The sequence below is a fragment of the Ochotona princeps genome, chromosome 32 (assembly GCF_030435755.1).
Source record: "Ochotona princeps isolate mOchPri1 chromosome 32, mOchPri1.hap1, whole genome shotgun sequence".
NCBI classification, from domain to species: Eukaryota; Metazoa; Chordata; class Mammalia; order Lagomorpha; family Ochotonidae; genus Ochotona; species Ochotona princeps.
The window spans coordinates 1,058,707-1,130,337 of NC_080863.1; the positions used below are offsets into that span (position 1 = coordinate 1,058,707).

At 45.6% G+C, this 71,631-nt stretch overlaps 1 protein-coding gene across 1 annotated transcript; it reads right to left on the minus strand.

Annotated features, from left to right (window-relative positions):
- Window positions 1-1,165: 1,165 nt before the first annotated feature.
- Window positions 1,166-28,890, minus strand: SMIM31 (small integral membrane protein 31). Its single transcript, XM_058657571.1, has 3 exons — window positions 28,582-28,890; window positions 17,599-17,732; window positions 1,166-1,279 (listed from the first exon to the last, which is right to left on the minus strand). The coding sequence occupies exons 1-3, from the start codon at window positions 28,689-28,691 to the stop codon at window positions 1,182-1,184; spliced, it is 342 nt and encodes a 113-aa protein (XP_058513554.1). The 5' UTR covers window positions 28,692-28,890; the 3' UTR covers window positions 1,166-1,181.
- Between the last annotated feature and the right edge of the window lie 42,741 nt (window positions 28,891-71,631).

Genomic DNA, 71,631 nt, shown 5'->3' on the forward strand with positions numbered 1-71,631 from the left:
ATTCCATCATCTTTCACCTTCAAGAGATGCCACACTGGTGAGGCTGGAGGTCACTGATCCTGCAAAGCTGTGAGCCAAAAGAAGCCTTCATTCAGCAACCCACGTCCAGTCTTGAGGAGCAGTAATGTGTAGCTGACCAGTAGGTAATAAGGGAAGTTTGGAGCAGAGATTTATACCTGGATCTGTGAGTCTTTAAGACGCATTTGCTGTCTTTTCACGTTTTTAGAACTCGTGTTTACAAGAGTGCTTGGTTAACTCGCCAAGAAGTGTATTGTTTGGGCTGTACCCACCTGTGTGCTGTGGGAGTCTTGCTTGGGGTGCCAAGGGCAGTGCAGGGACCAGCGTCATGGAGACGGGTCCTGCTGCTCCCTGAAACTGAGCTGCCAATGGCAGCACGGGAGACCCACACAGGATTCTAACCAGTCTCTGCTGAGCTGTCTTTGTGAGTGTTCTAGAGTCCTCCCTGTGACGATAATGCTGCATGATTGGTTATGATGGTTTACTGTCTGTCTGTAAAATAACAACAGAGAGTTGAGTGCTGGAAAACAAAAGGGCACAGAGGGACAGGCTTTCCCGGATGCTTAAACGTGATTTTATTTGTGAGGTGCTAGGACTATAGTGCAAGAAAGAACATACACATTTTGTGTTTTACAGTCAACTAAGTAAGGATAATATTTCCATTTAATATAAATCTTTTAAAAATTGCTGCTTTAGAGCTATAAAATATTGTTTATCTCCTATTTATTTCAGATGTAGAGCAATAACATGTTTAACACAGTTCATTATAGTGTTTAATCATCATGTTAGGAGAATTAAGACTTATAAATTACCATCACAAGTAAGAAATGTCTAACATTTTTTTTTCTCTTATTACCAAATTCTAGCAGCTGTACTTTGAGCTCTTCATGGTCTTTTTCTGGTTACTGTTTTGGCCACATTTCTTTATGTAAATCATTGTACCCAGCACGGCCCATTGCTCTTAATAGATATAATAAGTATTTCTTAATAGAGCTTACGTATAAAAATATCATGAAGCCCTTTCCCCAGCGCTGAGTTCCTTCGTGATGACTCTTCTCATGTTTGATTAGAAGGTGCGCCTGTCATCTTTATTGACCGATGCCTCTTCTTCGCTCAGCGGCTCTCTAGCTCTCTCTCTCCGGGGGCTGGCTGTGAGATCGTAGTTAAACAGTCTCAACTCCGTGCTCTCTCTCTGAGATGTTTTTCTTCTTTCCGGACTTTTTTCGTCTCTTCTCTTCTTCCTTCATTTGATGTTCTTCTTCTGTGATAAAAAAGAGTGTAGGAAAAAGGAAGGAGAGTTAACCATCTGGGAAATGTGGAGATTAGCTTTGGCTTCAACAGGTCATGGATATGCAGTAATGTAGCATTTTCTGTTGGTGAGGAAAGACATTATACCAAGGAAGGAGGGCAGGGCGAAGAGAAAGGGAGTTTGACCGCAAAGGAAGAGCGCTCCTGGCCATTCATTTTATCTCAGGTAATGTTTTTGTTCAGTTTCCAAAAGGAGAATGATTTCCTTTTTAAGGTGTGGCCTGCCTTGGAGCCATGTGAACATTTAGATTGGCATTAAAGTTAGCTGCGTGTGATAACTGTTCTAGCTAGAAACAGAGGATGAGGAGGAGGGTTATATGCCTCGGACAATGGTACTAGATTCCAGGAAGCCAGGAGTGTGCCTGAACTGTTCCTCCCCAGGCTGGGGTCATTACCATTTAGTCTGGTAGATTATCTCAGGACCAAGTGAAGATGCTGTTTCTTTTAAACCTATTTAGAATGGGCACTGTGGCATAGCTGCTTAGTCGTCTCCGTCTCCATGCCCGTCCCGTCTCCATGCCATCTGCCTCTCTGTGCTGGAGTGCCAGTTTGGGTCCCAGTTGCTCTGCTTCTCTTCCCGCTTCCACTTCATGCGTTCTGCTGAAGGTTCATGTGCTTGGCTCCCAGCCACCCGTGTGGGAGATCCAAATGGAGCGCCAAGCTGTGGGTTTGGTCCTGCTCCAGTGTGGCTCTGGTGTTCATTTGAGGCGTGAAGGAGCAGATGGAAGACTCCCTACCCTGAGATGCTTTGTAAAAAGAAGTCCGGGCTTAAGATATGGATCTGTGGATCATCAGTTTGCAGGTGGTGTCTGAAGCTAAAGATACTAGTTGAAAGAGATCAGTAGGAGGGAGAGTGTGAATTAAAGACTCTTTAAAAACAGTATCATTCAAGAGAGTGATTGTAGGTGTTTCTGATTCTGTTTGGGCTACCATAGTGTTTCCTGTGTAAACCTGTCTATCTGTACATACACCAGTCTGTCCTCCGGTGAGGCAAAGAAGAAAGAGAGCTCCCTTGCCTACCGATTCACTCCCCAGGTGCACCAGCAGCTGGCTTCGGATTGTGAGGCTCTGGCCGTTGAGGCCGCTTTGGGGAGTGAACCAGTGGACAAAAGATATTTCTCTTTGTATTTCCTTCTTTCTGTAAATCTGCCTTTCTAATAAAAAAAATCTTTAAGTATTTTGGTAGACAGAAGTGCACATGTTGAAAATGCATGTGCTGAATGACGACGCATTTTGTGTCGAGTTCTCAGTTCACTCTTTGGAGCAGTGCACGTACGTATTTGACCTGTGGCGTCGTGGCAGGAGTGGCTCCGAGTCCTTGGTTCAGTGAGCTCCTCTGTCCTGCTGCCTTTGGTTCTGTTCACAGACCTGCTTCTGCATTCCAGAACCAGCAACCCATTATCTGCAGAGCTTTGGAATCTGCGAACATTCAGAGGCTAGCCCTAAGACTGTTTGTGATACTTCCGTAATACTAAAACTATTCTTTCATTCTTTTTTTAGCTGACCCATAGTCATACATATTTATGAGGTAGTATGCAATTTTTTGTGTGTGCCTAAGGGAGCGAAGGAAAAATCCAGAAATAATCCTTTGAAGGCTTTTCTCAGACTGCATAGAACTTCTTCTTTTACATTTGAAAAAATTATTTCTGTATTTTAAATTCTTTATATAAGATGAGTGAATCAACTTTGTTTTCACAATAAATATAGAACTTCAGAATAAGAACACCAGCATTGCACACATATTAGCTTTTTGTCTTGAGTGATTCTTGCCTATCAAGATTCATTCATGGCCGTGAACACTCTAATCTTTCTGTAAAAGCAAAATTGAACCCATTTTACTTTCTGGACTGATAAATTTTGTACTGAAGTAGCATGTTGGATATCACAGAATACTATTTGGAAATGATTTAAACTTTCGTAGGCATAGGTATACAATGTGAGGTTCTTTAGCACAAACGTAATCTGAAAATTTGGGAAAAAGAAATTAGGATTGGACACTAGTTGACATGAACTATTTTCCCATCAGCATTGCTGCTAGGGCATTAATTTCTGTGACTGTGTTTTCCGTATTGTGAAATAGAGGTTCTAGAGAGCTCCATGGTGCCAGCACGCAGGGAACTCAAGTGGGTCTGCTACCTGAGGAACCCAGTGTAGTAAGCTAAAGCAGTGACAGTAATCGTTAGCTCAGAATTGAGCTACACAACAACATTAGCTGCTTTTCTGAAAGCTTTAGTATTGGGAATGTTCTTCCTCATCAGGGCCAGTGGGTTCAGTGAACACTGGATGTAAGCGTGCAGTGTTTTCCAATAAAAGCAAGGACCAGAAAAGACATCTGAAAACATTTCTGCAGTTCCGTATTTCTAATAACTCAAACCTGTGGCTAATAGGAGATTCTTTGAAAGAAACTGAAGCAGAGCTTTCTTTGGCACCTTGGCTGAGTGAGGCAGTACAGTGCTGAGAGCCACGACCACGCATGCTCCAAAGTGATGCATTTGTACATAATCTACCAGATAAGCCTTCCCCCCCCCAAAAAAAACCAGATTTGTGTTTATGTTGGAAAATGAGAATGTGTTCAAAGACCCTCTTAAATGACCGTCCTCATAAAGCATTCAAGGGGCTGAAGAGGCCCGGATGGAAAGCAGACCCAGCTCCTGGGACAGATAGACTGTGTGTGTTTATGTAAAGAGGTAGGGGTTTGGAGGTCAGAATTAAGAGATGTGGAATTTCCATTATCCAAGTGAAGTGAGTTCTGGTTCATGACATTTGAGATGCAACTGACGGAGAAGAGGAAGGACAGAGAGCCCTGACACTGCCCTGTCCCCACTAACGTGAGCTTCTCCAAAGAAAAGCCCTGCTTGGAGACAGGAGGACTACAGCAAGGAAGGAGAACAAGACAGAAGGGAAGAGAAGGAAGGAAGGAAGGAGGCAATGAGGCAGAAAGAAGGAAAAAATGAAAAATAAGATACTACGTTTATCCTTGAGAAACTACATTTGTTTCTGTAAACAGTCAATAGAAATACAAATCTTGGCTCACCATTTAGTATCTCCCTTGGTATCATACATGGAATAGGAAAAATTTTCCTAATTCACCATAAATGCTAATATTAAAACAGTTTAAAAACCCATTTCTTAAACTCCTAGATGTAAATAAGAAAAGCTAATTATTTTAAAAATGTAAGTATCTTTCATACAGAGCTGTTCACAGACATTTCTGGGAAATGTACTTTAGCTTCTTCATAATTCCACCAGAGATCTAAGATCAAAGTTTGAACTGTGGTTCCTGTTGGTTTCTATGCATTCACCGAAAGTCTTAAACAATGTTTATCTGAAGTATCTTTTAAAGAAAAGATTTATTAATTAATTTTATTGGATAGTCAGGTTCACAGAGAGGAGGAGACACAGAGAGATCTTCCATCTGCAGGTCGTTCCTCAGGTGCTCGCAGTGGCCGGAGCTGAGCTGATCTGAATCTAGAAGCCAAGAACCTCTTCCAGGTCTCCTACATGGGGTCAGGGTCCCAAGGCTTTGGGCCGTCTGGAGTGCCTTCTCAGGCCACAAGCAGGGAGCGCTCTTAAATATCTTTGTGCTTCATACCTGCCATTTACATTTTAAAAGGTGTCTCTGAGTGAAGTGTCTCTTATTCCAGTATAGTGCCTGCATGTACAAACAAGGCAATGGCAGAGCCCTTTGGATTCAGGTGAAATCTAACTATGCTATGCTGGTTTGACGTCTATGCCTGGAAAGCCTGGTTACTTGCATTTAGGCATCAAAAAGTAGGACCTTCGATAGCTGACATGCAAATGAATTGTCTCAGTAACTGGCATTTAACTTGACAATGCTAGAATAAAGCACTAGAATTCTACAAGAAAATATACACAAAAATGAAAATGCCTTTGCAAAAGTGAGCCGATATTGTTCAATTTTTTTTGTTCCTTTAACCCCAAGTCCTAGGATTTGGGGTAATAATTCAGAATATTACTGCCCATAAGGCAATATACTTATCAGCATTTCCGGGAAGATGTCTTTGATGTGCTAACTCATGGGAAGAGCTTCCAGGTATGTCTTGAATGGATGGCAGGCCCACTATCTCCTAGGGAAGTTTAAACATAAGCCATTACAGCAACCCGGAGCCACTGAGGCTGAAGACTGCTGGCTGGTGGGGGTTGGCCTACTGGGCGAAGAGTTTAGTAAACATCCTTTAGCTAGGATTAAATTCCTGGGAAACTGTTGTAAAAATAAATTCTATTACTTTCCCCAAATCTGTAAGGTTGATTTTTCTTTAAGGTTATAATTGCTTGATGTAAATTTGATACTGGTTTATTATGCATACTTTTGTGAAGGTGGTCTCTTGAGTGTCTTAGGAGGGAGCACAGTTTGTGTGGTCTGTGAGGGTGACCGCTTCCCCTCGCTAGCCCTTTGCAATGAGAGTTAGTGAGATCAGAGGAGCTGTGCTGTCTGCAGCCAGGACATGAGCAACCCTTTCCCCCCCTCATAGCCTGCTTCTACCATTGTAGGAAATTGTCTGTGATAATTCTCAAAACACTGGCTTCCTTTAGTTAAGGCTGAAAGGCCACGTAAATATGAACAGTGCATAACTGAAAGGTTGCATCCATACTGTAGAATCTATCTCAGGAACGAAGAAAATATGCTTAATTCTTATATCAATAATTCCTGGAGTATGATGGGTGGCTCACTGGAATGTACCATGTCACATTGTGCAGGGGGAGTGGTGTTACCTCCCCCCCCCCCGTTTTACAGAGTAGGTTATCTGGGTCCTTTGATGTTGGATAGTGGGCCTTGAACTTCAAAATTCATGAATAAGTTTTCAGAAATAAAGTGTAAACCAATAAAAATGTTTTTTGAAAGTGATTTTAAAAAAAGAAACTACTACTACTACTGTCCTGGGGCGGGGAAATCCTTTTGTCTTTTACTGTTACAAGACTATGTATACTGCTTAATAAATCAGAAATCAAAAATCAAGCAAATGTAGCCTCCAGGAGCAACTACTGAAAGCCACGGTTGTTGAATTCCGTGTGTGGCTGTGAGCTCTTCTTGACCAGACCTGTGCTCTCAGCGAAGCCACAGCACTTGCCTGAGCAGTCAGTCCAGGAACACCGCCCCGCCCCACCCTGACTCCGTGTTGGCTGCTGTTCAGATCCGCATCTGCACACGCAGGCTCCATGATCCCCACGACCTCTCGCTGATTTACGGGTCAGCACTCCAGTAAATAGACTGCGTGTAGATCTCATTCCTCCCAGCGTCTCTTGTCCTGCTTTAGGCAGGCCTCAACCAGCCACGTTCTTAAGACCATTTCCTGGTTTAGTGCTGGATTTCTGCTCCCGTGGAGCAGCTGTATGTGATCGCTTTGCCTTTTCTTGGATGCCATGTGGAAGGCATGACTGCTTTCACTTGGCACCGTGGTCTCAGCTGGGCATGGCTTTGACCTCCACAGGGGACCTAGGGCAGTGCAGGGAGAGGCTTTTGCTGTCACAGCTTGGGGGAATGAGGGCGTGCTCGGTGGGTCAGTGGAGAGGGCGGGTGCTGCTGAACATCTTACAACAGGCAGGGAAGCCCTCCACAACAAAGATGGATCTGCTGCTGAACACCGAGAGTGGGGACTGGGAAGCACTGCCTTAGTATAGTGCGTATCACTTTCACTCACTGCTGCGTTGTCAACAGTTTGTTGACTTCCATTGCTCACCAGTGTGGAAACGAATGCGCCTGCAGAGGGACTATTTTAAAGGTTTATTTAATTTTTATTGGAAAGTCATATATACAGAGTGGGGGAAAAACAGAGAGGAAGATCTTCTGGCCACTGATTTACTCTCCAAGTGGCCACAACGGCTGGAGCTGACCTGATCCAAAGCCAGGAGCCAGGAGCTGCCGGCATTAAATCCAGCACCCCTGTGGGATCCTGGCATGTGCAAGGCGAGGACCCTAGCTGCTAGGCTATCGTGCTGGGCCCCGAAGGGATGTTTTGATGCAGTGTAAGCACTGTGACTAAGGCTTTGCGTGAACACAAGCACTAGAGTCAGGGTTAGTTGGTCTTAACTGAGGGTGTGACTCTAATGAGAGAGCTAGTTGGGGGGTCTTTGCCCCCATTTGTGTCCAGGTTTTCCTAATTTGGACAGTTTGGTTCTGAAAAACAGAAGGATCATTGTGTCCAACAAGAAGAGGAAAAAGTCCCAAAAGTAAGTCTTAAAGCTGTGTGTAACAGAGAATCTACAAAATGACCAGCAGTTTTACTTAGTATTTTATTAACAGGGCTCTCCTCGCTTTTATGAAGGGAGTGCAGTAACCTCTAAGTTAGAACCTAGGCATTTTGGCATTTTACTCCCAATTGTTTAAGCTGGAAGTGTTTGTGCCTGTGGCCTTTGCACTCTCAGAACTTTTTGTTGTGAGTATTAGCACGCCAGGAGTTGACCTGCACGGTCCGTAAACAACCTGTGGTGACCAAAACGCCAGCCCGCCTCTCATGGCCAGGGGACTGGACAGCAGTGCAGCTCTTTCCGTATGCCTTAGCTCTCTTCTTCGTTGGTCAGCCTTCTTCTGGTGCTGGGTTCCCTTCATATTCCAACCCAGTTATCTACAAACACGACTTCAAGGGAAGGAAGCTCTCAGCTGGAAATGGTACAATAAATTCCCTGAATTCCTTTTTGTGCCAGTTGTAGTCTTTAAGGTAGTTCTACATTTTTTCCAGGATGGATTATTGACAAAAATTATAATGCCCTGGTGAACAGTTGGTGGGATGCCAGCCTGTGCGGTTCATCCAGAAAGCTGGATTTAGTTGTGACAGCTCATTGACTGTGCCCTCGACCACATCGCTAGGGATGGGTTGATCCCTACTTTACATCCGTCCCAAGTGCTGCAAGCTCCTGGTCTCCTCTCACTTCCTCCCTGGAGGACCTGGGAAGCTGGTTCTTGGCAGTGTAATTGTCCTAGAAAAGATGAGTTTACAGTCTTGCTGTACAGTGTGGTTGTGAAGATGAAATGAGGATTAAATATATTCAGTGCTTGGCCTATATTAAATACTCAAGATATCATTATTGCTTGCTGCGTGTGAACTTCAGCAAACCACCTAACTCCATGTCCCAGACACGGAATGACCCGGGATCTTCCTACCTCCCTGCCAATGGCACACATCTGTGAGAATTCAGTGACGGAAGACTATTTTGAAATCTCTCTCAGTGTTTTTTTTTAATCATGGTTGTAAATTCCTTAATAGTCAACCAGTTTAGAAAATTATAAGCTCCCTTTCCTAATTCCTCCCTCCAGAGTTACTGACTCTTGCCAGTTTGTGTTTTTGTCATTCTAGAAATGATCAATGGATAATCTATGTATACTCTCACTCATATACATATACAATGCTTGTTTAAGCACAAAATGCATGTATTGACATATAAATACAAATAGGACAGTAATGCAATTCAGCAGTACGCTTTTCTACGTAGGGTATCTTAGATGTTTTTCATGACAGTCATGCAGCATTCTTTAATTACTGAGTAGTATTCACTGTGAGCCTCAGCTATGGTTTAATCATTCCCATATTGATTGATATGTAGCGTGTTTCTAAACAGTGCTCCAATGAGAAGCCTTGATTAATTTGATTTCCTATATTCTGCGCTGAGATGTTCGCTGTGGGTGAAGCTGGTCTCCCTGTGGGCGACAGAGACCTCATGACTTGAGTAATTACTGCTGTCTGCCAGCATTTGCAATATCAGGAGGGCCGGGAACTGAACCCAGATGCTCTGAGGTGCCAGGCAGGCATCTGCACTGTTAGGCTGGATGCCCCTGGAGGGGCAGAGTGGCCCTTGCAGACCGCCCGGCACAGGTGGCTGTTTGGCGCATGCCCCTTGTTCTCTCCGTTTCCTGCTGTTTGAATCCCAAGCTGAAGCATGTTCTCTTACCTCTGTAAATGTTCAGTTTTTAAAAATGGATTCAGCTATGTATTCATCATTTGAAACAAAAGGTAAGAGTGGAGAGAGTGAGCGAGTGAACACACGAGCTTCTGCCTGCTGGTTCACTGCCCAGATGACCGTAACAACCAGGTCTGGGCTGAGCCGAACCCTCGACCAGGAACTCCGTCCTGTTATTCCACCTGGGTGTCAGAGGCCCTGTGAGTCCCCGGGCCTTCGTCTGCTGCCTTCTCCAGCACATTAGCAGGAAGCTGGGTTAGAAGTGGAACACCACCTATGGGATGCCTGCACTGTCAGCGGTAGTTTCTGTCTGCTACAGTGCTGAACCTCCATCTTATTTTCTTCCTTCAAAGCACAGCCAGATACCTGCTTTGCCCCATAAATATGCTTAAGCTAATTTGATTATAATCTTGATACCAACAGTCTTCATTTTTTTTAGCTATATAGTCACTAACTGATAATATCCTCATGCTGACTAACCAGAAGTAAATGTGGCGGGGAATACATTTAATATCTTTAGCTACGTTTGATTCCACCCGAAAACAGGTGCACCCTGATGCATCCTTTGGAGCTCTGCTGCCAATTTTCATCAATAAGGAAAAGTTTACTTTTGCTGCCGCCGAGGGCCTGTCACAGTTCATGGTGCTGTCTGTAAGATGTAGTGTGATGTGGAGAACAGATGTCATGTGGCTCCCACGAGATAAAGGCTTTCCTGGTTGGAGTTTGGAGGAATTCCTTAACATCAGATCAGTGCTGATACATTATGTGCTCACTGGAATGTGCGAGGATTTCTTGCCTCATGAATTTTTAAAAGTCTGTTGGGAGGGCAGTGGACCTGTCCAGTGGTGTCCACAGTGCCTGGCTGCTTAGTGAGGTGATGATGGGAGTGGAAAAATTTAAAGACCTTGTAAGAGATGACTGGGCCCGGCTGTGGCTGTGTGGTGACACCTCCTGTAGGTCCAAAGCTGTTTGCATTTGTTCAGTGTTCCGTTAAGCACACAGTCACTCAAATCCTAGGACTCATAAGTGTACACAGAAACTGTACTTATTATCAGTTAGTAATCCTTGTAGAACACAGAAAGTGCCCACTCCTCTCTGAGCACACCATCAAGTCTGCTACAAAGTTGAGCAACAAGGACTTAACAGATGCTGCGCATTGCCACGTGGCACCCAGTGTTGCCAAAACAAACAAACAAACAAAACCCCACAACCCAACCCAAACCAAAGAAATGTAAGGAGAGCAGAAATCATAAAAACCTACAAGCCACTATTGAGACGAGACTTACAAAACTCCACTTATTTGGAGGTAAATAAGTAACATGCAAAGAACAAACAAACAAACAAAAGTGTCCTGTTGGTGGTAGGAAATCTATAAACCAAGGGGTCGCAGGGTGCCCTGAGAGTGACTGAGTCACGGGTAGCAGCCAGCAGACTACAGATCCACACGGAACAGTGGTAAAGGAGCGGCAACAACAAGGGTTGTACTTTAAATAGCTTACCATATTTTATGAGCTTTACTCCTCATAACACCCCGTCTGGGTAATTTATCTTCACTAGTTGAGGAGAGGATCAGCACATTATGTAATTGTGAGCATTTATGTGCTCAGGAGAAGTAAGGGCGAGATTCCAGCGCATCTCTCTCCGACTCCAAACACGCGCCCTGTATCTCCAGCCTTCCTGACATCCCTGTGTGGGAGGCCTAGGCGGGCCTTTAGCTCACCTTGACTGTTGAGCTTCAGCAGCTGAAACGTCTAAAGGAGTTCTCTACCAGTTTTAAAGTCTAACTCCAGAATAATTTAGTATGGAGTGGGGTACCTGCTCCTGGGGTTTGTTTTCTCTCCCTGGAACTCTGTGCCGTGTGCGTCAAGTCAAGCAGGCTGTGGATCCTGGAGGGGAGTGTCTGGTGCGGGGATGCGGGGCGGCTCCTGTTTGTCAGGAGGCTGGACACACCTTTCATGAAGGATCGTTACCTACTCAGAATACCCTCATAATTCCTGACAGGTCCCTCAGGTTTAATCGCTTCCTCCTAGTCATTAGACCAGACAGCTTTCAAAGCCAGGTACCAGGTGTTGGTGGACAACAACCTAACTGAGGCAGGAAATAGCTGCTTTTGTAGCATCACCTACCAATACAGGTTGTTCTCTGAAGATACAAAGAGGCCATTACATTCGTGTGTTCTGAACTGATACTACAACATTAAATTAGAAAACTAAAGAACAGTAAAACAGAAAACAGCTCTTTATAATTCATGAAATAAAGTTAAGCAGTTTTCTCTATAAGAAAAATAACCACAATATGTGAAAGCACTTATACTTGGCACTGGTGTGAATTCTATAATTTCTTCTACCCAGTGATCATAGCTATTCTGGTTGTGCTTCCTTTGAGTGGTGATAAAATGCAGTTTCAATTCATGAATACATCCAACCTGGACACCACGCGAAGATGATCAGATATGTTACAGCAGGAGGAGGAGTCTCTTACTGATTTACTTCACTGAATTAACTTGCGCTGCATGCCACTGGGCTTTCCAGGATGTTTATGAATACACAGATCAGCCCTCAGTGGTGGTGCCACTTATTCACAAATCAATCTGATTTTATCTATAGGAGTCCAGGGTGTTGGGATTTTCAGTGTAATGTAAGAGCTGGCACAGGCAGGGACTCAAACAGACCCAGCTCTGCGCTTAGTGGATCTTACAGGTCGGCCACATGCAGCATTCTCTCTTTCTTTAATGCTACTATGGTTCATCATCTTATTTCTGGCCTCTCAAGGAAAGACTTCATATAAAAATAAGGAATCAGCCCTATTAGAGCAAGAATTTTCACATTTGACTTTTCTACCCGTTCTCTCTCTCCTCTAGCACTAAATGTTAAGGGCAAGACTGGCAGTTGGTTTAGTTTTCATTCCTGACCCATGGGCAGCATGATGCCCAGCTTGATGCTGTCTTGCAAAGTACAGTTGCTGAGTGGTCAACAAGTTTCAGTAAGAAGCCATGCACTCCTTGCTCATTATTTTGTAGTCACATTTCTCGCTCGTTGGTATTGCAAGATGAAGGTAAACACCGAACCAGTGATGTGTAAAGTTGTGCTGCAAAATTTCCACTGAGAGAGAACTCGTTCTGGGTTAGTGATTACAGAAGAGAGAGAGCAAACGTGACCTGGTAGTCAGTAGCGATCCTGTGAAGGAGCAGGAGGAGAGTGCATTCTGAGCAAGGATGGAAATTTCCTGCTGCCTTGGGAATTCTAACTTTGCTTTGCATGTACATAATGAATGTTTCTGCCTGGGAAATTGACCTATGGTTCATAAAAAGTCTCCCTTGCTATATTTGGTATTGTTGTCTGAATTTAGGGTTCTGTGACCTATCCATATTTAATGAATTGAGAAGCCAGTTTGGTAAATTGTCACCAAGCTTACAAATAAGAAAGACAACAGAAACACAGCACGTTAAAACGCCTGGGCTAGGTATTGTTTTACGAAAATCACCTTTCCGTCACACACACAAATCTGTGTTGGTCAGAGAGGGGATTCGGAAGTGGGTCCCAGTCAGTGTCACTGAGGTAGAGTCCCTCAAGGGAGCTGTAGTACCAGTGGGCGTTTGCCCCTTTGCCCAGTGTGTGAATACTTAAAATTCTAGTAAGTATATGTGCGTTTATATAGATACACGAGATCGTAGACACATCAGGTTATCACAACAAGCACACAAACAAAAAGCCAAAAGAGAGAGAAGAGGAACAAGAAAGGAGGCTGATTTCCTCAAGGCGTCGCCGTAAGGGAGCAGCTCTTCCTTCGGAGGGTCCCGGCACTTCTGCAGGGTCACAGAAAAGCATCAGCTGTGACTGGCACTGAAGGCTACCTGCCCTCGCTGTGCGGGAGATGCTCATCTCTGTGTCTGATCGCAGCTGAAGGATAGGCTTTGGAAGCTCTGTGCGTGCTTGTCAGTCAGCAGAAAGGGAAGGCGTGGGAGAGACGGGGCTCAGGAGGTCATGCCAGAGTCAGCGGCGGGGATTCTCTGTGTCCTAGGGAAAAGCCAAGTCTCTTCTAGGAACACAGGACGGGGAGGATTTGGGAGAAGAAATCTGCAGTTTTTCTAGATATGTAAGGGGTGAGCCGGCAGCTGGAAAATGGGCAATCTCTCTGTCGGCTCCGACGCGGGCTTGGTGGCAGTCAACTGCGCGTTGAACCGGGGCAAGGCGCCCTGCTTCTCTCACTTCCACAGTGCCGCGTAGCTTTCAGTGTCTAGCTTTTAACTGATCCAAATAAGGAGATGTTTTTCCTTTTCAGATTGAGTGGATTCTTAAAATTCTGAATTAGCTCTACAGTGATAACTGATTCCAGAGCTTTAAGGCCGGCATCCCTGCCCGGGCTGACTGGTGTGGAGTGCCACAGCCCATCATGCCCGACGGGGTGGCTGCCACATGAAAGCTTGACCCTGGCACAGCCTGGGGGTGTCTTCTAGAGTGGCCCAAGGCTGCTTTTGTTGGGCACCTCTGCACAAATAGCCAGAGTTGCCGTTCTCACTTTAGATTGCTCTTTTCAAGTTGTGTGTGACTGAAAGAGCAGCAGTCCTCGCGGCGGATGGTCCGTGTGAGGTCAGTGAGAAGCAGCCAGAGCCCTCCTTCCAACAAAGGCTGCTCTTTCGGACTCCATTGAAGTGACAGAAGCAGAATTGTGGCATTTGATCAGTTTGCTCAGAAGGAAATTTTCCTGAAATATTTCACGGAGTCATACCTTATATTCTCTCTTTTTAAAAGATTTATTTATTTAACTGGAAAGTCACATATACAGAGAGGAGAGACAGAAAGGAAGATCCTCCATTCGTTGATTCACTCCCCAAGTGGCTGCAATGGCTGGAGCTGCAATGAGCCGAAGCCAGCAGCCAGCCAGGAGCTTCTTCCCGGTCTCCCACATGGGTGCAGGGTCCCAAGGCTTTGGGCCGTCCTTGACTGCCTTCCCAGGCCACAAGCAGGGAGCTGGAAGGGAAGTGGAGCTGCCGGGATTAGAACCAGCACCCATATGGGATCCCAGCGCATGCAAGGCAAGGACTTTAGCTGCTAGGCTACTGCACCAGGCCCCCCTCTCTTTTTATAAAAATAGTGAAAGAATTGAAAATGCTGTAGTAAACAGTTAAGAACTCGAGAGTGCCCAGCATGGTGGCTCAATATCTAAATCCTCACCTTTCACATGCCAGGATCCCTTATAGGCACTGGTTTGTGTCTCAGCTACTTCACTTCCCATCCAGCTCCCTGCCTGTGGCCTGGGAAAGCAGTCGAGGACGGCCCAAAGGCTTGGGACCCTGCACCCGCGTGGGAGACCCGGAAGAGGTTCCTGGATCCTGGCTTCGGCTCAGTGCAGCTCTGGCCTTTGCTGCTGCTTGGGGAATAGACTGGTAGATGGAAGACCTTTCTCTCTGTAAATCTGCCTTTCCAATACAAATAAATCTTTTAAAAAAATAATAAAATAATATTGCCATATTAAAATATTCTGATATCAAATGAAAATCAACTCTTAGAAGTAAATGAAAACTTCCCATGCGTTAGGTGTAGCAGGTAAGATGCCGCTGGGAATGCCTGCATCCTTCTAAGACGCCCTGCAGGAGGCAGCTGGGGAGGGTCCACGTACGCGGGTCCCTGTCGCCTGAATGGGCGACAGCAGCTCCGTTCTGACTGTGTGGGCCAGTCCCAGCCTTTGCGGGCATCTGGGGAGTCAGCCAGTAGGTGGAGTCGCTCACTCTGCCTTACCCCCCTTCTTCTCTGTCAAACAAACATACAAGAGCAAAAATAATAACCTCATAACTTTTTCTTAAATGTAAACCCTCTCCAGTTACACGAGTGACAGGAGACTTGACTGCTGGGCCGTCATCTGCTGTCCCCGGTGCACAGCATGAAGTTGGAGCAGAAGTGGAGTAGCCCGGACTTGAACCAGGCACGCTGGTGCGGAGTGCTGCATCTCAGTGCGTCATGAAACACCCATGCCTACGTCGAGGGTTTTTTTTGTTTGTTTGTTTCATTTCTAGTAGTTTCTGCAATTTTCTGCTGGTTGTGGGAAAGAAAATTAAAACAATCCGACTAATTCAGAGGTGTTAGATGTCACCCCTAGGTCACATGATGTGTTGGAATTGTACCCCTTTTGCGTTCTCACGGGGAGTAAGCTTGCGACTGCTCTGTGGTCATCAGGAAGTTGAGTACAAGGGGCTTTCGTAATGGGGATCTGTTAGCAGCCACCTCTGGTGTTGGTGATGTACCCTGATGCGTTCAGTAGTGTTCAGACACGGAGCGTTATCTTGGGAAATGAACATACGAAGAATACAGTGAAGAAGATGTTACAAAAATGGGATATGAAAATGTCAAGGAAAGCTAAACCTCTGCGACAGGCGTCATCCTTGGACTCCTCATAGTTACGGGTTATGGTCGGGGAAGCAAGGTGCAGTACGAGGGGGGCAGCAAACTGGGGAGCTGAAAGGCCTGTGTGCTAGCGAACACATGTTCAGTCCTCATGAAGAGTTAAACAGTACTTCCTGGCTGGGAATGAACCCTGGAATCATGGGTGTGCTTGCAGACACAGGAAGAGGCGCCACACCTAGGAAAGAATGCAGATTCACTGGGTCATAGTGGCCTTAGTGGGCCCGAATCGGAGGTGTGTCCCCAGTGTTCATCTGGTTAAGGACCCACTGGCCCTTAGCTGCCTCTTTGTCTTCCTTGTAACTCAGCATTTCCTCAGTTAATGAACATCAGCCCCGTAATGACGGCATGGTTTGATGTATGTAAACATATGTGTCTGGCAGATGCTGCCATTTCTGCCTTTTCTTAGGTATACAAACTCTACATTTTAGTTGGGCACATGGTCTTTAAGGAATAGAATCAGGGCTAGGCATCTGGCTCTGCGATTGGGCCTCCACTTGGATATCCATATTCCATACAGAATGGCTGTGTTGGAATCCAGGCTTTGCTGTGCTCCCAGAGTTGGCCAGTGTGCTCCCTGGAGCAGCAGGTGAGCTCTCGTGTGTGGGCCTCTGCCTGCACTGTGGGACACCCGGCCCGAGTCCTGGGTCCTGCTTCAGCCTAGTGCGGCCTGGCTGTGGTGGGCAAATGGGGAGTGAGCCAGAGGAACTCATCTCTACCCTTCTGAGTGTCTATCTGTCCAAATAGAAGATCCACAAGGACAAAAACTACTGCCTGATCTTCCTGCGAGCTGCGGACTACGTTTGACCAAAGGGGAGTTGTATGAGCAAATTCTGAGAGTGCTGTCAAAGGATGGAGAATTCCAGTATTTCTTTACTCCTTCTCTTTCCAAAAGGCATGCGTAAATGTTAGGAAAAGGTGTGTCTGCCAGAGTGGCCCAGGGAGTGAGACTAGAGAGGAGGCCCCCCAGGATACCCTGGGGTGCGGGTCCGTCTTGCACTCTGCCTCCAGGCTTCCTTTTCTTAGGAGAGAAGAGCTAGATCCAGTTAAAGTAGCCACAGCTTTAGTCTTACTCCTGCTTTCAGCCAAACCCAATGTAAGTGAATGTGGTGTACATAATTTGTGGAGGAAGGGGAAGATTTTATGGACTCCGTGGTGTTCCCCATGGTGTTCTCCATGGTGTTCTCCGTGGTGTTCTCCGTGGTGTTCTCCATGGTGTTCTCCGTGGTGTTCTCCGTGGTGTTCTCCGTGGTGTTCTCCATGGTGTTCTCCGTGGTGTTCCCCATGGTGTTCTCCGTGGTGTTCCCCATGGTGTTCTCCATGGTGTTCTCCATGGTGTTCCCCATGGTGTTCTCCATGGTGTTCTCCGTGGTGTTCTCCAGTCACATGTCAGTATGAACAGCAGTTCCTGTTTCTTCAGCTTCTTGTTTGCGTTATGTAAATGTTGCATGTCAGTAAGACAGAGGAGTTTCTGTTTCTTAGATGGTGCTTTTCTTCTGTGCTCAAGAGTGGATGTGGAGCAGGACGTGAGAAAGCAGAATGCGATTTGCTTTTCCATAATTCAGCCTTATTCTCTGCCACCACGTGTGGTTTCCCCGGCAGGCATTTATCCACATGCCCAATGCGTAGAATTTTTTGGCCCCTTTCGGCAACACTCCCAAGTTATCATCAGTTTTGTGTGAAACTTGATGAATTACCAAGCACAACAGTTTAAATTATATATTTCTATTGTTAGCGGTTAAAGCTTCTGGCAGTGAGTAAAACATGTGGTATTTGGTTTATAAAATGCTTCTACATGTTTTCCAGGTGTTTGGACTTTAACAGGAATGCATTAAAAAACAAACTCCTGATCCCTCCTCGTTGAACGAACACACAGGTCCCTACCCCTCTGTACACCGACCCAGGCAGGCACGTGCAGGATTGCCTCGCGGTTCAAGGGCACAGAGCCCTTTGTCTTTACCTTCATTCTGCTCATCCGGGTCAGTGTAGATGGAAGCCAGGGTGAACAATGAAAAGATGACAAAAGCGAGTAGAATGAACGCCATTTCCAGGTTGGTAAATGGAAGCTCCATGGAACTCCAGAAGCTTCCTCGCCTGTGATAGACAAAGACAGACTCAGCACAGTCTAATCAAGAGAGAGCCACTTGCAAATTGCTTAGTTTAGAATAAACACATATGAGATGTGCTAAAACTTGCATAAATGCCCGCAACATGATGTATGTGGCATTGGAAATGGACTGAAGTTTGGTGTAATTGAAATAACACCCGCACTGCATTGACTAGCAGACGAAGTGGAAGTTTGAAAGGCAGAGTCAATTTATGGTTCTGCATCTTTGTTTTGGAGGCAACTCTGGGAGCAAGGTGGGATATGTTTAATTCCTTGCAGGGACAAGTTGCAAGACTGATTTCTGCTTGGACATGGCTACACAGAAATGTAGGTTTTTTGTTTTTTGTTTTTTTTTTTAGTTTATGTGTTTGAAATTACCTGGCATCTACAGCCTGATGTACAATTAAAGCAAATTGGGAACATTTAAATCATAGACTTGAAACTGTCACTTGTCTAAACCAAATAAGGACTACGTGTTAACAAATTAATGAAGACAGCTTCCGACTTGAGTTGCACAAACAGTGGCTGAACCAGAGCTTTGGTGTCAAGGAGATTTCACACCTTGCCTCTACAATACCGAGTACAATGTCAGGCCGTGTGAAGAGCTGGCACACTGTCACTTAGAGATGATGGTAAGAAAAAGTCTGCACGCACTCAGTCTAGCTGCACTCTCCCATTCCCGAGTGATGGAGTTCCAGAATGTGGAAGCCAGGCTGTGGGGCTGATGCTGTCCACAGCAGTCCCTCTTCAGGTCAGGTCCCTCTGTGAGAGGGTGAAGTGCTTCCCGGGGCCTCTACTCCTGGTACCCATCGCTGTTTATGCGCTGCGAAGCTTAGGTTCTGGAGTTGGCAAGTGACAATTAAAAGACGAGTAGAAATCACATATTGAAAAAACTGAAGCACGCACGCACGGCTGTGTGGCTGAAGGGCGGGGAGGACCTGCTGCCTGCTCAGGAGGAAGGAGGGCTTCCCAAGGCCGCGGGCGGGCACTGAAGGCCAGGCGAGGCAGGGCACAGGAGAGGGCTGCCTTCCTCCTACGCGTGTCCATGAGCTTGGCGCACAGTAACTCTAGAGATCACACACTGCTGCTGTCTGCATTTCCACTGGGAGGTGGGAGTGACTTGCCGTCAAGTGTCAGGCTAGAGTGTGGCAGAGCCGCAACGCCAACTTGGGTGGCCTACTTTCTTGTTTTTGTTTTTTTTTAAACAAAAAGCTTATTTATTTCTGTGTTGAGATGAGACAAGCTCCTTATTTCCTGGCTCACTTTCCAAAGGCCTCAGTGCAGCTCCCCTGTGTGGGTGGCTGGAACCCACCTGCCTGCTCTGGCATCTCCGTTAGCAGGAAGCCAGGACATAGAGAACCCAGGGTCTCCTATGTGTGATACAGGGGCTTACACAGCGTCTTTTAAAAAATACTTGTTTTTAAACACTGAGAATTACAGAGGGAAAGAGAGAGGGGAAGAAGGGAGAAAGAGGTCTTGCATGCCTTGGCTCACTCCTCTGATTGCCGCAGCCGGGGTGGCCGAGGAGGAAGCCAGTACCCAGCATCTTGAAACGCCAGGCTGAGTGCCTACACCCAAATCCTGTCTCGTAAGAACATTCTTCCGGCGTTCAGGCAACATTGTCAACCATTTGGACATCAACCAGTCAGCCAAACACCCACCCAAAGCCAAAGCCACCCTAATGATTCGACTCACATTTGGCAAAGCATTACATGGACTGACTGGAAAGGGGTTTTATGTCAGGTAGTAGGCAAAGGTCGTTGAAAGGATGTAACGCTGAGATGAGAGCTTTGATTTAAATGATACTAAGAAGGTGAATGCGAGGAGTTCAGTAGGAGAAAGCCAAAGCAGTGATTGGAAATCTTAGTTACCAGCTCACGTGTAGGAGAGATGAACAGTGATGAAGGGACAAGCCCAGGAGTGAGACGTTATCTGTGCTGGAAGATCTTGGCGATAGAGGCAGGAAGGCAGGGGTGAGAACACTTGGAAAGAAAGGTGAGGTGGCCGTGGAAGCTGTTGGTATGACAGGTGCAGATGGTACGAAGACTACTCCAAAGGAGTGCATGAAGGAGGGGGATGAAGATGAGGACAGAGGGCCCACAGACCCCTGTGTCAATTCAGCGGTTGGGAACGGCGATCGCTCTAAGTTCCTCGTGGTTCGCAGGGATGGATAGATGCTCTGACATTGTGCGATTCACTGAGATTTCAAAATGAAGTTAATTGTACATGTGATTCTTAAGAGAACGTAAAGACTGTTAGCTCTGCCAGAATGGTACATAGGACAGAACAGTATGGGTTTGAGATTCTAATCAGGAAAAGTAAAAAAAACTGAAAACAGAAACAATGCTGCCATCTACTGGTGCCTGAGTGTTATAGGTTGGGGAAAGGAGCCAGGATGAATGAAATGCTAAGGGGGTTTTACTATAGACGAGAGTATTTTAAAAGTCTGTAGAAAAGGAAATTAAAAGATAAGTATTTTGGTGCAAAATGTTTAAAAATCACATTTAATGCAGCTTTGAAAAAGGTCATGGAAAAATATTATGGGAAATCTGCATGATTTTCAATTTGGGGGGATAGCAAAATATTTATCTTTTAAATGCACTTGCCATGAACCTTTTGACGTGCCTTACACCCGTGTGTTCGGGACAGTTTTCTGGTTCTGTCCCACGTGTACGACTACTCTGCTGCGACTCTCGGTACGTGCATGTTTTTGTCTGTGTACACCTTGTGAGGTGGGCTGTTTACAGCTGTTCATCCTGAATGCTGTGCTTCTGAGGCGCAATGAGCCGAGTGGAGGCTCACCTTGGCAGCTCAACAGCAGAACGCTGGCTGAGCAAACATGCTGGGCTGGTGCCTGTGTGTTGTCGGACCCCGTGGAGCCCCGTCGGCTGCCCTCCACCACTGTCGGGCCCCGTGGAACCCCGTCGGCTGCCCTCCACCACTGTCGGACCCCGTGGAGCCCCGTCGGCTGCCCTCCACCAGTGTCGAACCCCGTGGAGCCCCGTCGGCTGCCCTCCACCACTGTCCTGACTCCTGGCCAGCATTGCTGTCTACCGGTGGAGACATTGAGGCTGGCGCCTGTGCTGTTCCTCATCTTAGGTTTATTTATTTTTAAAAGCAGATTTAATGAGAGAGAGGGAGACATTGTCCAGCCTCTGCGCTCTCCCCAGTGACCGCAGTGGCCAGGGCTGAGCCAGACAGACAGGAGCCAGGTGCTTCGGCCAGTCTCCCGTGTGGGTGGCAGGGGTCCTGGGACTTGGGCCATCTTCTGCAGGTGGCGGGATCAGAACTGCAGCCTCTGGGAAATGAACTTGCTTCCATATGGAGTGTCAGCATTGCAGGCTGCAGCTTCACCTGCTCCTCACAATGCCTATCCTGTCCCAATTCATCTTTTAAAAATTGTGTATTCATTTGAAAGGCAGAAAAGCACACAGGGAGTGAGAGAGTGTGCCCTACTGTTTCGGATTTGTTCTCCAATGCCCGCAGTGGCTGGACCTGGCTGGCCTGATCTTGGAGCTGGACGTGCAGTCTAGCTCTCTAACAGGGCTGGCAGGAACGTAACTGCTTAAGCCACAACTGCTGTGTCTCCTGCTGCCCCTCAGTGCTGGCAGGTGGCTGGGGTCAGGAGCCACAGGCAGGTTCAAGCCCAGGCACTCTGACTGCCCCTCAGTGCTGGCAGGTGGCTGGGGTCAGGAGCCACAGGCAGGTTCAGGCCCAGGCACTCACTGGGGAGGCAGGTGTCTTCACAGTTAGGCTAAAGACCTACTCCAGCCCATTCTTGAACAGCCTTGGGGGAACAGCTGAAAACAGCTGTTTGTATGGCTTGCGTCTTCCCTGGTTGTTCTCACTGACTGCGCTTCCCACTTGGCTTGACAATAATAGAATAATAACTGCATCACTTGCTTTTTGCAGCTTCTCAAAGGATTGAAACTTACCACAGTCACCATTTTAATAGCAGAGTAAGGATGAATCATTTCTGGTTTTACATGATAGAATATTACTTATATATGAAGAGTTCAAAAGCTTCATGGAAAATGTGTACTGTGAAAAAATTATGCATTTAATTATTTTTGTACCAAAATAAACTTACTTTTAGTTCAGTTAAATTTTTCCATGAGCCTTATGCATTTATTTGCTTCTTTGCTTATTTAACTGTTACAAAGAAACAGACGGATCTGGCAAAATGATTGCCTTCATCCGAAGAAAGAGCTGCCGGAATCGGAAGAAATGGTCTCTTCACAGTATGAAGAAGTACGTGGTCGTGGCACCGAGGAATCCTCTAGTGTTTCAGATTCTTGCAGTCTGTGACACTGAAAACCACGAGCTGAAAAGAAATTCTATGACATACTGCTGTCTCCATTTCTCTCTCTTGTTTTCAGAAGTTTACAGATGACTGTGATGGTCTCACTGGAGGCGCAGGCTGTAGCCGCCAGCTCAGTGGGCAGCAGGACCACTTGCTGCCGCCTCTGCTCTCAGGATGAGACCTGCCGCCTGGGGGAGGTGGTTCCTCGTTTAAATGCTCTAAAACCAGTGGCCCTTCCTTGTGCGCTCTGTGGTGGGAGCCTAGCTGGTTATATATGAGCATTTCTGCCATGGCATGAACAGAAGATAAAAGCAAGGCCTTAAATTACAGTCTCCTACTATATGATATAATCTGTTCGTGAATTAAATTATGTTTCACCTTCTAGACTCATTCAGGCAGAAAATAAAGGTTTTTTGGGTTATTCTTTGTTGCCAAGTGCTTGGCATGTTGCACTTGCTAAAGGGTAAACCATTGTTTCTTCCACTTCATATTTGCACTGTAACGTTTCCTTGACTTACTTTCCTCTCTCTTTATTTTGGTTCCTCAAACATGTCATTTTCTTTTGTTTCTTGGGCAACTGCATTCTTCAAGCATTATCCCATCCTCCATCTCTGATAAAAAGCCATGTCCTCCCTACAGATTTTAAATTTCAGAATTGTAGAGAAAAGCAAAGATCGGCTTCTGCAAAGATCATGTAGTTAGTGGATTCCCCATAAACTCTGCCCAACCCGGAGCCTGGGAAATCATGTCCGGTGGAAGGCAGCCTGTTTAGCGCTGTCTGTTAGAGGGTTCTTTGGACAAGGCGACAACCTGCTGGCGGCCATTGATTCCCAGTGCGGATGAGGCCGGTGCTGTCATGGGGCCCTTGCACTGACTGAAGACAGCACTCCTGCCCCGTCACCTGGGCTTCCTGTCCTCTGTGAGACACTGCTAGTCCAATGAGGTTCTGTGTCCTCTCTCCCTTGTGCTTCCAAATCCTTCTACAGTGGAGAAACCGGGTGTAGAAAGCGTTTCAGGTTAGGTCGGCTGCATTCCAGAAGGTGGAGAGCAGCTACTGCGTTTTGGTGACTGTTATTCTGCCGATGGTCGAGTTGCCAGTTACGTAGAAATCTATCTATCCATCTATCTATCTATCTATCTATCTATCTATCTATCCATCTATCTATCTATCTATCTATCTATCTATCTATCTATCTATCTACGTGTGTGCGCGCATTCCATCGTCAGGTGTAGCCCTCTGCAAACCTTTTCGCTGTGTCATTGCTAGTCTGCCAAATCAGTTACTGCGTTTCAGTTTTACACCCAGCTGCTTTATTTTTAGTGTTTATACTGTTTCACATAATTAGATCTCAGCTATTTTTGTGTTCTATCATCCTATATATTAAAGAAATCTTTAAACTTTATATCATCTACAAAATTTTTAAAAAAATATTTGACACACAGAGAGAGACAGAGTGAGTGAGTGGCTCGCTCTACTGTTCACTCCCCTGAGGTCTGTGACAGCCAGAGCTTGGCTGAGACTGCAGCTGAGAGCCGGAAGCTGAATCAGGAGCCCAGTGGCCGCGCTAGCACCACTTCCTGCCCACAGTCTGCATTAGCAGCAAGCTGGCATCAGGAGCAGGGGGCAGGCTCTGAATGGGACTCGGTCCCAGCTGGCATCCGTACTTCTCAAACACCCACCCCACCAAGACCAGTTCCACCGCACCCCCCAGCTGTATGGAGGTATTGTGGTCGCATAAAAATTATGTTTTTTTACATGCATATAGCTTGGTATTTGCCTACATAAGCTTAATGAGCAGATTTTCTATGCCTTCATTTTTAAAATATGGTGAAAACATTTCCTGGAGCAAGACTGTTATACAAATAGCCAAGTATTCTGTATTTGATGTGTTCAACCTGTGTGGTTAGGAAATCACTTTGGGGATTTTATGGAAGGTCATATGAGATAACATACCTTGAAATGTGTCTGATATTTATCCATCATCCTGTACCTACCAAGAGTTCTTCAGTTTAATGTTCTTTTTACAAAACAAGTCTATAGCTGGCATGGACATTTGGTCCAGTGGCTGTGGTCCTGGCTGGGATGCTCATATCCTGTACCACACTGCCTGAGTGTCAGTCCTGATGCTGAGTCTCTGCCAGTGTCCTGGAGGCAGCAGCTGATGGCTCACGTCTTTGATCCTGGGCACCCACCTGGGCCACCCTTAGGTCTGGGCACCCACGTGGGCCACCCTTGGGTCCTGGGCACCCACCTGAGCACCCACCCTTGGGTCCTGGGCACCCACCTGGGTCACCCTTGGGTCCTGGGCACCCACGTGGGCCACCCTTGGGTCCTGGGCACCCATATGGGCCACCCTTGGGTCCTGGGCACCCACCTGGGTCACCCTTGGGTCCTGGGCACACACCTGGGTCACCCTTAGGTCTGGGCACCCACGTGGGCCACCCTTGGGTCCTGGGCACCCACGTGGGTCACCCTTGGGTCCTGGGCACCCACGTGGGCCACCCTTGGGTCCTGGGCACCCACGTGGGCCACCCTTGGGTCCTGGGCACCCACCTGGGTCACCCTTGGGTCCTGGGCACACACCTGGGTCACCCTTGGGTCCTGGGCACTCACGTGGGCCACCCTTGGGTCCTGGGCACCCACCTGGGTCACCCTTGGGTCCTGGGCACCCACCTGGGCACCCACCCTTGGGTCCTGGGCACCCACCTGGGTCACCCTTGGGTCCTGGGCACCCACGTGGGCCACCCCTGGGTCCTGGGCACCCACGTGGGCCACCCTTGGGTCCTGGGCACCCACGTGGGCACCCACCCTTGGGTCCTGAGCACCCACGTGGGCACCCACCCTTGGGTCCTGAGCACCCACGTGGGCCACCCTTGGGTCCTGGGCACCCACGTGGGCCACCCTTGGGTCCTGGGCACCCACGTGGGCCACCTGGGTTGTGCTCATTGCCCCTGCTTCAGTCTAGTGCCTCCTGTCGGTGATGCAAGCACTTGGGGAATGGGGTGAAAGATGAGAGCTCTCTGTATCTCTTTCTGCTTCTCACATTGAAAAAAAAATCCTGTATTTTTAATTTTGAACACCTATTTGCTTCACCTTTAAAAATTGTCATGTTTTAGGGACATAATTACTTTAAAAGACTATTATGATTTCTCTTGGTGTACTTACTGGTTTTACGTTTATTTAATATTACTTTCTGTATTTCAAAAGGATGATTTAATATTTCTAAATTTCCTCTAATCATAAAAGATACAATATTTGCTGGGGAATTTTGGAAAATAAAAAATAGGAAGAACAAAATAAAATCAAAGACGATACAGTCTCATTCTGCTCTTCTGTTGTGGACTGTCCAGGATGTAGCTGCCCACGCTCACGCAGATTGTAAATCCCCAAGTCTTACGTTAATAGTTGATGGATTGATGCTAATGGTGGTGGACAGGGGTAGAGACCTGATCTAATTATGGTCTCTGGTCGATGGGCCTGCTGGAAGGTCTTCAGGTCTAGGGTCGTCTTGCTTGCTGTTCAGGTGCTTCCTGTGGGAAGGTTGGTGGGAGGAGCTGGGCCTGCTCCCTGGGGCTCTGCTAGGGTCTTGTCTGTTCAGGAAGTACGGCTCATGGGAAGGTTGGCAGGAGCAGCTGGGCATGCTCCCTGGGGCTCTGCTAGGGTCTTGTCTGTTCAGGAAGTACGGCTCATGGGAAGGTTGGCAGGAGCAGCTGGGCATGCTCCCTGGGGCTCTGCTGTGTGGTTCACTGTGAGATTGTTTCTCCGTATCCACTCTACCACTGCCAGACTCTACTAGATGTTGGGCTAATGGGACCACTTGATCTCCAACTACGAACTTCCAAATAAAGTGTTTTGGTACCCAAGACACTCCCTGTCACATATTTTAGTTACAGTTATAAAAGGCTTATTAATAAGTATTCCCATCCAGTTGTTTAGGCAATGGGCATTTATATACTTGAAAGAACATTACCAAATTTGTAATTTTCTAACATGTAGAAGTCTTCAAGTTTTTTTCTTTCCTCCTATGGTTAGATAAATTTTATTTAACTCAAGTTTACACTTTGAAAATTAACCTTCATTTTTTTCTTCACTCCTTTTTGACTCCAGATAAACATCCATCCTCAGGGGACAAAGCAATCAATATTTGGTGATTGAAAAACAGTAGATTTCCAAAACCTTTCAAAATAAGAGTAATTTGAACTCTTATTTTTGCTTAAGGACATGTGAATGTGAATATCTTTAGATTATCCCCACAGTGTTTCAGTCTTTCAAGTAGACCAGAATTACATGAAAAACCCAGTGCCTTTCAGCCTGGTTGGGTATAAATGAATTACAAATGTTGAAATGTAATAAATGATTTGCGTCTTGTTTTGCATTGGTATTGTGGACTTTCATTGGATGTGATTGAACATTTCAGTCATTTTGACTGAATCTTATTCCCAGTCATCTTGGTGGAACTGGGTGTTTGTCAGAAAGAGAGGGCGGCTCTGGACAGGACATTGCACTCCCAGCATTTTGAGTTCAGGTCAGTGACTGTTTATCTGTGGTCTTCGGCATTCCCTACAGCTTGGCAGGGACCACCCTGTTTCTGTGCCAGCTTGTCATCCTTTTGGTATTTCTGGTTACGTCCTAATCATAAACTTTTCACCACAAAATCACTGCACAAAGTTGCAAACAGCTTCTCCTCCTGTCTGAGCAGGTCTCACGGAGTGTGCTCCTTCTGAGTGTGGGGCGTGGTGGGAAGCGGGGTCACTCCCCGGCAGGGTGTTTTTGAGTTGGCTGGAGCCTTGAAGTGGGAGGCAGTGAGAAGCACAAACTGCCTTTGAAATGAAGGTTCTCTGTTGCCACAGGGAGAGGGTGGGTCCCTGGGCCCCTGGACAGAAAGACCTTACTGCCCAAACACTATGCAGCTGTAAACTTGTAAGTGACTGGCAATCGACCAGGCCTGCTTTTACTGTGTGAATAATTGCTGTGACTCCAAAGGGCAGAAGTTTTGCCTACCTTTGTAAAAATACAAGATAAGCCCTTCTAAAGTTCAAAAGCAGTATGTAAATTTTTATGGCAATGATTATGGCTTCATGATTGAGTTAAGATGATTTTGTGGAGAACGGAAATCAATTCAATAAAACTAATATCTATTTTTAAAACCTGGAAAATCAAGTTCTTGACTTTCAGGAGTGGGGAACGTTTTGGTTCCAGAGGTCGCTAGATATTTGTAACATTGGCGGGCCATGCAAAATTATTAGCTTAAGAATTAGCCTGCTATAGATCTATTGAATGTCTTTTTCACAATTTACTTATTCATGTTATAGTTTCACAGGGCTCAGGGGTTTCTCCTTTCTTCCTTCTCATTTACCAGCCCCCCCTTCTATTGTTGCAACAGTATATTCCATCATTCTGCTACTTAAGTGTATCCTGACATTGTAGGTATAGGCAGTGGTAGTGCGTCCAGCATCCTGTTGTCAAGATCTAGTCAACAGTTTCATTGGTGTTCCTTGTTTTATTCAGGAGTAGAGGTGCATACAGCACTCTAGGTAATATAGTCTTCCTTATACAATTCCTCTCGATCAGTATATGTATATACATGTTTACCTATATATCTATTGATCTTGTATTTTGCATCAAGGTTGCCTTATATCGGAGAGAACACATACTATTTGTCCTTTTGGGATTGGCGTATTTCACTGAGCAGAATGGTCTCTAGTTGGTCCTGCCTGCAGCCGCCTTGGACTTGCTGACTGGAACAGTTTCCTGAGTGGGTTTGTCTCTGACGAGGGAGACGTGAGCTGGTTACCTGAAAGAGCTTACTTGTTAGAGTCGTGTTTTACTCTAAGTCTTTGTACTTACTGATGTCGTTTCTGTGTTTTTTTGAGGTAAGAACAGCAGTAATATCTAACCCACAGAGAGTTTTTGTGGAGATTAAATGAGTTAGAATATATATTATACATATTACATAAATGTGTGTCAGTTAGCTAAATTGTAGAATATAGTAAAATATTAGCTATTGTTAGTAATTTCCTCTTCCTTGGGAAGATTATGACGAGCTTACAAGGTGAATGTATTCCAACAAACCTTTAAGGAGGAAGTGGAATACTAATTTTACACAAAATCTTTCTGAAAATAGCAGCAGAGTAAATAATTCCCAAGCATTTTATAATCATGCCTTAATTGTGTTATTCACATCTGATCGATGTTTAATTTAATTGTTCTCCTGGTGTAATTTAATTTGTTTCATTCTGCCTATTAATGAAGTGCCTCACTAGGGAAAAAATAGGTCTAGGGCCAATGTGACCCAGCAAAGAAGAAAAGCCACACTCCAAGGTTTTCTGCAAAGCAGAGGTGTCTTCCCTCCTGTTTATGGTTGCAGCTCTTTACAGTTGCAAATATTTTTACAGGTGCTTTTAGGAAAGGCTAGTGGCAGATTTCCATATGTCTGGCTGTGAAATGTTGTATTTATTATCCATCAGGAACTACAAAAAAGGAAAGTTTCATTTTTAGGTGAGTAAAATATGGGGAGTTTGTGAAAACTTACCAGAAGCATTCCTGTCTGCTGAGAGCGGCTGGGAAGCAGGCGGTCGGCTTGAGCCAGAGTCCTCCGTGTGCTGGGACCAGCGCCCGGCAGGCTGTGTCGTTAATAAACATTTTCACGGAACTCTGCCCAGCCCCGAGAACCCGGGCACTTCCTGATGCCACTTCATTAATCAAGGTTTACTAAACTCCTCGCTGGAGTTCTAATCAGAGTCTGTCCAAGGGAATCTACCTCTGAAGGAAGACTGAAAAGAATCCTTCCCCCACTACGCGTCAAGTAGGAAACAGGAAATTGTCTGAGTGAAATTCAGTTATTTGCTTTTTCTGTTACACACCTATCTTTAAATACTCCTTATATATACAGTTCTCAGTTTCCAAAGACTACCTTGGCTGGCATACACAAGCTGTTCAACAGGTGGCTTGTAGGAGTGACGTGTCTGAACTCAGGTCAGTTTCTGCAACATTCTTTGCCTTCTTTTTATGAGCACAGCCAGGCTGAACAGATGAGAGCTCAACAAGCAGTTACCTTTCCAGCCCCAGCTTATCTTGGGACTTGATAAGCAGCTGCCAACTTTTGCTTTGGTTTTTATTGTTGTCCTCTAAGTGGCTCCTTTGCTACGTACTCTGCAGGGAGCAGCATGCGTGTTTACTTTCTTCTTTTAATTTTAGTTATTTCTCGATCTGATCACATGTTGGTTTTATTTATTTAAGAGGGGAAGCGAGAGCTCCCATGTGCTGATCCATTCCTCCGATGCGCGCACCTGCCAGTGCTGGGCCAGGCTGACTCTGGAAGCAAGGGACAGACAGTCCAGGTCTGCATGTGGTGGCACAGAGCCAACTGCTTCAACAATCACAGAACTCTGATTTATTTATTTGTTCATTTTAAAGAGATTTATTTTTTATTACAAAGTCAGATATATAGGAGGAAGAAAGAGAGGAAGATCTTCCATCTGATGATTCACTCCCCAAGTGACCGCAACAGCTGGAGCTGAGCCAAACCGAAGGCAGGAGCCAGGAGCTTCTTCCAGGTCTCCCACACAGGTGCAGGGTCCCAAGGCTTTGGGCTGCCCTCCACTGCTTTCCCAGGCCACAAGCAGGGAGCTGGATGGGAAGTGGGGCTGTGGGATTAGAACCAGCTCCCCATGGGATCCTGGTGCGTTCAAGGCGAGGACTATAGCCTCCAGTCCATCGCACCGGACCCACAGAAGGACTCTTGAAACTATTTTCTCAGGGTCTGCATTGGCAGGAGGCTGCAAAGCTGGGAGCCGGAGCTGGGAGCGAAACCAGACGGCCTGTTGTGGAGACGCGGTGTCTTCACTGTAGGTCAGATGCCCTCCGCTTCACTTTTTTCCGATTCATTTTGATTTTTTTTTAAAGCTTGAAAGTGTTAAATAGTTAAATACAGTTTTAGAGTAGCATTCCAAAGAGATTTTAGCAATATGCAAATATTTCCAAACCAAGGTCTTTGAGTGGAGATCGCCATTGTAAGAATTGGAAAATTCACATACTTGCCGTGTTGTTGATACCCCAATGAGTGCTGCACATAATATGTTTTCTGCAGTCATTAAATGTATGTTGATGTAGTGGCTGAAAAGTCGTTTACAGTCAGTACGTGTAGCAGCATACTCTGGTTAACATTGTTTGGCTGGTTATGGTTCACATTCCTTGTGTTCTTTACTGTCTGCATTAAGTCAAAGATGACTGTCCCAGTCTTATTATCCACTATTGAATACCTCTTTGCATTTCTTTCTTTTCAAAAATTTTTATTTATTTTAAAGATGTTTAGTGAATAAATAACAAATAAAACAAAGTAAGGAAGAATATATAATAATAGGATCTGAAAGAAACTTGAAGTAAATTTTTCTTAGGTATGAGATTTGAGTTTTATTTAATATTAACAAACTTTAAAATTTGAAAGACTCAGAGTATTCCTTGCCTTTTTTCAGTCATCTGGGTTATTCTCATTAGGGGTGTGTGTGCGCGCGCGCGTGTGTGTGTGTGCACGTGTGTACGTGTGTGCGTGAGTGTGTGCGTGTGTACGTGTGTGCACATGTGTACGTGTGTGCATGTGTATATGTGTGCGCACATGTGTGCGTGTGCACATATGTGTACATGTGTATACGCGTATGTGTGTGCACACGCGTGTGCGTGTGTACGTGTGTACGTGTGTGTACGTGTGTGCGTGTGTGCGTGTGTGCACATGTGTGCGTGTGTATACTGGACCTATACTATGCACATATAAGCAAATATGCCTTGTTTTTAGCACAAAGAATTCACACCTTTTTTTATATTTTGGTTTTTACATTTAGTACATGTTGGAGGTTATTCCAAGACATCAGGGCTTGGTTGTGGTTATGAAGTTTTGTCAGAATATTTTCCATGTCCTGTTTATTGATTGCTCTAAGCACTCGCCTCTGATTATCACTTTATTTTAACATGAAGTCAACACTAGGCACTAGATGGTGCTGTCATCACAAAGAAATGATAAATACTTACAAAACAAGTTGTACCTGTTAGAGAAGAATAAGCACTCTGAAACTGTAAGGAATAAAGGAGAATGTGAAATCTTAGCTTCTAAGTAGTTTTCTCCAATGGCAATCCTAGTGACGTGGGGCTGTTTCTCTGCCGTGTTATTCTGTGTTGTTTATAGGCGTGGATATACTCTTTCCCACACACAAAATTCCTATTTTACATTGCTATTTTGAAACTTTTTCAGCCAAAAGTGTTCTCTCTGCTCCATCCTTAGAGATTAACTTTATTGTTCAATAAAACATATCAGCTGAGTTGTTTTTGTAGATTGTTGTAAAATGTACCGCATCGTATCTCACCTCTCACAGTAGATAGTTGGGATGTGCCAGGGGTGCTTTCTATACAAGTCATGGTGCAGACACGTTTCTCCGGCTTTGGTGCTTGAGGTCTTTGTAGTTCAGACTTTCGAAGAAGGTAAGGCCTGATCTTGACGTCGCTGGGGGGAGGCACTTGGCTCAGTGGGGAGAGGAGTCTCTGAGTCAGATTGCTCTTCTTTCAGTAACTTTCTACCAATTAGTCACATTTCACTTTCACACCCTTTTGAGTGTTACTTCATACAGAAGGTCCTTATCATGAGTGCCTCCTGACCTGATGTGTTAGTGTCCGTCCTTTCCCCACCGTAACAGTGCCAGGCGCCCACGGGACGCTGGCGCCTACATCCTTTGCTCTCAGACGTCCAGGTCGGTAACTCCCTCTAGTTTGCTCAGGTGGGACTTTCTGAGACCTTTTTAGATCAGCACACTGTGAAAGGGACTCCCGCACCCCGTGCCCTCTGACTCTCCAGTCTCTGATTTTCCTCCTTTGCCTGTATTCCCATACAGTGCACAGTAATCGCATATGTGTTTTAGACCGTAAGCATCCTGTGAATAACCTCTCTCACACTGGCTGTCCAGTCAGCAGTACCTGGCCAACAGGATGGTTTGGGTGCTCTGCACTTTCAGTTCTAGTTGTATTTTGCTAATCACTTTTAGTAACATAACAACTATTTGCACTTTTCTGTAACTTTATAATTATCTGTGGGATGGCTGCAGCATGTGCCAGGAAATTGCTGTGCCTTGATTTGTTCGTTCGTTCCCCTAATGTTGGGTATTTTAGTCACTTGTTTCTTCTGTTCTCTTACTGTTATACTCACCACTATGTAATTCATGATCTTTTTTGTTCAATTTTCAATTATTTGATATCCAGAAAAATTTTAGAGATGAAACTATCGAGTCAAAGGTTGACTTATTATTTTTAGAATTTGTCAGTGAGTGAACATTTTGTCCCACTCTGTTGGTTGCTTCTTTCCTTTGTTGATTGTTTCCTTTGCTGTGCAGAAGCTTCTTAGTTTGCTGGAGTCCCATGTGTGTGTTTTGATCTTGAGTACCTGTACTTTTGATGATATTTCTTGGAAGACTTTGCCTGTACCTATATCTTGTAGAGTATTTCACACATTTTCTTCTAATAGTCTGATGGTTTCTGGGTGTAGGTTTAGAATCCTTTATCCATTTAGATTTGATTATTGTCTGTGGTGAAAGGTGAGGGTCCTGTTTCTGCCTTTTGCAGACTCCTGTCCAGTTGTCCCAACTGTGTAATAGAAACTACCATGTACAAATGTGAGGGTGCAGTGCAGCATGCGTCTCTACTTTCAAGTCAGAGATGGAATGCCAATGAAATTATCAAGTATATCTTGGCAAGGGATGCTGGGTTCTCTGCCATTGTCTGCACCTACAAGGTCAGGATACACTGAAATGGTGGGATGACGACTTATGAAACTTCATGGAAGACTGTGATATTAGAGGGGTGGGGGGCAGAGACTCAGGGCGGGTGAAGGAAAAGCCCAGAGCCTAAAGAACTGTATAATAATAATAATAATAATAATAATAATAATAATAATAAAGTAAAAAAAGAGTATTTCCTCTCCTGAAAACAACCATCACTTCTCTAATTTGCCCATCTCAAGTTGCCACAGTAAAATAATAAATCCTGGGATGTGGGGGCAGGGCGGGAGAAGGATTTGTCAAAGAGAAACTTCTCTAGGCTCTTATTAAAAATGTCAAGACAGATTTTATTCTGACCTTGACTTTTAATGTAGCAGATATAACTGAGAAATTATGGCCGATGAGCTGGGTGAGGGAAGAAGTGGTTAGAAAATTACTAAGGAAATCTATTAGGCATCAGAGGTGAGGGAAGAGAACTTGATTAGATACCAAGGGCAGGGATGATGCAGAACTTCGTTAGCTACCACTGGCCGCAGGTTGTCCGTTGCGTGTCTTCACAGGTTACAACCTGCTTCAGTAGGTCTAGGCCATGTGCGCCCAGGGTGAGATACTGTCAAGATGAGAACTCAGAAGTCAGCGGGCTCTTGGTGTGTGTTGCTAAGTTCCACTGTGGAAACATAATGTTGATAATAGAGGACCATTTCATCAGTATCACATTCGTGGCTTAAAAACAAAACCTAAAACCTTCTTGGATCAAATTGGTACCGCCGGAAGTACTAGTGAATGGATGCCGTACATACTGCAACATGGGAAAAACCTTGAAAATATTTGCTGGGTGAAAGCAGTCTGCCCCCGAAGCCCACACATTGTGGGACTCTGTAGACGAGGTTTCGGGTCGGGCAGGTGGATAGAGGTAGCAGGTTAGCAGCGACTCATTCCTGAGTGTTTTCATCGGGGCATGGGTGTGTTTTGGGTTGATGAAGAGATTCTGGATTGGATAGCTGAAGGCTGTGCGACTCTGTGAATATACTAAAATCCATGTGATTTAAATGATGGATTCTGTGGAATATGGCATATATTCCAGGAGGACGTACATAAGAATAGTACCACTTTCTTTAGTACTTTTGAACTTACTCGCTAAAATATTTTCATCGTTGTGTCTACCTGTATTTCCTCTTTTAAAATTTGAACCAATTTAATGTATTTAAAACTGTTGCTTTAAAAATTATAAAAATAATGTTTACTGCAAGCACTGTAACTTATAAAAAATGGAGCCATTTTAAACAAAAATTCCTGTGGAAAAAAAATGCACTCATTTCAAACATTGAGAACACAGAGCCAGATTAGTGCCACGAGATGCTGAGAATGTTTCACACACAAAAAATACAGTGGATTAGAGAGACAACATCTGACTTATCAGGCCCACAGCAATTATACTGAAATACAGAATGCCTTCACTGAGCGAGATTGCTGATCACTGCCAAACCCTGTTCTGTTTCTTAACAGAATCAATATTTTACCATGCTATTTAATGTTAATTTTTACCTTTTGGAATTTAAGGGGTAGCTTTTTTGTAAGGACTCTATTGTGCATTTATCAAGTTCAGTACTTTATGGATGTATAGATTTGGACCATTACTGATGAAAATATTACAGAAGATTATGAGGATCAAGGGGAGAGGAACTTGTTGGAGGGCAAGCTTAATCCCGGAGAGAAGCGTTGCACCTGCCTGCATGCTTGCCTGGTGGTGTCACTCGAGTAGCGGGAGGGATGGTGTAGATCCAGTAATAAACTGTGTCTGTTCTTTGAGGTGCTGCTTGGAAATATGGTTAACTGCTCCATGTCCTGCACTATTGGAAATAGTATCGAGGTGACAGCAGACCTTCAGTAAATCTCTTTGCATCCTTCTAGCAAATTTAAAACTTTATTTAGCTCAGAAAAACCAATGACAAAACCAAAGGTGAATACTTGCTTAACATGTGAATTAGACATTTTAGTAGTGGAAAATAAGCCTTTTTGCAAGACCTAGGAAAATAAGCTGCCAACATTTGCTGTTAGTGTCGATCTTACAATCCCACGAGATAGTCACCATTTCTGTCTGCCGCTGTCTGCCCCAGGAAGCTTAGAATAGGGACTTGTATGACAGCTCCCCAATTTCCCTCTCCCCTGGTGTATACATGCTGAGAAAACTCCAGGACTGTCTGATTGGGGCCTAGGAGTCTGGCCTATACCAGGATGCTGACATAGGTGCCTGGTGCGCTGAATCCCACACAAAGGACAAGACAAGGGAAGAACGGTAGCTGTCTCACTGGAGAGCATCGGAGTCCGGAAGAGAGCTGGCAGAGGCACAGAGCATGGCGAGGTGTGGCAGCACTGTAAGAAGGGAAGAGCACACATAATGTGTCATGCTGTAGCTCTGGATGCACCATGATTGAGTCCTCTGGACTCATTTGACAGGTAAGGGGTCAGCAGAAGGCCCCACTCAGCACAGACTCCTGAGGTGTTTGCTGCTGGACACGTCACTGGCCCTTGCAGGCCGGGAGCTCTCTGGGGAGTGACAGGGTCCCATACCACTATGTTGTCCTGGAGAAAGAGCAGCCCGTGCTGTGCCCGCCATCCAGTAAGGCTCTTCCCGCCTGGAGCCTTCTTGGGACTCTAGCTGTCTGAATTCTGTGGAGCAGCTGGGCAGCTGCCCCAAGCAGCACCACCGACCCCAGGAGCCCACCCCCGCTCTCTCAGCTCTGGGAAGACTGAGCTGTTCAGCTTGATGGACTTAGCCTGCAGAGACTCTAGAAAAAAGCAGTCCCATGGCTGTACATATTCTGCTGCCCAGGAAGTGGCCAGCCAGCCTCCACCTCCCACTGCCGTATTCTCATGTGGTGATTGCTATGTTTTTAAAAGGTTTATGTCAAGTCCATTGCTTTTTAATTAGTAAGGAAATAATGAGTTCCTATAATTTTCTCTGAAAGTGTATATATTTATATTAATATATTTGTATTATAAATATATAATTTATATATAAATATGTAAGTGTTTAATATTTATATATAAATACATTTAAAGAAGTTCAAAATATAACAAAAAATTCTGTTTCTTGGCAACACATTTCTGCAACAGTCAAGACTACAAAGAGAATTCCAGAAATAGCATAAAAGGCAACTTCTGATGATGTTATTGGATAAGATGACTATTGCCAGTGACCATTCGACTTGACAGTTTTTCACATGTGTCCAATGAAGAGCAGCAGAATTCACGCACATCCCAGCACTGCTGATAGACGTTCTCTGCACACGCGGTGGGTGACTCACCCGTGCGGTGTGCAGCAGCGCATGCTCACTGGTGACAGACATGTTCTCTGCACACGCGGTGGGTGACTCACCCGTGCGGTGTGCAGCAGCGCATGCTCACTGGTGACAGACATGTGCTCTGCACACGCGGTGGGTGATTCACCTGTGCGGTGTGCAGCAGCGCATGCTCACTGGTGACAGACATGTGCTCTGCACACGCGGTGGGTGACTCACCTGTGCGGTGTGCAGCAGCGCATGCTCACTGGTGACAGACATGTGCTCTGCACACGCGGTGGGTGATTCACCTGTGCGGTGTGCAGCAGCGCATGCTCACAAGATGACACCATTGCAGCGCCTACCACGCAGTGACCGCCAGCCTCATTGGCAACATGCGTTCTGTGTATTCCTTTGAAAGACAGAGTTACAGGAGAGGGAGAGACAGAGATCTTACTTTGCTGTTCACTCCCCAAGCAGTCACAGTGAGCTGAGCTGGGCCGGTTGGAAGCCAGGAGCCAGGAGGTTTTCCTTCTGTCTCCCAAGAAGTTGGGCCATTCCTTGCTGCTTTTCCAAGAACATTAGAAGGAAGCTAGACCGAAAGTGGAGTAGCGGAGACTCCAACCAGTGACCCTGTGTTAGGCCAGTTCTGAAGGCAGCAGCTTGACACGCTGTGCCACGGAGCTGGCCCCATTTTCAGTCTTTTAGCAAGCTGCATGTGTTCTCAGCTCCTGAAGATGAGGCTTTTCAGGAGAGAAAACGTGCACGCTTCAGATGTGAGGTACTGCAGGAGAGCCGGAAGGGCAGCCTCAGGAAGGACGGGTCAGTAAAGAACTTGGCTTTGTATTATTACTGTTATTAATATTATTAATCAAATCCTGTGGGAAGCTTCTGTTTGCCTACTGAGCTCAGCTGTCGATGCGGTGAGAATAAACCAAAGCTACGCTCCTGAGGGCAGACTTGAACCGGGGAATGTCTAACATGAGCTGTTCGGTATGGTATCTCCAGAAATTCACACTGCAGCTAAAATACATAAAAATGTTACCTGGTTTATAAAGTGCTTAGCATCTTAGTTCCCACTATTCTAGGTTATTCTGATGTCATTCACCCCTCATTTTATTTATTTATTTATTCATTAAAGATTTACTTATTTTTATTGCAAAGTCAGAATTATATAGAGGAGGAGAGACAGAGAGGAAGATCTTCCATCCATTGATTCACTCCCCAAGTGGCCACGATGACCGGAGCTGAGCCGATCCGAAGCCAGGAGCCTGGACCCTCTTCCGAGTCTCCCACATGAGTACAGGGTCTCAAGGCTTTCAACTGCTTTCCCAGGCCACAGGCAGGGAGCTGGATGGGAAGCGGGGCTGCCGGAATTAGAACCGGTGCCCCTAGGGGATCCTAGTGTGTTCAAGGAAAAAAACTTTAGCTGCTAGGCTACTGTGCCGGGCCCCTCCCTCTGATTTTATACAAAGGCGTTCAAAGGTTAATAAGCTTATGCAAGAACTGACAGCCAGTCCCTGGAATGAGTCCAACCTGAACCCCAAAGTGTGAGCTCTTGCTTGATTTTGTCAAAGTTATTCTGCGCTTTACCCTCATGCCAGTTGTGGTCCATCGTCCGTCTAAGGAGTTTTCAGATACCTGTAACCAGGTCTCTACCCCATAGAGAAGTGACATTCCCCGTTTAACTAGTGTTGAAGAGATTCACTGTGATCTAAGAAGACAGCGGCACCCCCCATTATTCCTCTTTCCCTCTTTTACTCTTTGAGATAACATGTTTTAGATTTATGCTGCAGTAAGACTTAATACTTCATGGAATAAAAAGAATACAATGACTATAAATAATAATTGAGTAGAAAAATCATTATTTCATCTGTATATAGCAAATTATAAGGCAGCCACAGATTATTAAAACTATAGTGGTATAACATACTTAACCATTGGTTTGAAAGAGATAATATCAGATGTGTGTGTGTGTGTGTGTGTTTATTTAAAAGGCAGACACACATATGTGTGCAGATCTCTCACAGGGGTACAAGGAACTCTATCGCTTGAGCTAACACTGATGCCTTACATGGTCTACACTGGCAGGAAGCTGGAATCTGTAGCCCTGAGTTTCAATCCTAGGCATTTCAAAATGGGATGCGAGAAGCTTTTAAAATATATATTATTCTTTTTTGCAGGTTTAGCATGTTCCCTAGGTAAAGATAACCATTAGCTGCAGAAAGTAATAGCGGCAAAAACTCTGAACAAAGAAGCAAAAACCTGTTCCTTAAGTCTGTTCACAGAAACGGAGTCCCAGGACGGAGCGGTGACATTGTTCTCAGGTTAGCATGGTCTACTCTCAGTACTCTCCTGTTTAGAGCAAGTGATGTATTAGTCTGCATCTGTCCCTGACACCATCAGAGAAGAACACCAAGACGTGGGATTTTATAATGAATTACCACCCGTTTGACAAGAATGTGTAGTAATTCCCCGTGGCGTGGGACATTGCTGTGACTGGAGGGCAGAATTCCATCCCCAGCCCACTGCAGCCTTCTGAGAGAATCTTCTGTGGCTGATTTTTCAAGCCGTGTGTCTCAAAGCTGAGTCTTAAGCAAGCAAACTTGGCTTTCTTTTCTGAAACTGTCAGAGGGCGCCACGCCCAGTGCCTTTAGGAGTTCAGCAGGTCCTCAGAGTCCTGTGGGATAAGTGTATTCATTTCCCTGAGAGTCCTCGGTTTTCTGAACAGCTTCATTTTCTCCCTTTCCATAGAGAGTTCTCTGAGCTCTGCCCGAAGACGAGTCACACCAGGAGAATGGCAGTGGTGCCGGAACCCTAGCCGTGGAGCAGACAGCTTGGCATGGAAGTTCTGTGGGGACTGGGAAGAACATTCCCACCTCCGGAAAGCCACATCTCGTCTCAGCTGCTGCCACTTTGCAGCTCAGGAGATGTTTAACTTTCTGAAGAGAAGCTGACGATCTCGAGTTTTACCTGAAGTCTTATTTTTAAAAGCCCTCAGCTCGTGCAAACATGTCAGCAATGCTGTGCTGGCGGAACAGGCTTGCAGGCAGTCTGGCCTGTGCAGCTGTCAGTTTGCAGTCGCTGAACTATGCCTTAATCTCTGGGCAAGGCTTCTCTCCCGAGCTCCTGACCTGAGTAATCAGTTCCCTACCAGACATCTGTACAGGGAGCAAAGTTCTTGTGAGTTCAGTGTGTATAAAGGACTTAGACCACAGTTGTCTTCTGCTGTTACTGCGGAAAGAAACAGGAACAAGAGCTCCATGCGGGTCTTGGCAGTGAACAGAGCAGGCAGGGTCTGCCGTCTGTCTGCTGCTTACGACGCATGTGTTACTGGAACTCCAGAGTTGAATTCCATCTCTACTTCCCTTCTGGTTCTCTGCCAGTGCCCCTGGGAGGCGGCAGAGAGTGGGCCATGTGCGTGGGCCCCTGATATCCGTGTGCGAGATCTAGAGTCAGCCTGTGGCTCTGGCCTCAGCTTGCCCTGCCTTTTGTGGGCACCTGGGGAGTGAAACAGTAGTGGAAACTCTCTCTCCCTCTTCTTGTCTCTCCGTGTCAAAGAAATAAATAAGCAAACAAAGTGTAGCTTGCTGTGCAGTTGCACTTAGTTACTGATTTTAAAACATTTTTAAATGTCCTTTTTATTTTTTATAAAGCTTTTACACTTTCATGACATAGTTCCACAGGCTCAGAGGTCTCCCCCTACCATGCCCCCCACCATAGTCGTGTAGTAAAATCCCATGTCCTGCTTGCACTTCTGACGGATTGTGTTCAGGTGCTTGTATAGATGCTGTGAAATGAGAAAAATAAGACACAGCTCCTGTGGGCAGGGCAGGACTGCCATCCAGGCCTGGGAACAAGGAAACACACCATGACAACGATCCCAGCATCGTCAATGGCTCATTCCTCTGATCTTTGTCTGTTTCTTGAGTAATGTTGGAAAAGGCGAGTGTGTGGGTTTTATTTGGGTTTTAGGAATGTAATTTTCTAATGCAAAAGTTTGAAAGCATATTGCTCAGGCTTTCCAGAATAGCCTCAGGTTGCCAAAGGATACTGGTTGACAAACAGAATAAAGGAAATGTGAAATCTATGGGGCCATCCACGTGGGAAAGACAAGGGACATTGTTATAGTAGAGGCATGGCTTTTTGCTTTACCCCAGAGCATTTGTACGCCTGTTTTATTTCCATCATCCACACATAAATTTCCTTTGTTCTAATAGAAGCTTATTTAGCACTTCATGCTGTCTGCTTTGCATTGGAAAGAGAGGGGTGAGACCTGGGAGGATCAGGGTGATCCTGGGCATTTGGTGTAGACAGGGAAAGGGAAAGAAGTACAGAGAACCATGGACCGAGAAGGCGAGGACATCGGGCTCATTCAAAGAGACTGAGCCTGTGTGTCTGAATTGGCTCTAAAACTTTTGAAGAATTTCCACAGACAGAAGAGAAAGTAGAGAAAACGTTATCTTATTATTGGAATACTAATTAGAGCGATGACGCCCAATTGGAACAAGTGCAGGCTCAGTTTCCTGTTTGAAGACACTGCCTGGAAAGGTTCCTGCCAAGGTCGCTGAGGGCTGGGAGGAGGGGAGAAGCGATGGGAAGGCTGGAGAGGGGTGTCCCAGCAAGGAGAAAGAACAGAAGGCACATTTTGTGGTTCTCAGGTGAGGAAACTCAAGTGAAAACTCAAAGTAGCTGTTGTGTGTCTGGAAGACCAGGATCTCCAACGACCTTGACCAGCCCGATATTCTGAGTGCATTTTTTCTTTGTGAGCTACACCGTTGTGCCAAATATGAACACAAATAGATGAAACAGAGATACAATTTCATTGCCTAAAATCATAGGGCCATTCCTGCATGTGCTTCTGTGGGTCTGGCTGGTCAGAAAACTGAGAAAGAAGGGGGAGACAATGAGTTTGTTCCTAGAATATTCCAGGAGCATCAGCTATGACAGGTTTTAAATAGCTTTAAAATTTACAGCTTTAATAAAACCGATACAGTCTTTCCAACTTTCATGCAGTGAAATATGGTTTGATATTCACTGGAGATAAAGGAGTTAGTAATTTCCCTAGGGCTTCTGCCAGAAACTGAAACGGCTTCATCTGCCGGGAAGCCAAGGACTCCTCTTTGAGTTAGGATGTAGGTGATTCTGAGCAGATGGCAGCAGATCGAGGGTTCGTGCAGGAAATGAGCCAACAAGGAAGCCATGGAAGTCAGGTGGCCACAGGTGTTTTCAGGTGCCAGTGTTGACTCACTGCCACAGTTGATGCCACAATGAATCCCATAGTGTCTGTGCCTGGTTCTAATAGGGCTACATGTCCATTTAGTTAGAACAGGAGCTGAGACAGCGTACAGTCTCATCCTCCTTCTTTATCTCTCCCAGACCCAGCAAGAAGCAAATCTGCACATAATGACAGATCCCAGGCATCTGGCCCCGAGTGGAGTGTCTGGTTGTGATCCATCATCCTGACAGTTCAGCCTCAGTGAAGGTGGCTCATCACAGGGGGACACAGCACAGGAGGGTATGAGTTTGCAGGAGCCATACATCAGAGGCACAGCCGGAGGGAGGTCGGCCCCAGCCAGCAGCAGCCTGGCTCGCACCTCGAACTCAGTCACCATCCTTTTAGAATAAATATCCAAGGGTTATACATCTTTGTCACTTGGGAACTGCAGGGAGACTCCTAATAGCAGATGACACCTAAGTGCGTGGATGTTTCACCAAGACTACTAAATCTCCCTTGGAAGATCAATTGGAGAGAGAGAACACAGAGACTTTAATTTTGATTGGTTGGCTCTCAAATCAAATAGAATTTCGTTTATTTTGTGTGTGTTGTTTTTATTGGATTTGGATTATCACTGAATCAAATTTGGAGAGAGATTGCTGTCAGAAGAGGGTTCTTCAGAAAAGTTTTTGGCACATTTTTTTGGAATCCAGGCTCGTTTTTTTCTTTTGAACTTTCTGAAGTCCCTTCCAAAATCCAAGTTTTATTTTCAGGCAATCAATCAAAGTAGATTCAGGACAAACACCTACTGGCTAGGAAAAACTGAAAGAAGTTAAGATTTAGATCATTTGATTTGAATAGTTTTAAAATTAAATAGATATACATTAGATAATTAGCTTGATGGCTTCAAATTGAAAAGAAATTGAAGCATTCAAGATTTGCTAGTAGTAACTGGTGAAAGAATTAAAAAATCAGATAACTTTTTAGTTTGAGGATGTAGTTTACTTGTTAGTTGAACCTATGGATGTATTGTTGTTTGAGTCTGTGCTGTCCCAAGTATTCATTTTGAGTTGCTCAGTTAATCATGGAAGCCTCTCGAGTGTCTGGCACAGAGCAAGGGCACAATTCAGTCTGAATGCAGTACCAGTGGCTGTTTGTCGCTGCGCTGAAGAGCTCGGGGCACACCGAGCACTCATGGTGTGTCGGAGCGAAGCTGTGCCACAGCCCTTCAGGACACTTCGGACTGATGCGTCATCCTTTCCGGCAGCTCTACAAATAAAAGCATGCAGACTCTAATTTTGCTGAAGTAAAAACCAAGGCAAAGGCAGTGGAAGAGATTTACTTCAGGCCATAAGTGAAGGCTACCCAATGTGAGGGTCATCACATCTTCTGATTTAGACTGAGGATACCTGATAAGAGTTGTTCTGTTGAAATGGGAACGTAATTGGAACCCATATGAGTTAGTGAAAGAATGTTAGAGTCTTGAGACTTCAGGTCCTTTCTGGTGGCCCATCCTGGGACGGAAGGGCCACAGAGTGGCACAAGGTCCCCCCGTGAAGCTGTTACATCCTTCTCACATGGTGGATCACTGTGTTCTGTCTCCCAGTTCCAAATGTGTTTATGAAAACTGGAGCATAAGTGCAAGGGTTTGGTTGGAGAGAAGATTTAGAAAACTCAGCGAGGTGAGGGTGCATAATGAGGGTCAGTGGTCAGCAGCCACCACGACGGGCAGTCGCAGCAGGAACGTCAAACGAGGCTGAACAATGAGAAGAGCTGGACATGGCTGCCTAGGTCTGGTCACCTACGTGGATAGTAACTCAGTTTTACTGTTCAGGGCCTTAGTGTCCATCCGCTGTTACTGGGAACATTCGAGAGGAGCATTGTGTCTCTATGGAAGACCAAGGTCTCATTTATGGTGAGGAAGCTGGGTGCTGGATCATGGTAGGAGTGTTGTTCCTAATCTTAGGGTGGACCAGTTAAAAGGAGGCAGATAGTGTTTGCATATGAATGTAGGCAAACCAAGAAGACAGCTGGTGGTTCGCATTGCTTTCCCATGAGTCTTTTTCCCCCTCTTGTTTAGCTGAATTTTACTATTAGAAACAAACAAAAACACAGATATTTACTCTAAAATTGGTAAATATAATTCACATCTCTATGCAGTCTGGGAATTTTCAGCTTAAAGGATTTCTTATGTTCAACACAAGGACCTGCCCTTTGCCTACATTTTTTCTTAATTTAAATGGTTTTTCTTTAGAAGACACATGAAGTAGTTCATTTGTGGTTGTCTGATGCACTAGCTTAGGCAATACTGACAGTGTCCTGCACTCCTTGAGGTGTTTCCTCCAGATGGACTCCTGTGGCCCGTCCATGCATCTGATTGTGTCGACACTGTCACGTTTCTCCTTTTGTTTGATGGGGAGTCTGAGGCATGAAGACGCAACCCGACAGCCCAGGGAGGAGTGGATGGGCCTGTCTGTAGCAGACCCAGGCCTCTCTGAGTCTGTGCAGCTGCGGGTCTACGTCAAGCAGCTGACGACACAAAGGAGAGTGGTTTTCAATGAGTGAAGAGGTTATGGCCGATTTGCAGCTCTCCGTCTCTGTGAAAGTTGGAGGATGGAGGGCTGTGAATGTTGAATGTGTTAAGTAGGAGCCACTAAGGGGTGGGAGGTTTGAAGAGGGACAATCCTACAGGGATGCCTGAGATGGAAGATCATCCGGCCAGCCAGTGAGGAATGGTTCTGTGGAAGAAAATGAGGTAGTGGCAGTTCGGGTGTTAGGACCAAGATGGAGGACCAGTTGGAACTTACCTTAGCAGTTGGTCTGGAAGTGAAATTATTTGGGTTGGCAATAAGATTTTCAGAAAGCAAAGAGAAGTTAGATCTTAATATGTTTCTTTTCTCTCAGCTTTTTTTTTTTTTTTTTTTTTTTTTTCTGTTTTCTTTCCCAATGAGAGTTTCCTGGAGCAGCAGAATGGTCACATTTTTGTCTTGGACATTGGAGTGCTAATCAGGCCACATTGTTCTGTTGTGGCTTGGAAGGAAGCCAGCTGGGACACATAGGGGCATGATCACCAGCACACGTTCATGGTAGACCTTGCACCATGGCGTCAGTGACTCCTGTGAGGTGTGACGCACTCTGGATATTTAAGCGTACGCAAAGCCTCTTGAAGTCCTCATATGATGATAATTAGTCTCCAGGAAATGATGGGCTGTGACACACCCTCCCAAGGCTTTCCCCATCAGGCTCTTTCTGTTTCTATTCTGCTGTTAGTGGATTCCCCTCGCAAGGCAAGTGGTAATGCCTTTATGTCCTTCAGTGGTTTATGTTTGGATTTGTCCTGCTCTACTTTTTGTTAGTAATTCTATTAAAGGATGATGGCAACATATAATTTTTAAGTTTTTTTTAAAGGGCCTCTGGCCGTATCTTAAAAATGGGTTGTTTTGAAAGCATTCAATCAAATCAGCTGGACCCAGGAGTATAAATATTGTTTGATTTGCATTTAGTAGGAATGTAGAGTAGTTTCATAGAGGCAGAAAATGAAATTCCAGTTATTGGGGCCTAGCTACAGGAGGAAGTAGAGTCTGGTGGTTCAGTTTCAGACTGGGATGTAGAAACATTCTGGAGATTGACAGAACTATTGTTGCATAATAACGTGGGTTTATCAAATGACACTGGACAGCCCACTGAAAAGTGGTCTAAGTGATAACTTTTATGCTATGCATACATAGTTTATCCCAACTAGAAAAACAGGAATTGTTCTGACTTATTCTACCGCTCCCTCCCCCTGCAAAGATGATTTCTTGATTTGGTTTAAGCAATTTTGCTGATAATTCCATATTGAATAGAATTCCTTATATTTTTAAAATAATTAAAATGTATTTTATTTTAATTTAAAAGGTGGAAAGTGATAGGGAGGGAGGGAAACAGGAAGGGAGGGAGGGAGAGAGAAAACAGAGAGAGGCAGAGGGTAGAGGGCAGAGGGCAGAGGGCAGAGGGCAGAGGTCTTCCAACTGCTGCTTCACTCTCCAGGTGCCTGCAACAGTCACAGACTGGGTAAGCCAAAGCCACAGCAGGGAACGTAGGTGCACGGGTTACGCTGGTGAAAAGGAAAAATTGTTGAAAACAATGAAGGTCCCCCTGAACCTAAGGGGACATGAAGTCAGGTGGAAGAGCCCCCCAGAGAGACTGGCTTCCACACTCTGCACCCCGGCACTGACAGCTCCCCGAAATAAGCAGATGGCTCACCTGCTACGATAAGAGCCAGGTGCACCTGCTCCCATGAGCACTGCATGTAAGAGAAGGCCAGCTTCCCTTAACAGACACAAGCCAGCAACATTTATTTTCACTCAGGTATTTCTTTAGAACGAGACCCTGGGCTATTCCAATGAATCATGTGCTGTACCAGAAGGTGCTTTCTAAGCTGTAATTCCCAGCAGCAGTGAATAATACTTTATCCGTTAGGATGTGCTGCCAACACTCCATTACATATGTGAATGCTCTTATTGTCATGATTGGAAGCAGTTTCTTACATTGGAATTTAGATCTTTCTCTTGTGTTTGGTTCTTCTGTCATTTGATAAAAGCGTGAGAAGTGGAGAAACATCAGGCATTGGCTGTGCTTATCTGGGAGAGGGAGTGAGAGGAAGGACAAGATAGTATCATTTAAATTTAAAATTTTTTGTTTATTTGAAAGACAGAGCAGCCGTGGGAGCTCTTGTGTCTGCAGCAGCTGGCACTGGGCTAGGCTGAAGCCAGAAGCCGGGAACACAGCCTTGGTCTCCCGCATGGGTAGAAGGATCCAGTTGCTTGACCATCCCCTGCGGTCTCCAGGCTGCGCATGAGCAGGAACCTGCCCAGAATCAGACACCACTGGATCCCAGGCACTCAATGGGAGATGTGGGCATCCCGAGTGCCAGACAGCAGCCCCAGTGTCCCAAGTTGAAGCTCTGTGTGCTCCTGTTAGCACAAAAGACATCACAAAGCACTGTTGTGTGAAAGTAGATGAGTTGACGAGAAAATTGAAGTGGTGACATGCAAAGTGAACACGACTGAGTGAATCTCACACTGAGTTTCTTTCTGTCTAAATACCATTAGACAGACCCTGCGCAATGACCTAGTGGCCAAAGTCCTCGCCTTCAACGCACCAGGATCCATTATCGGTGCTGGTTCTAATCCCGGCAGCTCCACTTCCCGTGCAGCTCCCTGCTTGTGGCCTGGGAAAGCAGTCGGGGACGGCCCAAAGCCTTGGGACCCTGCACCTGTGTGGGAGACCTGGAAGAGGCTCCTGCTCCTGGCTTCTGCTTGGCTCAGCTCGGGTCAGCTCCAGCCATTGTGGTCACCTGGGGAGTGAATCAGTGTAGGGAAGATCTTCCTGTCTCTCCTCTTCTCTGTATACCTTGACTTTGCAATAAAAATTAAAAAAAAATTTTAAAATACCATTAGAGGTAACTGAACTCCAAAAATTTTAAGCCTTTCTGTATATTTGGCTTATATTCTGACTTATATTGCATTATGAGATATTATTGATTGAATTTTTTTCTTCACCCAATTTATTTCTCTCAGAGCCATACAGTTGCTTCCAGAAGTGGGAATGTTATAAATGGAATAAAAAGGAGAAAAGGCTAAGTTTTAGTTTCCTTGATTTGAAAACAAGATTCAAATGCGAGAGCCTGAAGGATGGAGGGAACAAGCAGAAATTACGGTGTGCAGCAGCTCAAGGAGCCTGGAGGCTCCTGGATGGCGCTAGGTGGGAGTGCGTGTGTAGCTCCCCCCTGGGGGAATGTTAACTGCACGTGCAAGCTGGGATTCTTGAGCCAGCATTGAAGTGTTGGCTGCTGCACGAAACTGAGCCGGTGTCCCAAAGGCTCCTGGCCACCACCTGCCGATGGAGAGAGCCTTGCAGCCTGCTGGGACAAAGCAGCCATGCTCTGTTTCGTCACCGAGGTCTCCTTCAAGAACAGCAGTGTGCATGGGGCTCACTTGTCATTTCACAGAACGGTTCCAGACTGCCCCGAGCTGTCCCATGTGGACCTCTTTCTGTTACAGACTCCAGAGTTGAGTAATCTACCTAATGGAATTCAACCAGTTATTCTGCTGGTTGGTTACACCAGGCCAACACACAGTTTAGATTCAAAGCCATATAGACTTACCAGGACTTGTAAACCCTAAAAATAAAGAGCTACTTAAGGCACAAAGCCACAAGGACTGTCACAGCTCAGTGCATTCTGAAACTGTGACTGTCTTGGCTCTGGATTGGACAACCTGCTGTTTCACAAAGATCGCTTTCATTATAATCCTGGGAAAAAGAAAATAAAGAATCTATCCTTATACTTGGAGTGGCTGCCTTTACATGTGTTGAAGCTAATAAGCTCCTGCCTTATTCGTACTCTGACTTAAGAAATTATCACCAATCTTGCATCTCTTGACCTTTTCTGAGGCTTGGGTTTTCACCTTGGAAATTAGAATGAAACACCTAGCCTACAGGGTTGCAAGGACTAAATTAGATAACTTGTCAAATATCAAAGCACTTAGCCCAGTACATGACACATGTAAGACCTCAAAATTTGAATTATCTTTTCAGAAAAAGAGAGTGAATGATTCTAGGGCTATTTAGCATGTCTCAACCACATAAAATGCCAGATATCAGAATAAAATAGATGTAATTTGTGTTTAATGGCCACACTTCTCTACTTACTTTAAAGACCTGTCCAGAAACCCTTGTTCCAAGGCCCTGATGCTGGGAATGTCCTAGAAGGGGTGCTTGCGCTTGATGAGTCAGGGCGCAGGTGTGTGAGGGTGCCTGTCTGCCCTCCAGTCTCTGACCTAGTCACTGCCAGGGTCATCACTCAGTGTCCACCCTGGTGACTGTCTTTATGGACATTGCATTTTCAGTAACAGACCCATTTCCAAGCCCATACAATCTGATTCCTTTAAAATTCACATTCCTCTGCAAAATTTTACTTTTAAAACCAATTTCTCAAGAGGCCACAGTGACCAGATCTGGGCCAATCTGAAGCCAGGAACCAGGAGTGTCTCCTAGGTCACCCACATTAGTACAGGGGCCCAAGCACTTGTACCATTCTCCACACTGCCTTCCGAAGAGCGTTAGCAGGAGCTGGACTGGAAACAGAACAGCCAGGATACCAGCTGGCACCCCTATGCGATGCCCGGGTCTCAGGCGGAGGCTCCGTGGGCTAAGTTGCAGCATTGGCTCCAGAAGTCAGTTTGTTTTCATTTGGAATTTCCTTGTCCTTTTTGTCTTTCATTGGTTGCAGCGCTGAGAAGATTCACATAGGTGGAGCATTTACTCACTTGTTACTTAAGGAGCTGTGCAGCTCTTGCCCTTCGCAGGGGTGCATGGGTCCCACAGGGGGCTGGGCGCCACCCCTGCAGGCGTTTCATTCCTGTTTTTCTTTTTCTTTGTGCTTAGTTAGGATAATCACTTCTCATCACCTGCTGCTTGATTTTTCTAAAATTCAAGGACCGTATTAATCTCATTTAACACAATAGCTGCATTCATTATAAAAAATGTTTGATGAATGCTTGGTAATTGCCAAGCTACAGATACGAAGCGTTGTCCTGTAGCCTCGTTCTTTTTGTTGTTGTGATTGGTGATGGTAACTACTGATAGGAAATGCCAGTATTCTCAGAGATCACCAAAATGATTGGCTCTCTCTTGTTTTGAGCCGTTTCTCCCTAGTGCACCAATTTGAGTACAAGATCTCTGTAAGCTAAATTTGGCTTGATGTCTTACTTTGTTTTGTGCTGCTGTGACAGAATTCTTGAGCCTGGGTAATTTATTTTATTTTTAATTTTTATTTTATTTGAGCCTGGGTAATTTATGAAGACACCAAAATGGTTTCTTCACTGCTGTCAAAGATGGTGGTCAGGGTCTGGTGTGGGCCTTCACAGCCTATGGTCACAGGCAGAGGACGTCACGTGGTGAGGGATGGGGTGGAGAGGAGGCTGGCACCACTGCTCTAGGGAAGCTGCTTCTGTGGGAGAGCCGTCCATCTATGTCCCCGTGAGCTACCGTCCATCTGTCCTCGTGAGCTACTGTCCATCTAAGTCCTCGTGAGCTAGTTACCCCTTTTGTTGTTGCTGTTTTCAAGGATTTGTTTACTTATTTTGAGAGAGAGAGCGATCCTCCAGCTGCTGCTTTACTCCAGGATATTTGCAATGGCCAGTTCTGGGCCATCCTGAAACCAGGAGCCTGGGGCTTCATCCAGACCTCCCACGTGGGTGACAGAGACCCAAGCATTTGGGCCATCTTCCACTGGTTTTTCCTGATCTTTAGCAAGGAGCCAGATTAGAAGTAGAGCAACCAAGATGCCAACCAGTGCCGAGGGTGGGAAGCTGGCACTGCTCCCACCTCATAGCATATTGGGGGATCAAGTTTCCAAAGTAACAAGTTCTGGGGAGCACATTCTAATCGTAGTGTTCAATTTTCTGTGATTTTTTTTTAAAGCCAAGATTGTTTAAAGCTTGGTGCATCGTTTTTCTTCCTTGGAATGATTTTACAGTTTGTCTTTTCTCTCCCCACGCCCCCTGCCCTCCCTGCTTCAGCCGCTGTAACAGCCTGGTGAGGGGAACTGGAATGGATCTTCTTTAATGTCATGGTAACAGGCAGACCTGTTCCGGGTGGAGGAAGGACTAGCATTGACGATACTTTTGTCATCTTTTGCCTCAAACCCTTCACCTCCAGAAGATGAACTCAAACTTTACGGATATATAAGGCATGGTATCAGCCCAGGCTGAGGAAGACTTGGTCTGTGTCTGCTCTGGCGAGAGCTGATCTGAGACTTAATCATCAGAGGTACATTAGGATACAGGAACTTTAGCATGAGTGGTCAGCCACACTGAATGTATTAGGATCTTTCCTGTTTGTTTGAATTTTAAGAAAGTTCTAAATTATATTTTCTTTTATACAAGAATGCTTCATAAATGAAAGAATTCACCCCTTAAATGCAGAAACTTGTTTCTTCCTCATGGCAAGTCTCTAATGTGGAGGGCTTTAAGTGCTTCGAAAAACATGTGTAGTTATTCTTCTGACTGAATGAAGTTAGGGTACTAGAACAGAAATTACAGTTGTTCTCCCAAAGATTGAATGCTTTCTATGGATATTTTTAAAATGATTTTATTTTAATATTGTTTACATAGTTGAGAGGGATGCATGCCCATGTGGGCCTCCAATTAGGGTGGACAGGGTCAAGGTATGGAAAGAAGACGGGTGGGGCAAATGTTCCTCATCTTCCCCCTTCCCTCCCACCTTCTCTCCTCCCCTTCCTCTTTCTTGATTTATTCATTTTTATTGGAAAGATAACTTTACAGAAAGAAGAATAGACAGAAAGAAAAATCTTCCATCTGCTGGTTCACTCCCCAAGTGCCAGCAATGGCCAGACCTAGGCCGATCCAAAGCCTGGATCCAGGAACTTCTTGGTCTCCCATATGGGAGGTGCAGGGTCCCAAGGCTTTGGGGCCGTCCTCAACTGCTTTCCCAGGCCGTAAGCAGGAAGCTGGATGGGAAGTGGAGCAGCTGGGACTTGACCCAGCACCCATATGATGGCAGCACTTGCAGGTGGAGGGTTAGCCAGTTGAGCCGTTCGCATGAGGCCCTCCGTTCTTTTCTTTTTCTTTTTTCTCCTGTGTCCAAGGAGGGGACCGTTTGCTGCCATTTGATGAGCCTTAGAGGACCCGATGTGCTGAAGAGTGTTCTGAGGGTGTTTCTTGAGGAGTTGAGAGTTCTGAAACCTTGGCAGTTTCATTGCAGCGGGGTTGAAACAATATCGCCAAGGTGCATTGGCTGAGCAAGTCCACTTTAGTGCTTCCTCGGACCCTGATGCTTGCTGCCAAGCTTGGCCAGGAGATGTGTCCAACCTGTTCCACTTTCCATCCACCAATGAGGCGCTCACCATCCTTTGCTGGACCAGATGAGCTGGCTGTCATGTCCCCTGTGTGCATCTGGGCATGCTGACGACTGCACAGGCATTAGCAACTGCAGAGGCCGTCTCAATATAGGCGCTCCAACGTCAAATCACCTATCTTGTGATTTTCCCTGTGGCCAGGTTTAAGTCCAGCTGGGAAGTCCCCCCTGAACCCTCTTCTGGGGTGACCTCAGACCTGACTCTGGTGTGCGCCAGCCAGTGCAGGACCTGGTTTGGTCCATCACCTGCACTGCCAGTGCACATACCAGTGGATGCGGCTGCCTGGTCCGTTCCACCCCAGCCCCATCTCTTATGGAAACCGATGGGTGCTGCAGCCTGGTCGGGGTGACTCCCTGTAACCCCGACCAGGCCCACCCCTGTGGTTTGTGTGTGTGCTGGCATGCCTCGACACTCACAGGTGTGAGCATTTCAAGTGTTTCCCGTTTGCCTAATTCTGCACTGTTGTCAAAGAGCTCATGCAAAGGAGTGGATATATTCCCAGCTCAGGGTCAGACATGGAGAGGCGGGAAGTATTTCAGGTCTCCATATTTCCTCATTTTGAACTTTACTTGATGGGCCCGAGGACCCTTGTACCTATTAAGTCATTGACCCTACATTAAACCGTGAAAGTTATTTAGGGAATTTATATTTGATGATTTGAGGATATTATATGACTCTCAGTAGCAAATTATACCATTTTTTTCTTTCTCTTGGCATTTGTGCTTTCTTGCAGTTTTTAACTTTTATCAGTCAGCAAATTGTTCCCTAACTTTCCTCTGTAGTTAGGAAGATCTTGGATTTGCACTTATAAAAAAAGGTGCATGATCCATGCTTTTTCCTTGGAAGAGACTACTGTTTTTTTGGATGGGGGATGTCAGGCTGCTGTTCCAGATCACTGACTGACTGTCGTGGGAGTGACCTGGAGACATGCCGCCCCCACACACCGTCCAGGGATGCTGGGCACTGTGCTTCAGCCAGAGTGTCGCTTCTCCTTACTGCAGTTGTCTGTCCTTCGCTAATTGTCTTTCGCCCATCCTCTCAACTCCCTCGCCTCCGCCCCGCCCCAGGTCTCTGACAACCACCATCCTTTTTGTTGTTACTGATTTAAATGTGCATATTTATGGGGTACAGTGCAATTTGAAATGTGTATTCAATATGTAAGGATCAAATGAGGATAGTTAGCATTAGCGTTTCTATAATCTTTAAAATCTTTTAAATATTTTTGATTAATACAATATGCATATTTATTCAGTATAGTGTACTATTTAAAAATGGTACTGATAAAATTGGAGTTACTGCTGCGTGTAGTTACTTTGTGCTTAGAGGTGCTTAGAGCTCTTCTTTTTTTTTTTTTAAAGATTTATTCATTTTATTACAGCCAGATATACAGAGAGGAGGAGAGACAGAGAGGAAGATCTTCCGTCCAATGATTCACTCCCCAAGTGAGCCGCAACGGGCCGGTGCGCGCTGATCCAAAGCCGGGAACCTGGAACCTCCTCTGAGTCTCTCACGCGGGTGCAGTGTCCCAATGCATTGGGCCGTCCTCTACTGCTTTCCCAGGCCACAAGCAGAGAGCTGGATGGGAAGTGGAGCTGCCGGGATTAGAACCGGCGCATGTACGGGATCCTGGGGCCTTTAAGGCGAGGACTTTAGCCGCTAGGCCATGCCGCCGGGCCCGAGCTCTTCTTGCCTGTTTACTGTGGGAATGTCTGGCGGGTTGTTATGACTCCTGCTCACCTCCCTGTGCTCACGTCAGCAGGATTGACTCTTTTCGTATTCTGTGTGACTGTGTTTGGTACTCGTCCACGCGCGTCCCTCGCATCTCTGTACTGGGTCTTTGTTAACTTCTAGTGACTCGCAGTTGAGGCAGAGCAGGAGATGTTCATCTTTCTGTCTCTGTCTTGCTTCCCTGGGAAGGTGTCCTCCCATCCTACACATTTTGCCTCAAGTTATATTACGTGGCGCTTCTTGGGCCTGAGTAATGTTCCACTGTATATGTAGCGCCTCATTTCACCCAGTGTTGTGTTGGTCCCATGTCTTGGAGCTGTGAACACCGCAGCAATAAACATGGCAGTGTGAAATCTCTAATATGGTCATTGAATCTTCTTTAGATACACCTAATTCCTTGGACTGCTTGAGCTCCTTCTGCAAATTACTCAGTTCCTTGTGTTTTCTGGGTTTTAATCCTTTGTTGGGTGAATAACTTGCAAATACTATCCCATGCTGCGTATTGTCTCTTTACTTTGTTGATTATTCTTTATTTTTGCTGTGCAGAAGATTCTTAGTGTGATATAATCCCGTTTGCCTTGTTTACCTTTTGTGACCTGGGATTTGGGGGTCTTCCTCATAAAATCATTGCTTGTAATTATGTCTTCAAGAATGTGCTGTTCTGCTTGTACTAATATGAGCGCAGGCTACACTTCTCTGCACAGCCACTTCTTAATCACCATTGCCTCTTCCACTCCATCCCTCCGTCCATCCATCCTAAAACATGAATTAGAGCATGTGACTGGCTTAGCTAAATCCTGAGATGGCTTCTTAGTGCCTCAACACAAGCTTCAAAGTCCTGCATACCTGCCCCAAGCCACCAGCCTCCCACCATCTCCTTTAGCTCATCCACATCAATGGTGAGCTTTGCTTTTACTTTGCATGTTGGAGGCATCCCTTCCCTCAGGCACCTGTGCTTGGTTTACGCCCTCTCTGGTGCAGGTGCTGTTCCTCTGCCATTCCATTTTTCTGACTCCTTTTTAGTCTTAACGCTCAGCTCACCACACTTGCTCACTTTCGCCACGACAAGGAAACTGTGAGTGTATCTCCCGTAATAATGATGCTATTTGTAAATAAAATTTTTGAAAGCATAAAGGTGTGACCATAAAATTTTCAAATAATATTACAGTGTAGATAACCTTCCTTCCCAGTTTCTGCCTGTTTGTCCCTCTCTGCTAGTTACAGTTGAATACCACATCTACACCGTTTGGATGCATCGAGGAGAGGGCCACAGCTGTACCGTCTCCTGTTCTCAGGTGACCCTCTGCCAGCAGGCTTCAGGGCCTTAGATGTAGCAGAGACTTGAAATGCACCTGCCCCTTCAGCTTCCCTTGGCTTCTCTTGGAAAGCTGAGACTGTCAGGTGAATTAAACCCTGTTTACTGCCACCTTGGCCAGGCATAGGAACAGGGCCACCTGTGTCAGCTGTTGGACGCCTCACCAGTGAGCCAAGCCCAACCTGTGTTGTTCATTCATGGAGTTCGAGCTAAGGAAGTGGTTGTTTCTGTAAGTCACCAAGTTGTGGGATGGCTTGTTCACAGTAAAAGATGGCTGATGCAAAGTCCAGTTTAAAAAATAGTGAGTAACAGTTTATGCACCGCATGGCATTTTTTGGAAGGAGCATCTGGAGCAGGGAGGTGATTGTGCTGGTGCAGAGCAGGGCTTGTTGAAGACCCTCATGTTTTACCGGCGGTCGAATGTTGGGCGCTGAACAAGTGAATGGATAATGAACTGTTTAAGTGTTAGGGGCATGGTGGCTGCAAAGTGGACTAGCCATGTGTTTAAGAATCTCCCAAGTGAGAAGTTTTATTTTTTCTCTTTTATTAACAATTTTAATGTCTTGGGTATGATAGTAGTGAGAGGGAGCAGGAATGGCAGCTTGAGTCACCTGAGCTGATGGGAGCTGGGCGAGAGGACCAGCAGTTTCTGTCTAGATCTGTCCCCAGGCCCAGTGCCACTGCCGTGATGACGTGCGTGTTCTCAGGGCTTGCTCCCGGTGGTATGACGCTTCTCTCTGCGTGTGGCTTTACCTTTTTTTTTTAATCTGCAGTATCTGAGTATCATTTCCCATAGAACAGTCCTGGAGCCCATAATGCAGCATTTCTGGGAGTTAGATTTGGAGGCCTGGGAAAAGATTTCTGCTCTGGGACAATGAGACATTGTTAAGTCAGGCTCATTAACAGGGATCTATTCAGAATTCCAGCTGAAAGCACAGTTGCTTCAGCTGCATGTACAGTGAGGTATTTTGGTTCAAATATGGACTTTTCCAGAACTGGTGATCATTGAAGTATAGCACAAATAGAGAAACATACATAAAATGTGCAGTTACTGTTTATGGAAAACCATAAGCAGACAGCCGTGTAACCGCTGCTGGGTGGGAGCGGGGTCATTGCCTGTACAGTACTGCTTGCTGCTCACACCCTCTTCTCACACCTAATGTTGTCCTGTCCACAGTTGGGAACTTTACTTGCTTAACTTTATAGTTTTATCCCCTCTGCAGAGTGGAACCACCCGCATATGTATCCCTAGGCTTGGAAGTTCCATTTGACCTGCTTTTGGGTTTTATAGGAATGAAGTCATTCTGTATATATGCTTTGCTGTCTTGCTGCTCCTGGCTAAAGCTGTTACTTCTTTGTGTAACAATAGTTCATTCATTTCGACTGGAAAGTAGATGGTTTGAATGAGTATACTATGTATGTAACTTATTGTTGATGGACATAGCAATGGAAAGATAGGTTTCTGCAAAAACGCCCCTTGGCATCTTAAAGTAAGCATTTCTTCAAATGAAGTTAAAGATGTCAAACCAAGATCTAAAGTTCTAGGGCCATTTCATCCCGCACAAACAAACATAACTTTGCCAGAACTATTTATTTTCATTTTTGGGCAATCTCCTAAAGACACCACTGACATATTCTGATTGTGAACGAATATGAATAAATATGTTGTCGTATATTTTTTAGTCAATGTGTTGCTTTGTAAAAAAAATATTTATTTATTTTAGCTAAAGGGCGGAGCGATTTAGTGGTAAGGGATGGTCTTCCCTCTGCTGGCTCACGCCTCAGATGGCTGGAAAAACCGGAAATGGGCCAAAGTCAGGAGTGGGAACTCCATTCAGACCTCCCGCACAGACGGTAGGGATTCTGGTAGTCATGTAGGTAGGGATTCCGGTACTCACGTCGGCTCCTGCTGCCTCACAGGTGCACCGTGGGAGGGGGCAGGACTCAAACTCTGCACTCCAATGTCAGATGACTGGTGTCCCAGACACCGTTATAACCACAGTGTCAACTGGCCCCAGATTTCCCTTGTTAAGAAAAAAAAATGTTGCTATTTTTTTCAGAAGTTTGAGTCTTTCTGTCCATTAAAAGTTGTATCTTTTCCTACTGCTTTGAAATTTTTTTAAAGATTTATTTATTTATTTTATTACAAAGTCAGATATACAGAGGAGGAGAGACAGAGAGGAAGATCTTCCGTCCGATGATTCACTCCCCAAGTGAGCCGCAATGGCCGGTGCACGCCGATTCGAAGCCAGGAACCAGAAACCTCTTCTGGGTCTCCCACGCGGGTGCAGGGTCCCAATGCATCGGGCCGTCCTCGACTGCTTTCCCAGGCCACAAGCAGGGAGCTGGATGGGAAGTGGAGCTGGCGGGATTAGAACCGGCGCATTTACGGGATCCCGGGGCGTTCAAGGCGAGGACTTTAGCTGCTAGGCCACGCTGCCGGGCCCTGAAATTTTTTAAAGTCATATTTTGAATAACAATCTTTAGCTGGCTTTTGGATTGTGATAGATTTTTCTGTTTTGTAGCTCACTTAAATTCTTTTAACATGTGCATTTTGATGAATTGTGTCATTAATTTTAATATGTAAAAATATGCCTGATTTATCATCTTCTGGTTGTTTTTCATAGCTTATTTAAGAAGTCTTTTCATATCTGAAACTATGTGTACAGTCCCCTATGTGACCTCCCCTGAGGTTTTCTGGATTTGCCTTTTACATTAGTGAGATAACACGTCACATGCCGTTTCTTTAGCATGTATGAAATAAAGAATCAAAGCCATTATTTTCTGTATGGATACACACTTGTTACAGAACCACTAACTGAAAAGAACATCATTCCCCACCACCCAGAAGTGCCGCCTCTGTTGTAAGTCAAGTATTTGGCTTTTCCCCCTCAAGGTGTTCAGGCACATATGGGTTTAGTCTGGCTTGCTCGTCTGCCCTCGTGCTAAAGCTGCCTTCTCTCCGTTGTCATGGATGCGCTCCGTCTCCGTATTGTCGGATGATTCTTCATTCGCAGAGTCTCGACTGCTTTGCTTTCTGATCTTCATGGGAATCTTAAAGTGAGCCCTGGAGTTTCTGCTTACACAAATGGATTGTTTGTTGCTGGCAAATGAAATACTCTCCTTCGTTTTGTCTATTGATTTTCTATTGATATTGATCCATTGATATTGATCTATTGATATTTTCTATTGATTTTATCCATTGATATTTCAACAGGCACCTGGCTAAGTCAGAGTGCTTTAATAAAACAACTGTCGAGGTAGCAGGAAGACTAGATCGGAGGGGACGAAAGGCAAGACTGGAATCATTTCAGGCAGAAGGTGATGAGATCCTGCATTAGGAGCAGGCTCTTGCCATACGGGGGGAGGGTTGGGCCAAGTGATGGCTGCAGCAATGATGGGAGAACAGACTCTGCGGGAGGCAGACCCCACGGCACTCCAGGTCCTCACAACCAGCCGCCCACGGCAGTGCGGAAACTCCAGAGCGTGGACATCACAGCTACACACAGCTGCAGAAAAGGAGGTGCACTTGATATGAAACTGGTGCTTGGTGAGAAACACGTGAGCACAGGGATTATGCATGGCTCCAGTTTGTTTAATTTTATATATATATATACACACACATTTCAGTTTCTGGCGTTCTTAGCAATAGGTTTTTCAATTTCTGCATCTGGTGCCTCTCAGGTAACTTGATTTCAGTTTATAATATCGCAGTTCTTGCTGTAAATGCGTTCAGATGTTTCTCGATGGGTGATATCTGCTAGGCTTAGAGCCAGCCTGTGTTTTCTCACAAACCCTCTTGTCATTTTTTTTCTTCTGCTGATTTTTTTCTGTTGTATTCCTTAATAAGTTCAGAACCAGTAGATCAGACCCTAATTCTGCTGCTGTGGTTCAAATTTATATTTTGTCCACTTCTTTAAAGAGATTAATAAGATACATGTTACTTGATGACTGCTGGTTGAGTCTTAGGGAATTTTCATTTGCTCTGAAATGTATGAATATATAACATAGTAATTGCACAGTCACAAATTTCACACTCAAGATTACACTTTCTACTGACATTTCCGAGTTTTCCACTTTTGAAAGAAATGGGCCCTCTGGAGCATGACAAATTTGAATTAAAGATACATGCAACAGGATGTTATTTCATCTGTCAACAGCGGTGGAACCTGTAGGCTCTCTCTTCTGAGTCTGGAACTCTTGGGCTTGGGAACTATTAATGTAAATTCTAACCTAGATGCATGAATGGCAAATACCAAAAAAATTAAACTCAGAAAATTCTAATAATTGCTCAGAAAGTGTGGATTGAAGAGTCTGCAGGGTCCATAATTAAGACGTTTTCAAATTTAGTAAATTATATGGTGGTTTTTGAAAGGCAGTAGTGGCATTTGTGAAGGAAAGATGAAAAAACAGAAATGATAAGATTTAAGAATAACTGCCACTTAGATCACCCAAACTTTGTGTGTTTGCATGTGGTAATGGTGTGTGTGAGAAGTTTGATGTTGACTCTGAAATTCTGTAAAAAAGTTAATTTGAGAGGCAATGAGAGAGAGTTAGTGTGATAGTGTGAGATAAAGAGAGATCTTACGTTTGCTCTTTTACTTCCAAAATGATCAGAAGTAGCGGGGTTGGGCCAAAGCCAGGAGCTGGGAGCTCTCACAGGAGTGACTGAACTCCATTCAGGTCTTGTATGTGGGTGACAGGGACCCACATATGTGAGCTACCACCTCTGCTTCCCATGGCGTGCATTAGCCAGGAAGCTAGAATCCAGCACAGCCAGAATTGGAGCCCAGGCATTCCAAAGTGGGACTTGGGTGTCTTAACCTTCAGGACCAAGGGCCTGCCCCTGTTTTGGATTTGCAGCTGATAACTTCTCAGAGTCATGTCAGTTCTCTGAAATGGTGGTTGCAGGATGAATGTTCTGTAAAAGTGTGTGATCTGCTGACCAGCGTGCTTATTCCACATATAAGTGGTGCCATAGGCCAGGCCAGAGTGGCAGTCAGAGGGCATGGGCTGGAGGCACAGCCTCTGTTACGTGTCTGTGTGTGTTGTTTCAGCTTCTGCTTCCTGCCTCCCGCAAAACGTGTGCGTCTGTAAATGGGTCATTTGCAGTTTCTCGCTTAGCAGTGGGTGGAAGGGAATTCTTTGATCATCTGAGATCTGTTAGGTCTGAGATCTATGACGACCCCTTTGCTTTCCGTCTGCTGCCTTGACAACATTCATAACATGAGTGTGGCTGGATCAGCTACACCTTCACATGAGAAAGAGTCAGAACTGGAAGCTGGAAGCCAAATCCCGTTAGAGTGTGTGGCAGTGTGGAGTTGATTGGATTAAACAGGGGATGTTTCACGTAAAAAAATGAGTTAACGCAAATAAAATAGTAGCTTTTACACTCAAGAAAACGTTGATTTTACCACGAACTGAGGAAGAATACCTAAGGAAGGGCACGTTTAGGAAAGATTCAGATGTCTTGGATAAGGTGCGCGTGGCTGCTCTGGGGTTGTGGGCAAATGCTTGCTGGCTGGGCTGGAAGGTTGCGGAAGGGTCGTGTTCCTGATCCTGTTGCTTGGGCAGGATGCGCCATAGCTGGTACCTTTCTGAAGCTCACCTTTCCAGCAGTGCCCCTTCAGCTTGCCTGTACCGATGAAGGTTGGCATCATACTTACGTTAAAGGACAAAGCCTTTAATGATCTGGTGGCTTACCATAAAGCTTTATATTGGAGGGTGTGTTCACACTTGTGAGGCTGTGACATGTTAACCGACGCGGAGTCCGGTAGAGGCAGACGATCGATACCAGCATTCCAAAGACAGCTGGTTGCTGTTTTCTGTCTATGGAGACGATCTCTAAAAGATCCCGAAGACCAGCTTTCATTGTTCTTGATGACAAAAAAGACTGAAGAACTTTGATAATGTAATGTTACAGCGCACTCACTTGCGTGTTGCTCAGTAGAGCATTTCTTAAGGTGTGCTCATAAACCAATGAGAACTTTTCAAAGAGCTGCATTCAAACAAGCGTATCCAATCACCCGAAGGTCAAGAAGCAGCCAGTAAGGGAGGTGCCCTTGGTAACCCTGGGCACGTGGCTCGCCCCTTCCTCCCTCCTCCCTTCGTACTGTTTTATGAGATTAGCTTTCCATCTCCACACTTCTTACTCTTCCTTTCCTCCTCTGTATTCTTAAGCTCAATGTTCTATGTCTATTTGCCTACCAGTTTGGCAGGAGTCCTTCAACTAGTTTGTCACAGACAAAATCTTCTCAGGAGACAGAGATGGGAGATGTGGAGGAGGTGCCCCATTTTCTTCACTGTGCAGGGGGAGGCTGGGAGCACGGTCAGACCGCAGGCACTGTCCCCCGTGTGCATGGGGAGGCTGGGAGCACGGTTAGATCATAGGCACTGTCCCCCGTGTGCAGGGGAGGCTGGGAGCACGGTTAGATTGCAGGCACTGTCCCCCGTGTGCATGGGGAGGCTGGGAGCACGGTCAGATCGCAGGCACTGTCCCCCGTGTGCATGGGGAGGCTGGGAGCACGGTTAGATCATAGGCACTGTCCCCCGTGTGCAGGGGGAGGCTGGGAGCACGGTTAGACCGCAGGCACTGTCCCCCTGTGTGCAGGGGAAGGCTGGGAGCACGGTTAGATCGCAGGCACTGTCCCCTGTGTGCAGGGGGAGGCTGGGGGCACGGTCAGACTGCAGGCACTGTCCCCCGTGTGCAGGGGGAGGCTGGGGGCACGGTTAGATCGCAGGCACTGTCCCCCGTGTGCAGGGGGAGGCTGGGGGCACGGTTAGATCACAGGCACTGTCCGCTGTGTGCAGGGGGAGGCTGGGGGCACGGTTAGACCGCAGGCACTGTCCCCCGTGTGCAGGGGGAGGCTGGGGGCACGGTTAGATCATAGGCACTGTCCCCCGTGTGCAGGGGGAGGCTGGGGGCACGGTTAGATCGCAGGCACTGTCCCCCGTGTGCAGGGGGAGGCTGGGGGCACGGTTAGATCACAGGCACTGTCCGCTGTGTGCAGGGGGAGGCTGGGGGCACGGTTAGACCGCAGGCACTGTCCCCCGTGTGCAGGGGGAGGCTGGGGGCACGGTTAGATCATAGGCACTATCCCCCGTGTGCAGGGGGAGGCTGGGGGCACGGTTAGATCGCAGGCACTGTCCCCCGTGTGCAGGGGGAGGCTGGGGGCACGGTTAGATCGCAGGCACTGTCCCCTGTGTGCAGGGGGAGGCTGGGGGCACGGTTAGATAGGAGGCACTGTCCGCTGTGTGCAGGGGGAGGCTGGGAGCACGGTTAGATCGCAGGCACTGTCCCCCGTGTGCAGGGGGAGGCTGGGGGCACGGTTAGATCGCAGGCACTGTCCCCTGTGTGCAGGGGGAGGCTGGGGGCACGGTTAGATCGCAGGCACTGTCCCCTGTGTGCAGGGGGAGGCTGGGAGCACGGTCAGATAGGAGGCACTGTCCGCTGTGTGCAGGGGAGGCTGGGGGCACGGTTAGATCGCAGGCACTGTCCGCTGTGTGCAGGGGGAGGCTGGGAGCACGGTCAGATAGGAGGCACTGTCCGCTGTGTGCAGGGGAGGCTGGGGGCACGGTGCATAGAAATAAGTAAAGTATGTGATTGTGTTCATGGCGGGGGTCTCCCACCGTAGTCCTCATTCTAAGGTGGCAGTACAGAGGACAAGCTTCCTGTTAACGTATGTCTCACCTTCCGTTATCTCCTCCTCATTCATATATTCATGCACATTTCTGCTTATTAAACAGACATGTTTAATTGAGGGCCAGGCACTGGGTGAGGCTGGAGAGCACATTAGGCAGTAAGACATGGCTCTAGGCTTGGCTCAATGACTCAATTAGTTAATCCTCCACCTCCAAGCACTGGGATCTCATATGGGCACCAGTTCATGGCCTGGCAGCTCCAGTTCCTATCCAGCTCCCTGCTTGTGGCCTGGGAAAGCAGTGGAGGACGGCCCAAAGCCTTGGGACCCTGCACCCGTGTGGGAGATCCGTAAGAAGCTCCTGACTCCTGGCTCCAGATGGGCTCAGCTCCAGCCATTGCGGCCATTGAGGAGTGAACTGGTAATGGAAGATGTTTCTGTCTCTGCTCTCCATAAATCTGCCTTTCCAATAAAAATAAATAAATCATTTTTTAAAAGACGTGACTCCTGTCATCCTCCATATGTTTTATAACTCATTTCTCATTTGGAAAAACTGAAAATAGTTAAATAATTGCAAGAGATAATTTTCAGATCACGTTTAAATAATTACAGTATTTCATACTTTCTGAGCTAACTTTAATCTGACTAAAATTAGTTTTTTTTAAAGTTTATTTGTTATATTGAATGGCAGGAAGGGAGAGGGATTCATTTTTCATCTGCTGGCTCACTTGCAACAGCTGGTGCTGTGCCAGGCAGGAGCCAGGATGTGTCCAAGGAATTGTGCCAACTTGTGCTGCTCCCGGGCACCTTAGCGGGAAGAGGCATCAGAAGTGGAGCATCTGGAACTCTTAGCTTGCACTGGCATGGCATGCTGGCATGACATGTGGCAATTTTAGATGCTTTGCCACCATGTTGGCTTCTGCTTAAAGTTACTAAGGAAGTGTTGTGAGTTTATTTGTGGTTCTACCTTGACAACTTTAATGTAATTAGCGCAAAGTAGTCACCGTACTGGTTCTTATGAATATTTGATCTGCAGATATAATGGAAAAGTTGGTGAACTGGGCAGGAAGACAATTTCGTTTGATAACTGTTTCATTTAGAGCTGCCAGTGAGCTGCTATCACACTTAAAAATGCTGTCACATGCCCGTGGGACCGTGGCGCCCTCTGGTGACCGCGCGTCCTCATTTCAGGGTCGGGGCTCCTCCTCTCTTTTTTAAAACCAAGCTTCAGGTGATGTTTATCAAGATAACAAAAATACGAATCATGTAAGAGGAGCGCATAGAGAACAGAACAGAACTCCTGCAAGCGGAATCCTGGAAGGGAAGGTTGTAAAGAAGAAGCGTGTCGGAAAATGTTTTCTGGGTAGTTTTCAAGATACGACACGCTGTGGTGACGTCAGGGGCATGGGGATAAATCTTTCCCATCAGCAGCATTCCTCCCTGACTGGTTTTCCGTGAGCGCTACTCCTGCCGACTTACTCAGACGGACTTCTGTCAAGAGCGTGGCTGACCAAGGGCAATGACATGAGCTCGCGGCTATGGACAAACAAAAGACTTCAGCGGGATTTCTGGCTTCCTTTAAAGAGAAAGCTGTTTGTGTAAACACACATTCACACACATGAGCAAATTCATTAACCATCTGTTCTAAAATCAAAGAAATACAAGTCTTACCTAATAGATTCGAAAATGCTCTGAAGTTTGTTTCGGTCCTCCGTGGATGGCGCTGAGCAGTTGAGAGCGCTCCGTGACGTCTCACGAGCCATACTCTCAACCCGTGTGGGCGAGTTTGGAGTTCAAGCACTGTCTAGCACCAACAACTAGGAGAATTGTGACCTTTTCACTCAACCTTGGGCATTCTTTCATGCCATCTCAGTTTGATCGTGGTTCATGGCCAGGGAGCCCGCGTCATTGGAAACCCGCGGAAAGTGTTTGGACTCAAGGTGCTGCTGGAACTTGCTCATAAGCTCAGGAGACTCTCTAACTTGGTGCACCGGCTGCAGGTGGACCACACAATGGGGAGTCTTGGAACATTTAGGAATTAAGAGTCTCAAAAGACTTATTTAGAGTTAAAAGTGTCTTTTAAAGGTTTTATGTGTTTATTTGAAAGGCAGAGAGAGAAAGAGAAAGTGAGAGAGAGGCATTCTTTTATCTGCTGCTCAATCCCCAAAATTGCTATCTGGCAAATGTGAAGCCAGGAGCCAGGAGTCTCCTGTGTAGGTGCAGGGGCCTTGGCACTTGGGCCAGCCTCCACTGCTTTTCCATCGACCAGCAGGGAGTTAGACGGAAAGTGGAGCAGCAGGGCTTGAACCAACGTCCCTTTGGGGTTCGCTGCCTCAGGCAGCAGCTTTAATCACTACAGAGTGCCAGCCGTAGGTAACAGTCCAGCAATGTGACTGCTGCTCTTGGGGTTGAGGCAGCGTACGGATAATGCAAAAACACGCAGGAGTTACTTCCAGTGCATGGCTTACTGTGTCATGGTAAAGCACTCTGAGTCACTTTAATAGTCGATTATGATGTTACTTAAAAATGTTTGTGAAAAGTAGAATTTAACTTTCAATTGATTTTGATGCAGTATTTTGGCACAGATACTTTTTCCATAATAGATGGAAAATTCATGCCATAAATACTATGCATGGATTTTAAGAAACGGTTTGCACCAAGATAAACTGATTATTTCAATTTCATTTTCCATAAACTTTTGAAGTGCCCTCATATTCCCTGTGTTGATTTGCACCTTGTTAGTGTCTACAAATGTTGACAGAGTTTCAACTCTGTGGGAGGCACTGAGGCTGAGTTAGCTGCTGGGATAAATTAGCAAGAAAACGCATGTGTACGTATCTGCCTTCATGTGGTGGAGGGCCGACCATGGCTGCATGCTAGCTGAACCAGCTTTAAGGCCAGTCTGAAAGCTGTCCTTCCCTTTTGGGATTCACTGCTTCTTCCCAGGGACTTGCTCTTCCACATGTTTGATTTTTGATTCTATCCTGTGTCTCTGCCTGCTCAGTGCCAGCCTCGTAAGTTGCTCGATAACCACTGCTGGTTGATTGTTGTCTTCCCTGCCTTGTGTTATTATACACACAAATGGGACAATGAGAAAAAAAAGCAAAACTAAAGGTGCCCTTGGGCACAAACAGCTGAGAAATTACAACATTTAGTAAAAATAATGTTGTAAAAATATTCTGATCTGAAACAGGAAAAAAAAACCAAACTCTTGTCAATAAGTGTATAACTTTGTCAAGGCAAAGTTATAAAGGTCTATAAACTGCTTTAATTTGGTAAGAAATGAAATATCAACCCTCCACAACCTCACTTGAAAATTCTCTATTTGTAGCTGAATGTGTTTAGTTGCGTCTTCTCTGCCAGGACGTAGTCGGATTTCCTGGACTTATTCTGCTTTTTTGATTCTTTTGCTAAAAAGACCCACTGCATGTAGATAACGATATGTATATTTTTTTGTGCCCAAAGCACTAATGAGATGGCTAAGAAGAGGGTACCCTGCCAAAAGCCTTCTGATTATCCATCATTCAAAACAGAACATCCTGAAAGGGTCCATTTTTAAAATTTATCTCAGTGGTGCTCAGAGAAGGTGGCTGTGGCTTGTTTATTTATTTCTGCCGGGTCTTCTGCTCATCAGCCCTCAGAGTGTTTTATTTTGTTATGGGCCATTAAAGAGTGGAATTGATAATGTTGCATCATTATGCAATCATGCAGAAGACAAATTTCTCTTTTAGACAAATGGAGTTAAAAGGCTGTTATGCTTTTCTCATTTTCTTTCCCAACTAATGGATCATTTAAAAGCCATAGGGGTATAGCATGTAAAACAAAAACAGAAAGAAAAGCACAAACTTCCACGAGCCAGAGTGCATTTTGATCTAACTTGTAGCCGTACGAATGATAGCAGATAAGACATTTTTGGAGGAAGGTTTTGTGACTGCGGTTCTCTGCTTCTCGAGGTGTGTCTCTGGCATCATTGGTCTGCACTCCACTTTTAAAATAGGAAGACGGTGCCTCGCTGACTCAGCGTAGCCATCATTTAACCAATAAGGATAAGCCAAATTACTTGAATCGGGATGAAAATTACCACAGGCGTCAGAATTGTCTGTTGGTATAGTAATGAGTCAGCCTAGCTTAAAAAGACTGCAACTTAGAGAAGATGATGTGGACGTCACAGCCTTGGCTAAGGTGAAGCCAGTCCCCTGCTGAGGAATGCGGGCATTCCGGGTTGCTGGAGCTGAACTCAGTGTATTTATACAAAGGCTGAAGGTCAGCATGTCCCCGATGCCTTGGGCGTATCACACGTGTGATAGTTAATGTATCTTCGGATTCTGAACACTTTCACAGATGAACATGAAAGTCTTCAGAGAGTAGTTTTAAAGAGTAAGATGGTGAAGAGCCTGTCACCCTCTTGATGGTTGGAATTTAACTCCTGCTACCAATTTAGATTATAGGAGATTATTTGACCTCTGCAGAGGGCTGGCTAGGAACTGACAAGTCTTTCTCTCCATGGCACCTGGGCTCAGGGTTCTTCATCGCTCTCCAAGTTTGAGCCGAGGCACCACAGAGAGCATAGAGAGGTGCTGTCTTCCACACTGGATCCGTACAGATCACATGTGTGCAAGTGAAGAAGGTTGGTGCCATCCAGTGTGAGAGACGAGAGATGAGACTAAGGAAGGAACATTACATCCTTGGCAAGTGCAGTCCTCAGTGGATGATACTTGAGTGGGCAGTATTCCAGCTCCACAACAGAACAAATGTGGTATTTTTAAAGTAAAAGCCATACTCTGATTTTTGAATTTTCCATGTCAGTAACAGGTTGTATAGTGCTGTTCTTGACACTGCTTCCTGACTCGGGGCAGTGTCCAGTCACTTAGGTGATCCTGAGAAGCAACTGGTACCACACAGTGTGCTGTGCTGCCTAGTTGGGATGCTGTGGAGGTTAGCGGGATTTGGCACATTTTCAGAACAAGCCTCAGGAGTTGTAGTAGCAGGTGAGAGTATCAGTAATGTAGAATAGAAGATGAAGACATGATTACATTGAATATTAATGGGAACAACTAATATATTCAGTAGGTGAAAAGTTAAACCAGTTATATCCAACAGCATGTACCGACTGCCAGGAAATTAAATTGCATTAAAAATGAGCAATATCACAGACTATGTGAATCCATTTGTGTTGCGTTCTTGAATTGGAAAGAAAAACAAACCAAAACAAAACCTACAAAAATGGAAGAAAGATGAGTGGCTGCAGGGTTTGGAGAGGCTGAGTGTGGAAGGGCAGTGGGTGTGGCTGCCAAGGGCACTTGGAAGGTCCCGGAGATGGACGTGCCTTGTGGCCACTCACATCACTGCCAGCATCCCGGTGGGGACACTCTGCTACGATCTTACACTAGGTTACTGTTGGGGAAAAACTGCGTAAAGGTGGCATTGGATGTCTCTATCCAGTTACTTACCAAGAAAGTAAATGTAAATTATCTTAACATTAAAAACCTGATTATAGAAATTGATTTATTTTGTTGGGGGAAGCAAAGAAAGAAAGAAAATGCCAGGAAATGGAATATGTTGCTTAGATATGGCCCCCAACTTCTTATCCAAATAGAGAGATTGCATTAACCACTGCCTTACACTTGAAACAATGTTTGAGTAACGGAGTGGAAACTAAGCCACTAAATAATGTTGATTCTGGGGGAGAGAGCAGCTTTATCTACATGATTTCCTGTGTAACTGAAGTAGAGCAGAATCCTAGCATGATTGAGGAGTGCTGTCACTGTGTCGTATTTCTAAGTTAGAGGTATTTCCAGGGACTCAATGCTCTGCCATTTCTGTTCTCGTTTTGTGTAAATCAAAACTACTTTTAGTCCTGGTTATGACAGAACATCTTAGTTCATAATCACACTAACACCAAACTTTAGACATTGAAAAACTGGAGGCTATTTCTAGGAGACTGCTTTAAAATTGAGGGATGTACAGCCCTAGTGCTGTATTTATTCAGAACGCCACGTGAGAGTGACTTGAATGGAGGAACTGGGAAGGGAACAGAGAGGGTGGTGTTGGACCTCGTGGATTCAGTGCTCGCCGTGCCTGGGTTGTGCGTGCACTGCACATTCTGGCCCAGCGCTGTGCAGGGCACGCTCAGGGAGGGGCAGGGAGGCCCCTGTGCTGGCTGCCTTCTTGGCTCTGGGCTTCAGTCTTGGTCCGGCCCTGGACCACATGGGCCCCAGCATGCTGGCACAACAAACTGCTTGCTTTTCGCATTACCAGCGAGACTTTGTCATTTCTGGGGAGTTGGCAAAACCGGACCCTAGCAATAGTTGAAGATGGCATCTATTAATGAACAACTTTTATTTTGTTCTTATGAAGGGAATCCCTGAAACCTTAATGAATAAATTAAGACATTTACTAAAGTAAATGATAATTTATATCATTGGGGAAAGTAAAAGTTAACCATTTCAATGTCCAAAACATGTAGAAGCAGAGATTAACAATTCATTGTTTCTGACTATACTTCCTTCTGGCTCACAAATTCTTTGACAAATAAACCTCCTTCACCCGTTTCTGTCACATGAGACTAATAGACATTTGTAGAATCAAACTGAATTTCCCTCTTGGTAATTTTGAAAGCTTTTGTGCAAGGAGAACAAACAAGCGGAAGTCTCAAGTGGCTGCCAAGGGGAGGAGTGCGTCTGGAAGCACATAGCAAACAGAATTATTTCTTCCACGTTATACTTTCTTCTTTCTTGTCACTCTGTCCTCCCAGTCTACGTGTCGCTGTAACTAAATGCCGCCTTTTCGTGGGCCAAGTGTGACCTTACATATTGCCGCAGGTTGTCACCATGAAAGGCAACGTACTCTGGTTGCCTTTACTCTGTGTTGTTTCTTCACAAAGGGTGAGGCCGTAATCTGGCTTTTCAACCTACCTCGCTCCTTGATTATCCAACACAACTATAGTTTTGCACAAATTAAAGTCACACAGCTGTTTCTTATTCTTATGGAAAAAAAAAATGGCCTGGTCCTGTGGTTGGTGTTTTTCCTCGACTCCCCAGGTTTTGAACTTTCACTTTGTGAGAGGCAGATACGTCTTCGGCAGCCAGAAATTCCCTGCTGTGTGAAGACCATCTGGCACATCTTCTTGGAAATTGTGACAGATTTTTGAATGTTAGAGAAAGAAAACTTTTTGCTAGGGAGAAGCTTTAGCTGCCAGTCATCATTAAAATAAAGATCTCGAGTGGCTGAAGTCATTTCCCAGAGTTGGAAGAAGTCCTGCCAGTCTCTGTTAGTGGATGTCATTAGCACAGCAGAAGGCAGCAAGTGGCCACCTGGGCAAGCTTAGCACCTGTCCGACTCTCCCGTCCTCTGCGACCTTTAACCTTGGAACTCACCATTTAAAAGTCTACATAAATACTGTGATGGAAGACTATTCTTGATTTCATAGTTAATTTCCCAGTACTGCTGTCATTATCAGAGAAACAGTGCTAATACATTCTGTATCTGTAAAGCCTACTGTGGTGTCCAACCCCGTCAACTTCCCCCATGAACTTCAGGTATGAAGGAAGTCCCTTTCGCATCTGTCAGCATATGATGAGAGGCCATGTCTGTCCCCAGAGAGTCTCTGCAGCTCATCTCTCTGCTACGTCCTCAGGGACACTGGAGCCCCTGCACCTGGGGTCCTTCTACGTCCACAGAGACACTGGAACCACTTCACCTGGGATCCTCTCCATCAGTGGCATCTTCCCAATGCCAACTCAAAGACTTCTCAATTCGTGGGGGCTATGTTACCACTCCTATGATTCTGCCAAAAGTATTTTGGACTACCTTTTCTGAAATGATCATCAAAATAGCAGCTCATATACAGACCGGGATTTTATCCAAGGATGAAGGATAAGCCATGGAACAGCTGCCAGGGCTTTGAAAACCAAATGTTCCCCAGGCCTACGTCGTTCGAGTCCCAGAGTCATGCCATGCTGCCCCCTTCCCTGACATCTCTGGGGTCTGCACTGTGGATCCTCTCTGCCCAGCTCCTTCCTCTGAAGATCTGACTCCAGGGTGACGTGGCGGTGTGCATGCCCAAACACTGGAGAGTGTGTCCATGGCCGTCTGTGCCGTGTGTGTGTGTTACCTCATTGCAGTATCTCACTATAAAGTCATTGGAATGACTAAAATGAAAGAATAATAGTGAATGTGTTCAATATGCTATTCTATAAAAGAATAAAATCAAGAGGAAAAAAAGGACATTGACATTCCAAATTCAGGGAACTCCAAGTCATCACTGTTGAAGCCATGGCTGTGGATCATGAGGCGTCTGCTTGGAGCCCTAGGAGACCAGGATCTGTCACACCTGTTGGCCAGTCAACCTGATGAAGAATAAAGGACTTGGAAAAGATTGCATCCACTTTGAAGAGGGAGATGGCATCAAAGCTCCTTAGAACTGGAGTGCAAATCGTTTTCAGGTGGATGTAATGTTCCAAAGTGAATCATGTTAATAGGCTAGGTATATTATATTATCTATGTTCTCTCTTAAACTATTAGAGGTTTTGAAATTAATATTAACTTATTTGTTTGAAATGCAAATAGACGGAAATCTTCCAAATGACCCAAATAGCGAGGGCTTAGCCTGCTAGCAACCAGGAGTCAGAATTCAGTATGACTCACCACACTGGCGGCAAGGACCTGAAGGCGTGACTTCTCTCCTGCTGCCCTGAACATTAGCAGGGAGATACAATTGGGAGTGGAAACAAGGCTTGAGCCCAGTGCTGGTATGGTTGGTGGTGTCTCAAATACCACCTAGACAGCTTTGCCAAATAACCCGCCCTGCTTCTGGCATAAAATCATTTTGTACATTTATATGGTGTAACATGCTTCCATACATATATACAGCATGCAACGATCAAATTAGAGGAACTGGATTATCTGTCAGCGTAAATATATTGTTTTGCTGGGAGAATGTTCCAAATAGATTGTGGCATCATAGCTGTAGTCACCCTCCTGTAAAATGGAACACCAGGACATATTCCTCCTAATTACAACTCTGTGCCCACTGATAGTGCATTATCTTTTAAAATCTTCCTGCAACCCTGGAAAACTGTATGCTACTTGATATTATATTAACCTTCCTCTATTTTATGTTCTAAAAGAGTTACTTCTGTATTTTACTTGAAAAGTTCAAATAGTGCAGGGGCATATAAATAGTAAGTGAAGACCCTGTGTGTATCAGTAGTTGCATGCAATCTGTGTATGAGCTGTTAGTTGTTATACTTGCACAAACACACATTCAGAGGTAGATTGAGAATTCGGCAGGGCCAACAATGTGTCACAGAAGTTAAGCTTCCATCTGCAATGATGGCATCCCAAATGGGAACTGGTGTGAGTAGCAGCTGCTTCAATTCCTATTCAGTGGACAATGGCCATTGCAGCAAACGAGGTTGGAGTGCCTGACTCCTGGGTTCAGTCTGACCCAGCCCCATTAACTGCAGCCATTTGTAGAGTGAACAGACACGTGGAAGATCTGTTTCTCTCTCCCCCTCTCTGTAACTCTGCCTTCTGAGATCAGTCAACCAGTCTTCCAAAAAAAATGTGGCATGTTAAACCCATTGTTTTGCAAGCTTTTTTCCTTCTTCTTATGAGCACAACTGCTCCATCTTTCTGTCTTACTCTATCTCTGTGTATGTTTTTGGGCTGCATAGTATTGTACTGTGTGTCAACACAGTTTAAATATGTCCACTTCCAT

What these genes read in the sequence shown, in the direction of transcription:
- SMIM31 (XM_058657571.1), bottom strand. Translation starts at nt 28,691, where the DNA reads ATGTTTATTAACGACACAGCCTGCCGGGCGCTGGTCCCAGCACACGGA. An exon ending in AGCAGACAGGAATGCTTCTG is followed by an intron (nt 17,733 to 28,581) that starts GTAAGTTTTCAC and finishes TGTCTATCACAG; the next exon opens with GCGAGGAAGCTTCTGGAGTT. An exon ending in CCCGGATGAGCAGAATGAAG is followed by an intron (nt 1,280 to 17,598) that starts GTAAAGACAAAG and finishes TTTTTATCACAG; the next exon opens with AAGAAGAACATCAAATGAAG.